The sequence below is a fragment of the Oncorhynchus clarkii genome, chromosome 7 (genome assembly GCF_045791955.1).
Source record: "Oncorhynchus clarkii lewisi isolate Uvic-CL-2024 chromosome 7, UVic_Ocla_1.0, whole genome shotgun sequence".
Classification (NCBI taxonomy): Eukaryota; Metazoa; Chordata; class Actinopteri; order Salmoniformes; family Salmonidae; genus Oncorhynchus; species Oncorhynchus clarkii.
This window is the reverse complement of record NC_092153.1, coordinates 36,368,525-36,440,613: the sequence shown is the minus strand read 5'-3', so window position 1 is coordinate 36,440,613 and position 72,089 is coordinate 36,368,525. Positions and strand designations below refer to the sequence as shown.

Sequence of the window (72,089 nt, the reverse complement as noted above, 5' to 3'; positions counted from 1 at the left end):
TTTCCAATCCTCGCTCGACCGGCAACTGTGGTGGAATATTGACTCAGAAATATAACACATTTTCTAGAACTTGTGAATTCAAATTAGACTTTAATACAAGGTAGCAAAGCTGAGCCCTTCCATGTAAAGACTATTTTACAAATGTAACAGAGCCGAGCCCCTCCATGGAAAATACTAAATTCTCATATTACAGATAATGCCTTTATAGGATTCTGTCTTTGCATAACGTATAAAGTCCCCTCCCTCTATATGAAAATAGCTTCCCTTGACCTTTCTTTATCATCATTTTTCCATCTCAGTTCTTGCTTGTTAACACCCACATCTGACAGCTGTATAGGTTATAATGGTAGCAGGGTCCTGGTCCTATATGTTCCATTTCCTTATATGGCCATTCTGTCTTAGCTCTCCAACATGAACAGCTTAGATGCTGCTAATAATGGATATGTAATCGATAGTCATGGGTTTTGCTCCAACACAACACATGCCAGTATTGTGGAAAAACTCAATAATTATACCCATTCCTAAAGCATCTTAGCCCTCTTTGCTGCATGACCCTGTCGCCTTGACATCCTTAGGAAGGAAATGCTTTGAGAAAATTGTGAAAGGTCATATTTTCAGCACCACCCGTTTCAGTTTGCCTATCAGCCCAGCAGAGGAGTTGATGATGCCATTCTCACTCTCCTCAACATGATCTACAGACATCAAGAGGGCGCCAAATCCCATGTCAGTGTTCTGTTGTTGACTTTTCTTCTGCCTTCAACACAATCCAGCCTTATATTCTGGCACAGAGACTCATAAGGGACTTCTCCTGAGATGGGGGGCTGGTTTTGTGGCTGTTGGACTTCCTGAGCCAGATGTCACAGCGGGTCAAATTGGGTGTCGGACATATGCACCACCAACACAGGCTCCCCACAGGGATGTGTTTTGTCCCCACTCCTGTACATGTTGTACACCAATAGTTGTACTAGTTCACATCCTGACAGACACCTAGTTAAATTCGCTGTGAGATGTGCATAGACTTCAAGAAGCGTACAACACCTACCTCTGCATCATCTGTCAGAGGTCAGAACATAGAGATAGAGGAATACAAATACCTGGGTGTCCTCTTGGACAATAAGCTTCAGTGGAGTAAATGTACAGACCTGATCTACTAAAAGAGTCAACAGAGACTGTACTTTCTAAAAAAGCTGGGATCTTTTAATGTTGAGAGTATTTAAACTTTTTGTATTGTTTGTTGGTTTGGCAATGCCCGTGTCAGCCAGAGAAAGATCCCGAGAAGGATTATCACCACAGCAAGCAAGGTACTTAGTCAAACAGACAGGCCCTCAGCAAGGCTCATAAAATTATTTTAGACCCAAGCCACCCCCTGTACCCGGACTTTGAACTACTCCCCTCTGGGTGCAGGTCTAGGGCACCCCCTGGCATGAAAACCAAACTAGACAATAATTTGTGCCAGGTGTGATATCCCTCCTAAACAGTTCAGGCTGATGTTCCTATCGACCCAGTAAGGCCAGCAGGCTAGTCTTTTTTTATTTGGATGTAACTGTTATGAATATTGTGCTGTCAATTAGTGGTATTGTCATGTACATGTTTAAACACCACGTTAAACATGTACATGATACTGCAGCAACATTTCAGAGCCCGCAAATCACTTATAACTTGAAAGGGTTCAAACACGCATAGTCATGAAGAAGGCTCAACAGGAGGTTGAAAAAGTTTGGCATGGGACCTCAAATCCTCAAAAAGTTTGGCAGCTGTCCCATTGAGAGCATTTTGACCTGCTGCCTCACTGCCTGGCATGGCAATAGCACCGCCCTCGATCGCATGGCGCTACAGAGGGTGGTGTCATACATTATTCAAAATGTATGACAAATCCAATAAGGATTGATCTAAGGGAAAATACTCTGACATTGTGGTTTTAAATACTACATTTGGTTTATAAACAAATGCTCTCGAAACAACTCAGTTTCTGGATCTGATTTTGGAGATGAGGGAGGTGAGGGAGAAGGATAAAGTGAGTGAGAAGGTGAGGGGTGAAAGAAGAAAAGGGTGAGGATGTTGAGGGTGGGGGTGATGAAGATGGTGAGTGGAGAGGAGGCAGGCGAGAGGTGAGAGGGGACATGTAATTGGACAGAAACCAATGGTGTAAAGTACTTAAGTAGTTTTGGGGGTTATCTGTACTTTACTATTTATATTTTTGACTACTTTTACTTCACTACATTCCTAAAGAAACTAATATACTTTTTACTCCCTACATTTTCCCTGACACCCAAAAGTATTCGTTACATTTTGAATGCTTAGCAGGACAGGAAAATTCACACACTTATCAAGACAACATCCCTGGTCATCCCTACTGGCTCTGATCTGCCGGACTCACTAAACACATGCTTTGTTTGTGTTTAGTGAGTATTGGAGTGTGTCCCGGGTTAGCCGTAATTTTTAAAAAAACAAGAGAACGTTGCATTCTGGTTTGCGTATAAGGAATGTGAAATTATTTAAACTTTTACTGTTGATACTTAAGTATATTTAAAACCAAATACTTTTAAACTTTACCTCATGTAGGATTTTACTGGGTGACTTTCACTTTTACTTGAGTCATTTTCAATTAAGGTATCTTTACTTTTACTCAAGTATGACAATTGGATACTTTTTCCACCACTGACAGAAACAACCACACAAAGTGTATAACTATCAATTAGTTCAACTGTGGTCAGATAAACATTAAATGTATTATTATTACTATTATTAAGTAGTATCATGCTAGTCACCTACACATCCTTCACAGACAACCACAACACATATAGTGTTGTGGAATCCTGACTTTCATTCTCCTCCAATGACCCGTTAATTGTGCTCTTTAGGGCTGCAAAGCCCGCTGCCACCTGGAGGGTAAAAACCTTGCTCGAGGCATCATCATCCTTCCCTACAAAATCAAACATCATCTATATAACACAAGACCAACATTAACTATTGTAATTCAGCCTGAAATGTACATTTATCGTGCTGAGTTTCTCAACAAGTGAATAAATGACTAAATAAATGAGCCGGAATCTCCTAATACCGATCTGATCTGATCGGGTATATGATCTTAAAGGGCATTCCATTAGGCTGTTCTGGATGAGAGACCACCCTCTGTCTTCTCTCCTCTATTGACTACATTATGCATTACTGTTAGTGTTCAGCTTTAAATATAGTTATACCACAGCATTGTTTAATTCTAGAAGGTGGACTAAAACCAGAAAGAAAATGGCAAGTAGAAGTATGTTTAACCATTTATTTTAAGCAATGAATAATGCAAGTCTTCGAGATATAGGCTCTGCTCCTTCAGGGTAGCTCTCTGCCCAGGCAAAGCGGCAAAATAAAATAGCCTACAGGAGTGCGTAAGCTATACTAATGGTGGCAGCATCATGCTGTGGGGATGTTTTTCAGCGGCAGGGACTGGGAGACTAGTCAGGATCAAGGGAAAGATGAAAAGAGCAAAAGTACAGAGAGATGCTCGATGAAAACCTTACTTCACATCGCAAATACAGGTGAGCCAAGCTTGTAGCCTCATACTCAAGACTCGAGGCTGTAATCACTGACAAAGGTGCTTCAACAAAGTACTGAGTGAAGTGTCTGAATACTTATGTAAATGTGATATTTCAGTTTTGCCTAAACCTGTTTTTGCTTTGTCATTATGGGGTATTGGGTGTAGATTGATGAGGATTTTTTAAATTTTATTTTAGAAAAAGGCTGTAATGTAACAAAAAGTCAAGCTGTCTGAATTATTTCCGAATGCACTGTATAGGCAGGCGTACATTTGTGCGCAGGCCAGTTAGTCTAGTGCTACTTCTATATGCGAAATCAGGTGTGCATCCTTACTCAACACTGACAGAAGCATTTCAAACAGAAGACGATGAATACATTGACAAAACTCGCAAATGGATTGAAATAAACAAGAACTTGTTTCTTACAGGTGTAGCATAGGTTGTGAGTTTTTCAAAACACATGTTCACTCTGACAATGAGAAAGGTAAATGACTGTAATAAAATATATTGACTGCAACCAAACCAAACAAACATTGCAGATGAGAAATTATGGGAATTAACGGTAAATGTAGGCTACAGCTAGTTATATACAGTGGGGTAAAGAAGTATTTAGTCAGGAACCAATTGTGAAAGTTCTCCTACTTAAAAAGATGAGTGATGCCTGTAATTTTCATCATAGGTACACTTCAACTATGACAGACAAAATGAGAAAAAAAAAATCCAGAAAATCACATTGTAGGATTTTTAATGAATTTATTTGCAAATTATGGTGGAAAATAAGTATTTGGTCAATAACAAACGTTTATCTCAATACTTTATATACCCTTTGTTGGCAATGACAGAGGTCAAACGTTTTCTCTAAGTCTTCACAAGGTTTTCACACACTGTTGCTGGTATTTTGGCCCATTCCTCCAGGCAGATCTCCTCTAGAGCAGTGATGTTTTGGGGCTGTTGCTGGGCAACACGGACTTACTTTCAACTCCCTCCAAAGATTTTCTATGGGGTTGAGATCTGGAGGCTGGCTAGGCCACTCCAGGACCTTGAAATGCTTCTTACGAAGCCACTCCTACGTTGACCGGGCGGTGTGTTTGGGATCATTGTTATGCTGAAAGACCCAGCCACGTTTCATCTTCAATGCCCTTGCTGATGGAAGGAGGTTTTCACTCAAAATCTCACGATACATGGCCCCATTCATTCTTTCCTTTACACGGATCAGTCGTCCTGGTCCCTTTGCAGAAAAACAGCCCCAAAGCATGATGTTTCCACCCCCATGCGTCACAGTAGGTATGGTGTTCTTTGGATGCAACTCAGCATTCTTTGTCCTCCAAACACGAGTTGAGTTTTTACCAAAAAGTTATATTTTGGTTTCATCTGACCATATGACATTCTCCCTCTTCTGGATCATCCAAATGCTCTCTAGCAAACTTCAGACGGGCCTGGACATGTACTGGCTTAAGCAGGGGGACACGTCTAGCACTGCAGTATTTGAGTCCCTGGCGGCATAGTGTGTTACTGATGTTAGGCTTTGTTACTTTGGTCCCAGCTCTCTGCAGGTCATTCACTAGGTCCCCCCATGTGGTTCTGGGATTTTTGCTCACCGTTCTTGTGATCATTTTGACCCCACAGGGTGAGATCTTGCGTGGAGCCCCAGATCGAGGGAGATTATCAGTGGTCTTGTATGTCTTCCATTTCCTAATAATTGCTCTCACAGTTGATTTCTTCAAACCAAGCTGCTTACCTATTGCAGATTCAGTCTTCCCAGCCTGGTGCAGGTCTACAATTTTGTTTCTGGTGTCCTTTGACAGCTCTTTGGTCTTGGCCATAGTGGAGTTTGGAGTGTGACTGTTTGAGGTTGTGGACAGGTGTCTTTTATACTGATAACAAGTTCAAACAGGTGCCATTAATACAGGTAACGAGTGGAGGACAGAGGAGCCTCTTAAAGAAGTTACAGGTCTGTGAGAGACAGAAATCTTGCTTGTAGGTGACCAAATACTTATTTTCCACCATCATTTGCAAATAAATTCATTAAAAATCCTACAATGTGATTTTCTGGAGAAAAATCTCATTGTCTGTCATAGTTAAAGTGTACCTATGATGAAGATTACAGGCCTCTCATCTTTTTAAGTGGGAGAATTTGCACAATTGGTTGCTGACTAAATACTTTTTTGCCCCACTGTACTGTATGTAATGGGGAATTGATAGAAACAGCAAACAATGCACACAATAAAGCTAAGAATTGTAAAAACGAATGAGCAAATATTGTACAATCCAGATGTGCATAGCTCTTAGAAACTGTAAGGGCTTGAATACTTATGCAAATGAGATATTTTTGTATTTCATGTTAAATAAATGTCGTTATGGGGCATTGTGTGTAGATGGTTGAGATTTCAGGCTGTAACACAACAAAACGTGGAATAAGTCAAGGGGTATGAATACATTCCGAAGGCACTGTAGTAGGGTAATCTCTATGAACACTAAAAACATTATTAGCGCTTTCCATCAGCAAATGTGTTTTGAACTATTATATTTGACTGCAGTGTTATTTCATTCCAGTTGTTATTTCCTACTGACTGGCAGCAGCATAGAAAAGCTGACACCTCTTCTGGACCCTACAGTATCTTTTCACAGTACAAGGAGTATAGACTCAAGCCTCATCTTGGTGTGAACTGTGGTGACCTCTGACACTAAACAGCCAACTCACCTCTGGTTTCGGACAGGAACCGTTCAAGCAGATCTTTTTTTTCTTCAGCCGAAGTATGTGAAAATATTTAGTTGCCAACGTGATATTCTTGGCTTTGTGTTGTGTATACAACTATGTATTTGTTTTTATTTTTTAAACACAGTAGTTGCTACAAACACCCTACTCAGTGTACAATCCAATAAGTCTGACATGTAGGTACATTTTGTGAAGATGTGTTTGTGTGAGGATGCATGCTTCTCTCACTGTTGCCACAAAACATGACAAAAATTAATTTGCAACAGAAGACAACAGCGTGATGCCTGGTCACCAATACACATCCTAATATAAAACATATTGCTGAGTATGGTCAATCCTTCTGTGATCCTATTGTCATCAAATGGTGTGTAATGACATCATTAGGAGGGAGTACTTGCTAGTGAAAATAAGTAAGATCACGTTGAGCTCATGTGATAATGTAGGAGGCAACCCATCTGCCTAGGGAGACGAGATCAAGTTTGGTAGACTCGTACCAGCCAGGTAGAGTGTCAAGGCATCCGGCCTACAGCTTGCAAAAGAAGAAGCTGTAAAGGCATGTTGTTTGAACTCACTGATTGAAATGTCTTTCATAGAATTGAACAAGCCGTTTGAGTCGTACAGACTGAACCAAATACAGAAGACTGAGATTACAAATACCGGTAATCATTAACACACCAAAACACTGAGACAGTCCAGCTGTTTCACAATGCAGCTATTTAAAAAAAATTAAAACCATAAAGACACAATTACACACAACTAGGCACAAACATAATAGAAAACAAAGTTACACATTAACTTTAGCTAGCACTTATAATGGATTAGTAAATTGTTTATTCATAATTTCTCATTAAGCTACTCCATTTCATTATATGTTTAACTATTTACTTATCATTAAAGTATTTGTGGTGCCTCATCCATTTATACTTTATGAATTGTTTTGAGTGACTAGTATACATTTCTTATTAATAGCTTGTTAGAGAGTCTTAAAGGGCTAGGCTAGATATTGAACTTCAATCTTCTCCGGCCAGTGGCACAACATACTGATTTATTGATAAATTCGAATCACCGTCATAATCATTGGCCTGTCAACACCATAAGACAAATCTACATCGCTATCTATGGAGTAGGAATGGACTGATTTAGCAAGCTAGCTACTGCAGGACATCAACACAAGTGGACAAGAAATGAAAATGTGTTTAGGATGTGATTTAATTTGTGTGAAGCCAAATCCAAACTGGCCTCCCTTGGAAGGCATTTTGCTGCACCAGGACAACCCACCGCTGAGTTCAGCTCAAGACTGATTGGCAAATTATTTTATTTAAAAAAATATATAAAAGGGAGCATCAGATACATGGGCTACACATATTGAGAAAGAAGGGTTGTTACCCTCGCTCTGATGATTTCTCCAGTGAGAGTCAGCCACTGAGGAAAAGTATGAAAACAGGCGAAAGATCAATTATTTAATAGTAATAAAAAAATATTGGTCAAATATTTGGGGAAGCCTGGCTTCCCTTGGCATCCATGAAGACAAGCCACAGGTTGCCTGCAAGTTACCGCTGGATTTCTCTATTAATGGGAGGTAACGCAGCGCTCCTAGCTAAAATAATGCTTCTTGCAGTGAAAAAAAGGCTAAATTGCAGACCAGCTGATCTGACGCCGTTAGTGTCAAGCCGGAAGTTGGAACTACACCATTTATAATTTGACTGGAAATGTAGCCTGTGTCTATTTAGATAACATGTTTATTTGCAGACAATTACTTTGCCAAATTATGCCCACGTAGAGAATACGCTTCAGCGTCAATACATTTACTGAAGACAATTTACAGTGCCTTCAGAAAGTATTCATAACGCTTGATTTATTCCACATTTGGTTGTGTTACAGCCCGAATTCAAAATGGAAGAAATTTTTTTTTTCCTGACCCATCTACACACAATACCCCATAATGACGAAGTGGAAACAGGTTTGTAGAATGTTCTGCAAATTTATTGAAAGTTAAAGAAACATCTAATTTACATAAGTATTCACAGCCCTTTGCTTTAATACTTCAAATTGACCTCAGGTGTATCCAATTTCCTTTGATCACCCTTGAGATGTCACTACAACTTGGAGTCCACCTGTGGCCAATTCAATTGTTTGGACATGTCACATTGTATAAATGATTGAAGACAGGCACAGGAATACGAAATAGGGTTTTTAAATACTCCACCCAAAAATACAACATGCCATGAAAAGGCACGGGAACGAAGCCCCCCAAAAAGTATACAAAAGCAGAGGGATGAAACCCAAACAGAGGTTAAACCTCTAATAAATACACATGGACAAGACCCGTAATAACAAGAGCACAACAATACACAGGACGAGACTAGTAATAACATGTACACAATACACGAAAGCCAAAACAAAGCACAGGTACTCACAAGACCAACGGATATGGGAACAATAACTGACCAAGACAATGGTGAAAAGAGAGCACATATATACAATTACTAATCAGGGGGGAATTGGAACCAGGTGTGCGTAATGAGACAGTTCAGCAACGCCTAGTGGCCGGTGACGCACACTTCCTGTGTGCCCCCTCCAATACATTTTTGGGGCTGACTCTCGGGCTTCTATCCGCGCCGCCGTGCTGCCTCCTCATACCAGCGCCTCTCCGCCGTCGCTGCCTCCAGCTCTTCCTTGGGGCGGCAATATTCTCCTGGCTGTGCCCAGGGTCCTTTCCCGTCTAGGATCTCCTCCCAAGTCCATTTTTCCAAATAGTTCGGCCTCTCTTGCTGTAGCTGCTTTTCACCACGCCGCTTGGTCCTGTTGTGGTGGGTGGTTCTGTAACGGCTTTCTTCCTGCGAAGGAGAGGCGGACCAAAACGCAGCGTGGTTATAGTTCATGTTTTTTAATAAGAAAACTAAACATGAACATGAAACAATAAATGTACCAAAACAGTCCTAACTGGTGCAGAAAACACAAAGACAGGAAACAACCACCCACAAAACCCAACATTAGTGTTGGGAGACTATGGTCCGAACGTGACAATTAGCTAAATCAAGTCCCCTTGGTTTGTAGTACGAAAGTAAAAGCTCAAGGCACTGCCATCTACTGAACTGGATTGGTGTAACAGTACATGCTTACCAAAGAAGATCTTGCATGTGGTAGGCCTACTGGCCTATCAATACAATGCATTCACAGTGCACTAAACACACTTTAATTGAATGTACTAAAGCAATCAACTGTGAATTGCAATGATATTAGGCCTACACTCCTATAATCAAATCACATTTTATTTGTCACATTCTTCGCAAACAACAGGTGTAGACTAACAGGGAAATACTTACTTACTTTTCCCAAAAATGCAAAGATAATTTTTCTTAGAAATAGTAGAAAAATAATCTAAAACTGAGAAAAATAATAACACGAGGAACAAACAGAAAAATAATAACACAAGGAATAAATACACAATGAATAACGATAACTTGGCTATATACACCAGGTACCAGTACTGAGTTGATGTGCAGGGTTACAAGGTAGTTGAGATAGGTATGTACATTTAGGTAAGGATAAAGTGACTAGGCAACAGGATAAATAATAAACAGTAACAGCAGCATACAGTATGTGATGAGTCAAAAGAGATTAGTGCAAAAAAAGGGTCAATGCGGATATTCAGGGTAGCTATTGGTTAACTATTTAACTAATCATTTAGCAGTCTTATATCTTGGGGGTAGAAGCTGTTCAGGGTCCTGTTTGTTCCAAACTTGCCGTGCGGCAGCAGAGAGGACAGTCTATGACTTGAGTGGCTGGAGTTTTGGACAACTTCCTATGACACCACCTGGTATTGAGGTCCTGGGTGGCAGGTAGCTCAGCCCAAGTGATGTACTGGGCCATACGCACTACCATATGTAGCACCTTGCAGTCAGATGCCAAACAGTTGCCATGCCAAGCAGTGATGCAGTCAGTCAAGATGCTCTCAATAGTGCAGCTGTAGAACTTTTTGAGGATCTGAGGGCCCATGCCCGAATCTTTACAGCCTCCTGAGAGGGAAGAGGCATTGTCGTGCCCTCTTCACGACTGTGTTGATGTGTGTGGACCATGATAGTTCCATAGTGATGTGGACACCGAAAAACTTGAAGCTCCCGACCTGTTCCACAACAGCCCCGTTGATGTGGATGGGGGCGTGCTCGGACCTACATTTCCTGTAATACATGATCAGCTCCTTCAACTTGCTGATGTTGATGGAGAGGTTGTTGTCCTGGCACCTCACTGCCAGGACTCTGGCATCATCCCTGTAGGCTGTCACATCGTCGTTGGTGATTTGGTCTACCACCATCGTGTCGTCTGCAAACTTAATGATGTTGTTGGAGTCGTGTGTGGCCACGCAGTCGTGGGTGAACAGGGAGTATAGGAGAGGACTAAGCATGCACCCCTGAGGGGCCCCCGTGTTGAGGATCAGCGTGGCGGATGTGTTGTTGCCTACCCTCTCTACGGTCAGGAAGTCCAGGATCCGGTTGCAGAGGGAGGTGTTTAATTCAAGGGTCCTCAGCTTAGTGATGAGCTTTGCGAGCACATTGGTGTTGAACGCTGAGCTGTAGTCAATGAACAGCATTCTCACATAGGTGTTCCTTTTGTCCAGGTGGGAAGGGCAGTGTGGAGTGCAATAGAGATTTCATCATCTCCGGATCTGTTGGGGTGGTACAGGAATTGGTTGAAAAGTGAAGACACTTGCCAGCTGGTCACTGCATGCGCTGTGTAGGTGTCCTGGTAATCAGTCTGACCCTGCGGCCTTGTAAATGTTAACCGGTTTAATGGTTTTACTCACATCGGCTACGGAGAGCATGATCACACAGTCGTCCGGAACAGCTGGTGCTCTCATGCATAGTTCAGTGCTGCTGGTATCGCAGCGTGCATAGAACGTATTTAGCTCGTCTGGTAGGCTCACGTCACTGGACAGCTCACGGCTAGGTTTCCCTTTGTAATCCGTGATCGTTTGCAAGCAAGCCCTGCCACATCCGACGAGCATCAGAGATGGTGTTGTAGGATTCAATCTTGGTCCAGTATTGACTCTTTGCCTGTTTGAAGGTTCGTCAGAGGGCGTAGTGGGGATTTCTTATAATCTTCCGGATTAGTGTCCTGCTCATTGAAAGTAGCAGCTCTAGTCTTTTGCTCAATGGAGATGTTGCCTGTAATCCATGGCTTCTAGTTGGGATATGTACGTACGTACTCAATCCCATCAGATTAATCCTGGAACATATTCCAGTCTGTGCTAGCGAAACAGTCCTATAGTTTATTACTGAAAGGTCGCTGGTTTCGAATCCCTGAGCCAACTGGGTGAAAAATCTGTCTATGTGCCCTTGAGCAAGGCACTTAACCCTAATTACTCCTGTAAATCGCTCTGGATAAGAGTGTCTGCTAAATGATTGTGTAAAATGTAAAATTATTCCCTACACTTTCTTGTGTTGTCACATAAACTGAAATTAGGTGAACTATTCTAATTTTAGCAACCAGGTGGCGGGCGATTTCTGCATATTGCACATTCATTTCTTGTTATTTTTTTCTTGTTATTATGTGTGTATTGTTATTGTATTGATAAATATTGCTGCATTGTTGGAAATAAAAACACAAGAATTTTGCTGCACCTGTGATAACATCTGAAAAACTGTGTACACAACCAATACACTTTTATTTGATTTTACTGTACCTATGATAAGGGTAGAATCATTAGTCAAAACAGTTGCAAAACGTTTCGTTTTCCAACTAAAACGAGAGTTTCTATTTTACAAATTCGGGTAGGTCACTCCCCGTTTCGTTTGCTTCCGTTTAAGAAATGTTTGCAACAGAATGGGCATAATGAATACGACCCAGGTATGGTGTTGTGCACACTGCTACCACTAGGTGGCACCACTACACTGGTGTTGGGTTGAACACGTTGGCTCTTGACAGTGAAGTTCTGGAAAAGGTAGTAATCGATTAAATGCATGGCAAACTCCTATTATCAATAAAGTGGGCCTAGATTTGGCCTGGGCCACATCTGCATGATGATAGATTTTTGGGGCAAGTGAACCAGGACTACTGTTTATTCAGTTAAAACGATTCGATATAACCATATATCAATATGATCCGTAAACATATTTGTTTTCTAAGAGGACATGTAGCAAAAAGTATAATTTTGTTTCATGTAGGCCTAGCAAAGGGACACAGAAAGTAACGTTAAGTGGCCATGGTCAATAGGGAACGTTTGTGAAGTTTTGCCTGTGATGGGACGCCGTTCCCTGCTATCTGGGATCGTTGGGACGTCTCCCCACCCAAGGAGGGCCTAGTAGTCACAAAAATAGTTGGGTGTGTTGGTTAAATTGTGATTTTAATAAATGGAGCGACCGTTTTTTTTTTCCTTCCTGTGAGCGTGAAGCGATAGGAAATGGCATGGACGGATGAGCGCTCAACTCCGTTCACATACTCTGGTACGGGTTAGGGTTATGGACGTCCCAAGAATCCCAGATTGCAATGACCAAGGGACGCCTGCGCTCTGACTACTATACTGAAAACATATCGCTCAACTCCAGCTTGAACCCCATCCCCCGGGCCCGTTTACAACATGGAAAGGAAAGGTAAATCTGCTTAAAGAAGAAGGACGATAAATGAACAGTATCAGTGAATGCGCACATCCATGATCCAACAAGCTGAGGCCGTTGATGTTGGACATGTGACTGTTATTGAAGGAATTGTCAAGGCCGTGGATTTTTGTTGTTGTTTGTTGTGTGGAACTAGACAATAGCCAACCACGCGTTGTAGCTAGCTAGGCACGAAATGCTAGCTATCGTGAGCTGTAAAGCTAGTTAGCGGTGGAGGTTTTCACAGTTGCACAATCCTGATATGATTTGATAAAAATGATTACAACTCGTTTGTGCAATTGAATAAAATAAAAACACACGTGTGGGGAACACCTGTATTTTTGTAGCTAGCTAACTTAACTAAGTCTGGCCATTTCAGCATCTAACACCTGCCCGCTAGCTATCTTAGCGGCTAACGTTATCTGGCTAGGTAACGTTAGTTCCATATTGCAACTTTGTGCGCATATACTTTCGCCCTCCTTATCACTATGGAACACCGTGGTGTTCACGTTATAACCAGCTACCAATGGTATAATTAACTAGCTAACGTTAGCTACCAGGTTTGGTATCAAACGAACGTTAATACGTACTGTTGTGAAAGTGAAAGGTCTGCCAAATTAAACGATGGTAACGTTATTTTTTGTCGTCTACCCCCGTGACAGTTCTTGCACTCCAGGCGAGGAAGAAAAGGACAAAGGCGAAAAAACCCGGCAAAAAGTGAGTGCCCAGTCACTTTTTTTTATTAGTTAGTCATTTGGACTGTCGAGAGAGCGCTCCTCTGCATGGCCGAATTGACTTTATGCTCTTAGATCCTGGTTATCGGCTAGATAAGTCTGATTGGAATCTTTCTGTTGGTATTTAGGTTTTCATTATGCCACATAATCCTAATTTTGCTGTCGTCCATTCGGTGCGTTTCTTATCCTGGTTTGTGTGGTTGACTCATTCACTGAACTGACATGAGAAGTGAAAGTTGCCATTGTTTTGTCCAGGGCTGCATCTCAATCGTGTCAATGGGGTTCCCTCCTCTCCTTTCACTACCTCAGGGTTTAATGGAGAAGGAACCCGTGCTGTTACTACTCATGAATGAATGAACAAATAAATGAAAGGACAGTTAACATTATTCCTGTTGACAGTGGTGCTCCTATGACAGTATGGTCCATTTTATGCTTTCACGGAGTACCTATGTGTGGTGGAGATAAATAAATGAAAGGACAGTTAACATTATTCCTGTTGACAGTGGTGCTCCTATGACAGTATGGTCCATTTTATGCTTTCACGGAGTACCTATGTGTGGTGGAGATTCGGGGAGATGATACTCGAGCCAAAGCTCTGCCAATTATTGATGTGCTCAATTAGCCTTCTCTCCTCTGAGCACACAAACACTGACACACACACACACACTCATATGCTGCTCTCATGCTTTGGGCTGTAAGTGGGATAACATAGCAGTGCTCGTAGGGCCGAAGACCTGTAGGGTTGTTGCATGTATACTGACTGAGGGAGATGGATTGTGTCTGCCCTGCAGGAATCATTAGATATAGAGCATGGAGTATCACACCTTGGAAGATAATTTAGTGGTCCTAGATGTGGACGGACAAGGTTATTTAAATACCCGAACGGACGTTAGTATTTGATTACTTTTGAGTACATTTTTTTAGACAAAATCATAATGAATTCAGGGCATGTAAAATGATACCTAGGCTAAATATAAGCCTTGCACAACCATAAGTCCCACTAATAATTTTATAAAAATAGTTTGAAGGTGCTACACACAATTTTTTGCATTGTAATTTCAAAAAATGCTGATAATATACAGTGCATTCAGACCCTTAAATTTTTTCCACATTTTGTTACATTACAGCCTTATTCTGAAATTGATCAAATGTTTTCCCTCATCAATATACTGGACAATGAAAGAAAGTTGATTTGAAAACCAATATGGAAGTCTTTATTAAAAAATGACATCCGGATGTGGTTGGATTTTGGCTAGGCTACTTTGAAGCAAGCTAAGACATGCCTCATAATACGTAGTAAAACATTAAGGTTTCAAATTAAGTATATGTTTTCAAAATGCATAAAGCCTTCAGCTCATTGCAAAGTGAAGCCTGCCTTCTGTTGCCTATGCATTTGAATGGTGAATGGGAAGCGCACTTCAATTACCAGTTGAGAAATAAAAATAGTTGCTCTTTTTAATCGTGGTCATCAAAACTGTTTTTAACACACAATTACATTTAGAATAGTTGCGCAATGATTGGGCAAATAAAAGTAGGTTTCACTCCAGCAGCAACGAAAGCGCTGTTTGAGGAGCTGTAGCATCAGCTCTCGTGCTGTCTGACAGATTTTCTGCTCAAAGGCAGGAAATGCTGTGTAAGATACAGAACGAATATACACGTGTCAATTTAATTCCACAAAATTATGCAAATTAACCGAATAGACCGATAAGCATGACCGGTCAAATGAATTACATTGACTGCAGTGGTAGGCTTGATTACCAACAACGACGAGATGGTCTACATGGAGGAGGTGAGGGCCCTCGGAGTGTGGTGTCAGGAAAATAACCTCACACTCAACGTCAAGAAAACAATGGAGATGATCGTGGATTTCAGGAAACAGCAGAGGGAGCACCCCCCTATCCACATCGATGGGACAGTAGTGGAGAAGGTGGAAAGTTTAAGTTCCTCGGCGTACACATCACAGATAAACTGAAATGGTCCACCCATACAGACAGCGCGGTGAAGAAGGTGCAACAGCTACTCTTCAACCTCAGGAGGCTGAAGAAATTTGGCTTGTCACCAGAAACACTCACAAACTTTTACAGATGCACAATCGAGAGCATCCTGTCGGGATGTATCACTGCCTGGTACGGCAACTGCTCCGCCCACAACCGCAAGGCTCTCCAGAGGGTAGTGAGGTTTGCACAACGTGTCACCCTGGGCAAACTACCTGCCCTCCAGGACGCCTACACCACCCAATGTCACAGGAAGGCCAAAAAGATCATCAAGGAGAACAACCACCTGAGCCACTTCCTGTTCACCCCGCTATCATCCAGAAGGCGAGGTCAGTACAGGTGCATCAAAGCTGGGACCGAGAGACTGAAAAACAGCTTCTATCTCAAGTCCATCAGACCGTTAAACAGCCAACACTAACATTAAGTGGCTGCTGCCAACATACTGACTCAAATGTCAAGCCACTTTAGTAATTAATAATTGGATGTAATAAATGTATCACTAGTCACTTTAGACAATGCCACTTTATATTATGTTTACATACCCTACATTACTCATCTCATATGTATATACTGTACTCTATACCATCTACTGCATCTTGCCTATGCCGTTCGGCCATCGCTCATCCATACATTTATATGTACATTTTCTTATTCATTCCTTTACACTTGTGTGTGTATAAGGTAGTTGTTGTGAAATTGTAAGATTACTTGTTAGATATTACTGCACTGTCGGAACTAGAAGCACAAGCTTTTCGCTACACTCCCATTAACATCTGTATGTGACCAATAACATTTGATTAGACTGGTATTTCCATCAATGAATAGGCACAGACGCATTATTTCGCAATGGGATTTAATTTTAACTCCTGGACAATTGGCTCGGCTGCAATTTTGTTTTATTGGCGTTTAAATGACCGGCTAAAGGAAACCCAGACACACACACACACCGCCAGTCCTCCGGCTCTGTCTCTGGTTGTCCTAAAATGGCCTAACAGTGCTAGTCTCAATCTACACAACATTGGGGAAGAGTTTTCCAGTTTTTGAATTCCGTTGCAGCGCTCTCGCGCACTTTCCTTCCATTCTCCTGTCTCACAGTCTTGATCTCTTCTATCCTTCCTTCCCTCCCTCTTCTCTTTCCAGTCTTCATCCCTCCACACCCTCCCTTTCTTCCTCTCTCACTTCCTCTTTCTCTCTCGCCTCAGTAGCTCACTAGTATTAGCTGCGCAGTGTGTTCAGTTCTGGTGTGGTACAGAGGAGAGCTGGGGAGCGGTGTTGCAAGCGAGCTCCAGATCAGAGCACCGTTCCTGGGTTAGCCTGGCCGAGCCTTCCCCTGCCTCTGGGCCATGTGGCTTCTCGACTGGATTGTCTCTCTCAACACCGCCGTTGTCAAGCTGGCCAACTGCCTGAGGTGCAAGTGAGTGGCAGGTCGGATGCTGTGTGTGTGTGTAGGGCTCTACATTAAGGCTCGTCTGCTTGTCCAGGCAAGTAGAAAAAAAATATATTGGTCAGACAACCAGAATATAGATTTCAGTCGTCCTTATGAACATGTAAAAAAAAAAATCTATCTATTACTCCGATCAGATTTGGATCAGGCAGTGCATGGTTGACATTGAGTAAATTGCCTATATTCCTAAATCCTACTTCAATTAATGTTATATTTACACAAAGCAAGAGAACAATGTAGACCGATGCTAAGAGTTTCACCAAAGCAGTGCAAAATATATATTTTTTCTCTCTCAAATGTCAGATGATCTAGGCCAATAGACACTTGTGTCTTATTGTTAAAGAAGGCCAAATGTTCAATGTTCTCTCCACTTGATATGAATGTGACGTCCCTATTAAGCCACTCCTTCAGTTTCATGCATGCTAGATTTCTTCTGCTGCGCTATTTCATGATCATACAATGAATGAATCGAACGGTGTTCTTGGCTACCTCAAAGTTTTAAGTTGTTTTTGAATAACCCAAAAACATGGGAGGCCTAAGGTAATAATGAGAGCGATTTGAAGAAACAATTGCAATTGTATTTTCCAAACTACTCCAATAAAGTGTTTATTGTCCTAAAGTTGCAGCTTTTAAATTGGAATTAAATATGAAAGTATTAGTCTATGCTATTCTCATTCACAGATGTATTTTTAATGACATATTTTAGGCCACAGTGAGTGAAATGGCGCAAACGATCCTCAGATGGTCAAATCTAATGAGTCAAAATAACTTGTGCTACAGCTGAGGAAAACTTATGAAATAAATGATGCGTAGTTGGCCTAGGCCTATTGCCATATTATTCTAGCAATGTGCAACCTACCTACAACACATATTGTAGCCTAGTCCTAATAAGAGACTAGGATGAGGCACAAAAAAAAAAGCTAATCAGTTTATATTTATCCAGTTCTGAGGACAGCAGATTTGCTCTGCAGACCATGATGATTTACAACCCATCACAGACACACAGCCAGCAAGGCTTGTTGACTGTCACTCACTCCATCTGTGCGCTTCGGCGCACACAGATAGCCAGATAGGGTTAGGCTACAAAACACATCTCTTAGGAGAAACAGCTCCACCGGAGTAGAATGGGCTATTTGAAAAGATTTGGCTCCGCTCAATATATTTTGTCAATGTCATAATTCCTCTCGTGTGTCTCTCTCTCTATCTCTCTCCCTCTCAAGCCAAATGCGTAGCAGTCTTCTTTTTTAAAAACTTTTAAAAACAAGTTTGGGGGAGTGCCGCTAGGGGGCGTTAACATTGTCAATGAACAAGTGGCTTAAGCTTTTGGACAAGTAAAAAAATCTGTCTGGCCAAAAAAGTTAATGTCAATCCCTGATCTGTGTGTGTGCAGCACACCTGACTTATTGGTGGCTTGATCAATTATTTTTTTTTACTACGCAGCAGATGTTGACTGACATCACTCCACTGGGCACCAGATTCGATGAGAATGACGAGTTTAGGAGGAAGTGGTGTGTGTGTGTGCATGGTGTATTACATGTGTACCTGAGGTGTGTGCAGAATTGTGTGTGGCGCGTATGGAGACGTGTGAGTAGGGTTGCAAAATATATTGAAGGTTCCTGGATTTCCAGAGAACCTGGTTGGAGGGTGTGCAATCCCTGCCCAGGGGAAATGCTTGTTTAGGTTCCACCTCCGAAGGATGACGCAAGCTACTGACACAGGCTAGTATATTCACGAATTTGGGGTGGGAAAGAATCTCCTGGTGATATCCATGTTAGAGCCCTGCTACCCGAGTCCGACGGGCCCCGACATCATATGGGTTAGGGTCGGGTAGGGCCTGTTTTAAGACACAAGATTATTTCACAGAAAATAATGTTGCTTGAGTTTTGTCGGAGTCTAGTGTGACAAAAAGTAGCTAACGGCAAACTGTTCTCATGTGTCTTCAATTGAGCAGAGCAGCCCAAGCAGAGCCGTTGCTATGGATACTCGGACTAAGCTGCCAAGAGCAGAGCTCATGCCGCGTGCGCTTCATGCAGGGAGCAAGTGACAGACAGAGAGGACCAGCTAATGGATTTACTAATGGAGTAAGTTATTTTGGGCCGGGCCTTCATTTTGGCAGAAGCAATCAGACCTGGGTAATGTAGGGCCTGAACGTTGCGGCCTGGCCTCGGGCATGGCCTTGGTATGAATGCCAACAAATAGTGAAATGACAGCTGTTAGTGTATCTTGCTAACCTTATCTTGCTAGCTAATGTTATCTGTTGCAGATTTTTTTTTAACTACACCGTTCTCTAAAGAGTAGCCAGCTGGCTAATAGTTCTGGAGCTGGGTTTGTCATTCACATAATAAGGAAAACGTTTCCACAGATGTAAAACGGTTTCTTTGACTTCGTTATCCACAAAGTTTTTGGTATCTTCCACCAGAGACATGCGCTTTTTCTACATTGTAATGGACATGGTGCAATCTTGGGTAGGTAGGCTACTGGCAGGCTGCGGTACAGCAAAGCCAAGTCAGCCCTTGCTCATGGTTCTCACAGGGGCTGCACCAATCAAAGCAGGAAAGCGTGTAGTGAAGTGGTCAAAACCATTCATCTTGGGTTGACGGGGGGAGCAGGGTAGGCTGGTGTAACCGATGTGAAATGGCTAGCTAGTTAGCGGGGTGCGTGCTAATAGCGGTTCAATCGGTGACGTCGCTCGGTGACGTCGCTCACTCTGAGACCTTGACGTAGTTGTTCCCACCCGCGGCTTTTGTGGAGCGATGGGTAACGATGCTTGTTGTCGATGTGTGCAGAGGGTCCCTGGTTCGAGCTCAGGTAGGGGCGAGGAGAGGGACAGAAGCTATACTGTTACAGTCATACGATACAATTATACCAGTTATAAAATTGATATAGAAAATGTATAAACTATCCAACAGATTGTTAATTTTCTGCAAGGGGGGGGGGATAAAGCATAAATTTGCGCCCCTTTTTTAATTTGCTCCATGGTTATGGCAAAAAGCCGTTTGGCTCAGTCATGACTCGAAGAGGAACAACTTCGAAGGAGTTTAATTTAATAAACAATGCCATGCTGGTGGGTGGTAAGGTTGAAATAAAACCTAGGCATGAAACGAAACAGGCAAAAAATAACTTCCACGTCATCTCATAGGAAAAGACAAAGCATTTATGCGGGCAGGTTGGATTTGTCACTACAAGCCCAAATATATCATACTTTGAATAAAACAATGACTTATTGACTTAAATCGTTGTGCAGCATCATGGGTAAGCTCTGGCCATCGTCCTTTAGCTCTACAGGTGTGAATGTTCAAAACTTTAATTTTTGAAAAAAAATTCTGTATAAATTCATTGTTTTACCATGAAGTAGCACGGTGGGAGAGACGCATATTTTTTTGACTTGACATTTTGCACTGCTTTGGTGAAAATATTAGCTCTCTACATTGTTATCTTGCATTCTGTAAATTGTTTATAACATATCAATTGAAATAGGTTATGCAGACTATAGCGAAGAAATGGGCCACTTGCCGTGGGCTGCCCGGTCCGCTCTACTGCGTGGTGTCGAGTTGGAATTGGTTCTACATTGTCTGTCACATCACAGTATTGTCACCATCGACAATGGAGGTCAATCATCTTCGATATCTGATACTATTGTAATATCGCCCAACCCTAGTGTATGTGTCAGATTGATGTCTCAGCGTCCCTGGCTATGCCCCTGGTGACTGTATCCTGCTGCTCTGTTCTCATTTAAGCCTTTATTGGCCTATCCTAAGGCCCTATAAAATCTGTGTTGTGGAGAACCCGGACCGAATCACGGAATCCAGACATTATAAACGGAATTTAACAATATTCAAAAATGTATTGAACAGTAGGAAATCAACTAAATGTATTGAACTTAGGAATTCCTTAGAAAGATAAATCATAAGACTTTAATAAAAATGCATCAGTGATTCATATTTTCCTGGAACTTTTTGAAAGGAAACAGGAATGCCCATTGTGTGTGTGTGTGTGAGAGAGAGAGAGATTGCGGGGGTACGTCTACACAGAAATTAAGCCAGTATGATTCGTTTTGCGTCATATAATAACATTATGGGTGGATCTTTCCTTGGCTGAATGATATCATGATTATTTGCATCAATTCAGTGTCAATTTCTTTTGCAAACTACAATAACATGAGCGCAACAGAAACATCAGCAAGCTGTAGATATGTTCTATGTGTGCTATTTCTATGGTTCCCACTCTGAAGTTTGTTTTTTGCCTCTTTTAATTGTGGTTTTGAACACCAGCTTCAAATGGCTGAAAATACAATATTTTTGGTTATTGAAAATATATTTCACAGTGGTTTAGATGGTACAATGATTCTCTACAATGCTTATTTGGTCACAAACTGAATTTAGGCAATTATTACAATTTTAGCAACCAGGAAATGGAGTAGCGTTTTCTGCATAGTGCACCTTTTAATAATAATGGATAAGGAAAATAAATTCTAGACCTGATTTCACCAAATGTTATTCCGCAACCAACTGTTTTATGTTTTCAATTAAATTATACATATTCTCTTACAGAAAGTGAATAGATCAATTGATAGTGACAGAGTCACATTGGACATTGCTTGGGAAGTAATCTGATACAATTTCTTTGTCATGGAGACAAACCAATGTGCATCAGTCGTGTCTTCCTCTAGCATTTTACATCTAAATTTCTAGCCTAAAGCATTGTGGATTTATGCGTAATTTTAGATAGGTAAAAACAAGTGTGACTTGTACCAAAAGTTCTTTATTTATATATACCACCGGTCAAAAGTTTTAGAACACCTACTCATTCAAGTGTTTTTCTTTATTTTTACAATTTTCTACATTGCAGAATAATAGTGAAGACATCAAAACTATGAAATAACACACATGGAATCATGTAGTAACCAAAAAAGTGTAAAATCAAAATATATTTTATATTTGAGTGTCTTCAAAGTAGCCACCCTTTGCCTTGATGACAGCTTTGCACACTCTTGGCGTTGGGTCATTGTCCTGTTGAAAAACAAATGATAGTCCCACTAAGTGCAAACCAGATGGGATGGCGTATTGCTGCGGTAGCCATGCTGGTTAAGTGTGTCTTGAATTCTAAGTAAGTCACAGACAATGTCAGCAGCAAAGCACCCCCACACCATAACCACTCCTCCTCCATGCTTTACGGTGGGAAATACACATGCGCAGATCATCCTCACAAAGACACAGCGGTTGGAACCAAAAATCTCCAATTTGGACTCATCAGACCAAATTACAGATTTCCACCGGTCTAATGTCCATTGGTCGTGTTTATTGGCCGACATTAGCTAAAAATGACATCGGTATCGGCTTGATGTCTGTTTAGTTTTTACGCCGATGTGCAAAACCGATGTCAAAGCTGACGTGCATAACTATATAACGTAGGTACATGATGTAATGTTGTGTTATACGTGCAACACAGCATTCCTAACCTAGCCCACAATGTCTGCTGTGTGGAACGAGCAGTCATTTGAAAGAGCAAGAAAACTTAAAGGCGAAATCCATTAAAAACAAGATGATGGAATTAATTTCCCTTGACAATCAACCGTTCTCTGTTGTGGGTGATGTTGGCTTTCGTCGATTGGTCGGGCACCGGTACACACAAATCAAATCAAATTTTATTTGTCACATACACATGGTTAGCAGATGTTAATGCGAGTGTAGCGAAATGCTTGTGCTTCTAGTTCCAACAATGCAGTAATAGCCAACAAGTAATCTAACTAACAATTCCAAAACTACTGTCTTGTACACAGTGTAAGGGGATAAAGAATATGTACATAAGGATATATGAATGAGTGATGGTACAGAGCAGCATAGGCAAGATACAGTAGATGGTATCGAGTACAGTATATACATATGAGATGAGTATGTAAACAAAGTGGCATAGTTAAAGTGGCTAGTGATACATGTATTACATAAGGATGCAGTCGATGATATAGAGTACAGTATATACGTATGCATATGAGATGAATAATGTAGGGTAAGTAACATTATATAAGGTAGCATTGTTTAAAGTGGCTAGTGATATATTTACATAATTTCCCATCAATTCCCATTATTAAAGTGGCTGGAGTTGAGTCAGTGTCAGTGTGTTGGCAGCAGCCACTCAATGTTAGTGGTGGCTGTTTAACAGTCTGATGGCCTTGAGATAGAAGCTGTTTTTCAGTCTCTCGGTCCCAGCTTTGATGCACCTGTACTGACCTCGCCTTCTGGATGATAGCGGGGTGAACAGGCAGTGGCTCGGGTGGTTGATGTCCTTGATGATCTTTATGGCCTTCCTGTGACATCGGGTGGTGTAGGTGTCCTGGAAGGCAGGTAGTTTGCCCCCGGTGATGCGTTGTGCAGACCTCACTACCCTCTAGAGAGCCTTAGGGTTGAGGGCGGAGCAGTTGCCGTACCAGGCGGTGATACAGCCCGCCAGGATGCTCTCGATTGTGCATCTGTAGAAGTTTGTGAGTGCTTTTGGTGACAAGCCAAATTTCTTCAGCCTCCTGAGGTTGAAGAGGCGCTGCTGCGCCTTCTTCACAATGCTGTCTGTGTGAGTGGACCAATTCAGTTTGTCTGTGATGTGTATGCCGAGGAACTTAAAACTTGCTGCCCTCTCCACTACTGTTCCATCGATGTGGATAGGGGGGTGTTCCCTCTGCTGTTTCCTGAAGTCCACAATCATCTCCTTAGTTTTGTTGACGTTGAGTGTGAGGTTATTTTCCTGACACCACACTCCGAGGGCCCTCACCTCCTCCCTGTAGGCCGTCTCGTCGTTGTTGGTAATCAAGCCTACCACTGTTGTGTCGTCCGCAAACTTGATGATTGAGTTGGAGGCGTGCGTGGCCACACAGTCGTGGGTGAACAGGGAGTACAGGAGAGGGCTCAGAACGCACCCTTGTGGGGCCCCAGTGTTGAGGATCAGCGGGGAGGAGATGTTGTTGCCTACCCTCACCACCTGGGGGCGGCCCGTCAGGAAGTCCAGTACCCAGTTGCACAGGGCGGGGTCGAGACCCAGGGTCTCGAGCTTGATGACGAGCTTGGAGGGTACTATGGTGTTGAATGCCGAGCTGTAGTCAATGAACAGCATTCTCACGTAGGTATTCCTCTTGTCCAGATGGGTTAGGGCGGTGTGCAGTGTGGTTGAGATTGCATCGTCTGTGGACCTATTTGGGCGGTAAGCAAATTGGAGTGGGTCTAGGGTGTCAGGTAGGGTGGAGGTGATATGGTCCTTGACTAGTCTCTCAAAGCACTTCATTCACGTTTAGCTCAGTTACCTTAGCTTTCTTGGGAACAGGAACAATGGTGGCCCTCTTGAAGCATGTGGGAACAGACTGGTATAGGGATTGATTGAATATGTCCGTAAACACACCGGCCAGCTGGTCTGCGCATGCTCTGAGGGCGCGGCTGGGGATGCCGTCTGGGCCTGCAGCCTTGCGAGGGTTAACACGTTTAAATGTCTTACTCACCTCGGCTGCAGTGAAGGAGAGACCGCATGTTTTCGTTGCAGGCCGTGTCAGTGGCACTGTATTGTCCTCAAAGCGGGCAAAAAAGTTATTTAGTCTGCCTGGGAGCAGGACATCCTGGTCCGTGACTGGGCTGGATTTCTTCCTGTAGTCCGTGATTGACTGTAGACCCTGCCACATGCCTCTTGTGTCTGAGCCGTTGAATTGAGATTCTACTTTGTCTCTGTACTGACGCTTAGCTTGTTTGATAGCCTTGTGGAGGGAATAGCTGCACTGTTTGTATTCGGTCATGTTACCAGACACCTTGCCCTGATTAAAAGCAGTGGTTCGCGCTTTCAGTTTCACGCAAATGCTGCCATCAATCCACGGTTTCTGGTTAGGGAATGTTTTAATCGTTGCTATGGGAACGACATCTTCAACGCACGTTCTAATGAACTCGCACACCGAATCAGCGTTTTCGTCAATGTTGTTGTCTGACGCAATACGAAACATGTCCCAGTCCACATGGTGGAAGCAGTCTTGGAGTGTGGAGTCAGCTTGGTCGGACCAGCGTTGGACAGACCTCAGCGTGGGAGCCTCTTGTTTTAGTTTCTGTCTGTAGGCAGGGATCAACAAAATGGAGTCGTGGTCAGCTTTTCCGAAAGGGGGGCGGGGCAGGGCCTTATATGCGTCGCGGAAGTTAGAGTAACAATGATCCAAGGTCTTTCCACCCCTGGTTGCGCAATCGATATGCTGATAAAATTTAGGGAGTCTTGTTTTCAGATTAGCCTTGTTAAAATCCCCAGCTACAATGAATGCAGCCTCCGGATAAATGGTTTCCCAGTTTGCAAAGAGTCAAATAAAGTTCATTCAGAGCCATTGATGTGTCTGCTTGGGGGGGGGATATATACGGCTGTGATTATAATCGAAGAGAATTCTCTTGGTAGATAATGCGGTCTACATTTGATTGTGAGGAATTCTAAATCAGGTGAACAGAAGGATTTGAGTTCCTGTATGTTTCTTTCATCACACCATGTCACGTTAGTCATAAGGCATACGCCCCCGCCCCTCTTCTTACCAGAAAGATGTTTGTTTCTGTCTGCGCGATGCGTGGAGAAACCCGTTGGCTGCACCGCCTCGGATAGCGTCTCTCCAGTGAGCCACGTTTCCGTGAAGCAAAGAACGTTACAGTCTCTGATGTCCCTCTGGAATGCTACCCTTGCTCGGATTTCATCAACCTTGTTGTCAAGAGACTGGACATTGGCAAGAAGAATGCTAGGGAGTGGTGCACGGTGTGCCCGTCTCCGGAGTCTGACCAGAAGACCGCCTCGTTTCCCTCTTTTTCAGAGTTGTTTTTTTGGGTCGCTGCATGGGATCCACTCCGTTGTCCTGTTTGTAAGGCAGAACACAGGATCCGCGTCGCGAAAAACATATTCTTGGTCGTACTGATGGTGAGTTGACGCTGATCTTATATTCAGTAGTTCTTCTCGACTGTATGTAATGAAACCTAAGATGACCTGGGGTACTAATGTAAGAAATAACACGTAAAAAAACAAAAAACTGCATAGTTTCCTAGGAACGCGAAGCGAGGCGGCCATCTCTGTCGGCGCCGGAAGTAGAGCTCAAGTGCGCTATTTTTCAGATGTTGCCCTACCGGAGTTACACAGTAATGGCGGCACTGCTAGAGAAAGATACAGTAGCGCTGTCAAAGCTGTACAAAAAAAGTCTGCAAACACAGGCCACGAGCGATGTGTTTACAATACCTCATTGGTAATAAAGCATAATTTGTTCGACCGCAACTTCTGGGGTAGCTAGCATTAGCTTTGGACCTAGCTAGCACCAATAAAACCAGCCGGAGAACAGTGACCAGTAGAAACTGCAGTCATTTTCATTATTCTTAGCAATGATTTAGGAATCCTTGTGAGTAAGTATTTGAAATTGAAAATAAATGGAAAATTCATGAAAATATATGGCTAGCCAGCTACTTAACCCTGTTGCCCAAAGCTGGAATTTGCGGTTTGCCTTCAAAATAAAAGTATGGCATAATAACAGTGACACAAATTAATACAAATAGTAGAATGTATGGCATACTTTTTTATTTTGAAGGCTAACCGCAAAGTCCACTTGTGGCTAATCTTTATTGTGGCTAGCTTCACATACAGTGGGGCAAAAAAGTATTTAGTCAGCCACCAATTGTGCAAGTTCGCCCACTTAAAAAGATGAGAGAGGCCTGTAATTTTCATCATAGGTACACTTCAACTATGACAGACAAAATGAGAAAAGAAATCCAGATAATCACATTGTAGGATTTTTAATGAATTTATTTATAACTACGTAAAATATTTATGTATGCGTTACATTATTATGTGACGTGCAGTCATTTCGGGTCCTGATTGGTCAACAAGCTTATTTGACACGTCAAATAGTGTGATTTGACACGTCAAATGGTGTGATTTGACACGTCAAATGGTGTGATTTGACGTGTATCTTTTTTGAGATGCAAAGCCGCAAACAATGTTCCATCGAAATCCTGGTTGAGAATGAAACAACTGAACAAATTAACAACGAAACAGCACAGCAAGTGAGTAAAATAAATAGGTTTTGATTATGTTTTACTGGTAATGGGGACACGTAAATGCCAACAAAATTACCCTTTGGTGTGTGTGTACCCTTTTATTTAACCTGGCAAGTCGGTTCAGAACAAATTCTTATTTACAATGACGGCCAAACCTGGACTACGCTGGTCCAATTGTGTGCCGCCCTATAGGACTCCCAATCACGGCCGGATGTGATACAGCCTGGATTCGAACCAGGGACTGTAGTGATATGCAGTGCCTTGGACCATGCGTCCATGTGTGTGTGTGTTAACTATTTAACTGTACTGGAATGCTTAAAAGGCTGTATCAGGGTTTTTTTGTTTTTTTGTTGCAAGGAAAATAATGGATATCGGTATTGGCCAAAAATGTAATATCGGTGCATCGTGTGTGCGTGTGATATATTTGTTTTTAACCTCTCAAGTCAAGGTCCTCAAAATGTTGGCACCCACTATGGGGGCCGCGACCCCTAGGTTGGGAACCCCTGATCTAGTTTATTCCTTTCCTGCCAATCCTAACCATTGTTCCACAGATTTAGAAAGGGAAGGCCAGTCACTTCCAGTTGTATTATCCAGGGCAATGGACTGTATGTTACTGTAGTGCTTTTCTAAGGCACTATAATTCTCTGCTACATTTTCATCCTCGATCTCGCTCTGCTTGCATAGCCGTTGCTCCTGCTCTTTATGTAACCCATTTCTTCCTGCAGTGAGTATGTGTGTGTTGGACTGCAGAGAGCCCCCCAGCAGTGAGACTGAGTTAGTTAGGACATGAGGAGAAGGGGCGGTAGGGGGTGGGGAAGGAGCACTGCAGACTTTATGTGTGTGTGTGCAGATAGGTTACAGAACTACTGTTGTAAATGAACTGTTTTGTACCGACTGCCTCACTGATTGACACTCTCACTGACTAACTAGCTGATTGTGAGTGGACTAGGCAGATGTAGGAAATTAAGAAAAGGCCACCTCTTAGTCTCGCTGGCAAGTCACGTTCTGATGTTTTTCCTGCCTGAAGTTAAAGGTAGCTGTTTTTACAATTAAGTACCATATTGTGATTGTTTTCAATTTAAGTTGTCGAAAAGAAACAAAAATGGCTTTTTAGCTTAAAGTCATTTCTCAAGCTAGAAGTTTGCTGGGACTATGGGAGTTGTCTGAGTGTGGAGGGGAAATCTGAAAACTTGCTGTTATTGGCAGAAAGGTTTGGAACTCTCTTATTGGTGTATTAACTAATTTACCGCCTGGTGATGACACCAGGCAGGCTACTACTCCATCCCATCAAAGCAGGCTGTTATTTCAAGCTGTCTTTTCAAAGAACTTACACTAAAAGGGCATTATCATTTTCATAATTTCACACTTATTCCAACTTCACAGTGTGGAAATACTTTTGGTCATGTAGATCAGAAATATATTTCACAGCGGTTTAGCTAGTACAATGATTCTCTACACTATACTTGCTGGTTTTGTAGCAAACTGAAATATTTGAATTTTAGCAATCAGGAAATGGCAGAGCTATTTCTGCATAGTGCATCTTTAAATGCACTATGCGTTATTATGTGGGTTGAATGCTGTAACAGAATAAAACAATAAATCATGGGACAATTAAGTCCCATGATGGTAGTGATTGCCCATTACTGCTTATCACTTATTAACAATAATTTATTCACATTACTTAAGTAAAATATTTCAGTTGTGCATATTACATTTTGTTTGATTACTATCATTTCATTCCATGTTATCCTCTCATCTAGAGCTGCTGCCTAAATAACTATTTTAGTGGTTCTTCAATGTAAATAAGGCATACTGGTAGAGATACTTTTTGTCATGTAGTGTATGTGGACACCTGTTCGTCGAACATCTCATTCCAAAATCATGGGCATTAATATGTAGTTGGTCCCCCCTTTGCTGCTATAACAGCCTCCACTCTTCTGTGAAGGTTTTCCACTAGATATTGTAACATTGCTGCGGGGACTTGCTTCCATTCAGCCTTGAGCGTTTGTGAGGTCGTGCACTGATGTTGGGCGATTAGGCCTGGCTCGCAGTCGGCGTTCCAGTTCATCCCAAAGTTGTTCGTGAGTTGAGGTCAGGGCTCTGTGCAGGCCAGTCAAGTTCTTCCACACCAATCTCGACAAACCATTTCTATATGGACCTCGGTTTGTGCATGGGGGCATTGTCATGCTGAAACAGGAAAGGGCCTTCCCCAAACTGTTGCCACAAAGGTGGAAGCACAGAATCATCTAGAATATCAGTGTATGCTGTAACATTAAGATTTGTTGACTTGACAAATTGTTGCATTATGTACCTGATTGCCATTCCAACACATCCACCCAGTATCTGTTGGAAAGCAGACCGAACCAAGTTTTACTCTAGAATTTTGCCTGTGCTTAGCTCTGTTCTGTTTATTTAAAAAATAATTTAAAAAACCTAGTCCTTGCCGATGACAAGAATACCCATAACATGATGCAGCCACCACCATGCTTCAAAATATGAAGTGGTACTCCGTGATGTGTTGGATTTGCTCCAAACATAACACTTTGTATTCATGACAAAAGTTTGCAGTATACTTTAGTGCCTTGTTGCAAAGAGGATGCACGTTTTGGAATATGTTTATTCTGTACAGGTTTTCTTTCACTCTGTCATTTATGTTAGTATTGTGGAGTAAATACAATGTTGATCCATCATCAGTCATCTCCTATCACAGACATTAAACTCCTTAACTGTTTTAAAATCACCATTGGTGAAATCCCTGAGCGGTTTCCTTCCTCTCCGGCAACTGAGTTATCTTTGTGGTGACTGGGCTTTGTGATACACCATCCAAAGTGTAATTAATAACTGCACCATGCTCAAAGGGACAGTCAACGATTACTTAAGAAAATACAAAAAAACATCTACTAATAGGTGCCCTTCTTTGCGAACCATTGGAAGAACTCTCTGCTTGAAATTCACTGCTCGACTGAGGGACCTTACAGATCATTGTATGTGTGGGGTACAGAGATGGGGTAGTTATTCAAAAATGGTGCTAAACACTTGAATACAGTGAGTCCGTGCAATTTATTATGAATGTTAAGCAGACTTTATTAACTTCAGGACTTATTTAGGCTTGCCATAAGAAAAAGGTTGACTTATTTTTGCATTTTTTTATTAATTTGTATACATTTCTAAAAACAATTCCACTTTGACATTAAGGGGTAATGTGTGTAGGTCAGTGACACAATCTCAATTTAATCCATTTTAAATTCCGGCTGTAGCACAACAAAATGTGGAAAGGGGGGGGGGGGGGCTCCCGGGTGGCGCAGTGGTTAAGGGCACTGTACTGCAGCGCCAGCTGTGCCATCAGAGACTCGTAACCGGCCGCGACCGGGAGGTCCGTGGGGCGAAGCACAATTGGCCTAGCGTCGCCCGGGTTAGTGAGGGCTTGGGTTGTGTATCGGAGGACGCATAACTTTCAACCTTCGTCTATCCCGAGCCCGTACGGGAGTTGTAGCGATGAGACAAGATAGTAGCTATTAAAACAATTGGATACCACGAAATTGGGGAGAAAAAGGTGTAAAATTCACACACACAAAAAAAAATGTGGAAAAAGTTAAAGGGTGTGAATGCTATCGGAAGGCACTTTATATCCATGACAATATATGAAAAGAGTCATTTGTTGATTGTATTTGACAGTGTGTTGTGCCCTTATAGCCATTCCTTTGTGCATGAATCAATCGATTCTTAATGCTTCGGGTCCACAGTCCGCACACAGCTTCATACCTTTGTGCGATTGTGGTCTGTCACCGTCTCCGGTTTCTTTTTATGGTCACAGCCGATGGCAACAGTGGGATGCATGAGGTGCTGAGGATGCAAACACTTATTTATTTGACATCTGTCCACCATGAGTGTTGATTTAGCGCTCTCCATCACTAATGTGGAGTGTATCAACGTCGATATCAAGCTAAAAATGCAATCAGATTCCAGCTCATCTAAACTCTACAGCATTTGCAATGCTGTCAGTCCGTCCATTAGTTTGGTTCGGCTTTCCATTGTGAACTACACACATTGTAAACTGTGTCTGATTTGATTCTGAGGGGAGATTATATACCATTTCCAGCCTTTTCATAATAAAATAATTAGACCGCCCACAAATAAATATTCGTAAAAATATAAAAAGGATATATTTTGTATTTCATTTCTCTTACAAAAAAAAGCGTATTACATTTGATACATTTTATTTGTAGATTTGATTAGTAAAAATCTGCAGTAAAGGCAAGCACCAACGTTTGATAAACCGTGCATAAACATTTGTAAAAGATGCATTACATAAAGAAATATTGGTGAAAATATTGCATAGGGAAATATTCATGAAAATATTTCCATGAAACATTATATTAAAAAAGGCCTAGATAGGCAAGGATATGTTTTGGGTTATTCTACAAAGGCATACTGCAACACATAGGCCTCGCCTATTTAAGTTTCTCTAAAGGACAGCCATAACAGCTGTGAATAATTTTAAGATTCTACCAACCTTGCACAACTCTTAGGGCAACATATCCCTTGTTTTTAGCAAAATTGCTCAAGCTCAGTGGATTTGGTTGGGAATCATGGATGGACAGCAGTATTCAAACCGTGTCTCTGATTTTCAAGCAGATTTAAGTTAGTACTGAGACTGGACCATTCAGGAACACTCAGCACCTCTTGGACAGTCATTCTGATGTGTCTTTGGCATTACTCATTTGTGTAATTGTTCCCCTGAATCCCAGAGTTAGCTTTTCCAAAGAATACGGTGTGACAAACTCCCCAGTCCCTTCCGGTGACAGGCGTACACATAACATTATGCTGCCACCACAATACTTCAAAAATACTCTGGGGTGTAAAGACCGTGGCCAGTTGAATATGGATTTACATTACTCTGTCTGTTGCTCAAGTCATTGCTAACAGCCATCTGAGTAAAATAAAAAATAAAAGCAAATGCATTAGGGTCAAATATCATCTTTGTTAAGCATAGATTCTTGGAGACTATGCTGTACATGTTTTGAGGTGACAGGACAGTGTTCAGTGTGTGCAGATGTACCCCTGGCTCCACAGTAACAGTAATAAGTGGGGAAACATTGAGAGGAACACGGTAATGTAGATTAATGGGCTGAGTAATTTATGAATAAACTCTCTGCCACTTTACATAAAGAGAGGGAGATGGACACAGAGACAGACGACCACGCTGTGCAGCATTGCTAACAGTAGTGAACACAAAGAGAGTGAATAGAGTGAGAGATGGTACAGATGCAGATTGTGGTGCGTTGTAATGATAATGAGAGAAGGAAGCATCGGGAGGGAACGAGAAGAAAGACTAAATGAGAGGGGGAGGTTGTTTTGGTCTGAGGTGGAGGAGGTGTAAGCATTCATCACCTGCAATGCAGTGCTGGGCTGAGTCAGCCAATCATAGCTGAGCAGAGAGGGGAGGAGGTTGGGCCAGGCGCTGACGACAGCCAAGGAGAGTTCTCGGTCAGCGAGAGGGAATGAGCGGGGGAGAGAGGGGGGGCAGTAACAGCAGTGTCTAGCTCCTTTGCCTGAGCCTGCAGCGAGACTGGGGCTCACAGATTTTTCCTCTTCATTCTTATCCTCCTCTCCTTCTCTGCACTGCTCTCTTCCTCTCCCGCTCTCTTCCTCGCTTTGTACTTTTCCCCTCTGTTTTCTGAACTCTGTTCATCTCCACGCTGATCCCATCTCCTCTTCACTCATCTCCTCATCCTGTCGTATTGTGGTGTATGGAGTGAGGATCTCCGGTCCTGCCTGCACCCATCCTCTGTACACCTCCCTCCATGGGCATCCGAGCATCCTGCAGGTAAGAGCAGGGGGAGAGGAGGTGCGTGCGCGTGTGTGTGTCAGGATCTCTGCACTTGCATGTCCTTGAAGTACCCCTGATATGTGCGCCTGCGTGTGTGTATGTTTGTGTGAGAGAGCTGTAACAGCTGGACTTTGTCCTCTGCAGTGGTCTTGAGGATTGAGGAAGCAGAAAAGACAATTGAGTGATTTTAGGAATAAGTCTGACCGAAAACACTGGTCTTTCTGCCTGTCTGTCTGGTGCTATAGCCTAACTGAGAATTCAACAGTGGTCAGGGAGGTCTGTGAGTCTTTTCTGATGTTTGACCCTGGTTAGATTAGCGAAGTAGTGAACGAAGGAGAAGAGGGTTAATAGAGAAAGGAAGTGTGTGTTTACGTGTGTGTCAGGGCGTGACATTTACTTTTTTAGCCACGTGTCCTTTGGACAGGTAGGACAGATTTGATTTACTTGTCAAAGAAATATAAAATGGTCTAACACCATTTTACATCATTGTATGACGCAAGGAACCACTTTACAAAATATAATGCATTACTATTTTTTTTACTATAGAGAATCAGCGAAAATGTAGGCTACACTCTGCCTATTAGCTTCTTTGCATACAACCAAGTGCTTTTATAAAGACAAATGAATAGAATTGGCATAATAAAGCAATCCCCATAAAAATATTGCACTTCTGCATCTGTGGCGAAAGGTAAGGAGTTAGAGCAGTGTTTGTCAGACCATAAGACCAAAATCGTCTAGCGTCCAAACGATTTGGCCTACAAACATTTTTGACCCCTCTATGGAAAGGCAATTCTCACTAACACATTTATGTCTGTTGTTTTGCTCTAGGAAGTATATATGGAGACTGTTTAGTGACACAAATAAGGGGTTAAATACTTTTGTGTATGTGGACAACCCTTCAAATGAGTGGATTTGGCTATTTCAGCTACACCGTTGCTGACTGGTGTATGAATTCGAACACACCACCATGCAATCTCCATAGACAAACATTGGCAGTAGAATGGCCATACAGAAGAGCTTGCAGAAAGGTGACCGCTGAAGCGTGTAGGGCGTAAAAATCATCTGTCCTCTGCAACATTCACACTGCCTCTGGACGCAACGTCAGCACAAGAGCTGTTCATCTGGAACTTCATGAATTGGGTTTCCTTGACCAAGCCGGCCCACACAAGCCTAAGATCACCATGCACTATGTCAAGCATCGGCCGGAGTGGTGTAAAGCTCGCCGCCCTTGATCTCTGGAGCAGTGGAAACACCTTCTCTGGGGTGATGAATTACGCTTCACCATATAGCGGTCAGATGGACAAATCCTGGGTTTGGTGGATTCCAGGTAAACACTACCGTTTTGGGGTAGGCCCCTTAACTCCTGTGAAGGGAAATCTTAATGCTAAAGCATACAATGATGTTCTAGATTATCATTTGTTTTTAACTTTGTGCAACTGTTTGGGGAAGGCCCTTTCCTGTTTCAGCATGACAATGCCCCTGACAATGCCCCTGTGCACAAAGCGAGGTCCATACAGAAATGGTTTGTCGAGATCGATGTGGTAGAACTTGACCGGCCTGCACAGAGCCCTGACCTCAACCCCATCGAACACCTTTGGGATTCATTGAAACGCTGACGGCGAGCCAGGCCTAATCGCCCAACACCATTGCCCGACTTCACTAATGCTCTTGTGGTTGAATGCTGTAGGGACTTGCTTCCAATGTTCCCACATCTAGTGGAAGGCCTTCCCAGAAGAGTGGATGCTGTTATAGCAGCAAAGGGGGGACCTACTCCGTATTAATGCCCATGATTTTGGAATGTTTGACGAGCAGGTGTCCACATACTTTTGGTCATATAGGGTAAGTTTCCTGTATCTTTCTTATCTCTCAGATATAGGACAGACACTTCAGAACAAAGTTCCTTTTTTGGGGGGGACGGGGACGACAACTATCTGTTGTACCATGTAGTGAATCTGTTATTCAATGTGTTTGTATGGGCTAAAAGCAGTAAGGCCAAATACAATTTTTCATCAAATAAGATACATTTTATATTTATATATATATATATATATATATATATATATATATATATATATATATATATATATATATATATATGATACTTCAAGGGGACTTTAAAATTCCAAATCAAATAGCTAAAGGATCCTTGGTATGACCTTCTTAAAACAATTCCATATAGCTTAGTAGAAACCCCTCCCTCGGCTTTGACAGGGCTTTGACTGTAATGGGTTAATGTCTGGCTACATTTTCTGGTTCCTGCCTCATGTCAGCATAGGTTTGGACATGAAGCTGTAGCCAATATGCATATAACCTATAATTTGACATTTTTATTTATGTACATGAAAAATAGATTTTAATATTGTGCCAATGTTGGCCTCTTCTGATCGAAGTCATTGATATTGTGATTACATTTTATATATATATTTATTGTCCATTCAGACAGCTTAAATCTATATTCTTGTCTGATTTTATTTATATATATATATATATATATATATATATATATATATTTTACTTGTCTCGGACAAGAGGACAAACATTAATGTCGAGCCGTGTGTGTTTTCGCGAGTGTGTTGAGTGTGGTGCATGTGTGTCAGGAATGAATGCAACAGCAGCTGTGACGGTTGCTCATCAATGGAGACGGGATAATGTTGGTGACATCGTCTACACGTCCTTCCCTTTCATAATTGTCTGGCACCCTCTCTCGCTCCATCTCATTCTCCACCCCTCTCTCCCAACTAGGGTTGTGAACTTTTAAACGACACGGGGATCGTTAACGTTCAGACGATCCCGAACCAAATATTTTTTTCTTTTCTTTTTCATTTTTACAAAATGAAAATCTGTGTAGTTATCACACAACTACCACTAAAAGGAACGGATCATCATCATCGGAACATTTTCATTTTCAAAATGCCTAACGCAACAATGCTATAACGTTAGTAGGAGGAGATGTGCATCTTTGGAATGATTTGCAGTGGATATAAAGCTCTCCGCATTAACAGTTGGGAGAATGTCAGACGGTGAGACAGGGAAGTGACTGCGGCGACATTTGGTTTAAATGAGGTGGTGGCTAAATAAATGCAAACCTTGTAAGGTGGATTTTAATTGACAGTGACTATGTGAGAATGTTGCTTGTTTATTCCTGGTGTGTGTTTTGTTGTGTAGGATGATGGATTCCTGTAACCTACAGCTGTCGTGGATGAGGAACTTGGCTCTTTCGCTATTAATCTTTCCTTGATTCCTTGTATCATCTTCACTTCACCTCCTTTTCAAAACGCTATGAGATGGTTATCAAGGACGGGTGAATTTGTAGTTGTCCCTGAGGTTCAGAATAGTGTTGCTATACTTGATCCCAGTCAGCTGACATTGAGTTTGTCAGCTGACAGGAGTTGGTTAGTTGGTGGTAGAGGTGGGTTTGAGGTCTCTGTGTGTGTGTGTGTCTGTGTGTGTGCGCGCGCGCGCTCGAAGAAGGAAATGGGGAGAGAGCAAGTCAATACTCATTTTCCTCACTAAGTTTTCCTCAGTAGACTTCCCGTGTTGAACAGAAAAACACCAGACAGTGTCTTAGTAAAAAAATAAAAAATAAAATGGGATGTGCTGCTCTGGTTTCACCCACTGATTACCCCATGGCGAACATCAGCCTCTCAAGCTGACTGGAGAACTTGCACACCCGCTGAGGCTGTGGCTTAGATATAGAATGAATTATAGTTATATGGGCTGAGGTCCCATGCGTCTGAAGGCGGAAGTACACTACACGATTTTTGCCCAGTCTACAGACTCTAACCAGAGAACTTCTCACATTTAACTATTCAGTCAAGCCAAATCATATTGAACTTGTAACCATATATAGTAAATTCAGCTGGTGGCACAATCAGGTCAGAGTCATGCTATGTTCTTCTGGGCAGGTTTGCACATGTAGTGGGGAAATCATTAGGGTTCGTTCCCTTCCAAGACGATTCGATACGTCTAGGTACAGTGCATTCGGGAAGTATTCAGACCAATTGACTTTTTCATCATTTGTTACGTTACAGCCTTATTCTAAAATGGGATTCAATAAATTTTTCCCCACATCAATCTACACACAATACTCCATAATGACAGAGAAAATGGGTTTAAACTCAAATAAATCAAATCACATTTTATTTGTCACATGCGCCAACAAAATGCTTGCTTACAAGCCCTTAACTTCTTGACGCACCCATCCCTTTAGTGGGATCATTTTCATCAACAAATTCAAATTAAATTACTAAAAATATTTAATTTTCATGAAATCACAAGTGCAATATAGCAAAACACAGTTTAGCTTGTTGTTAATCCACCTGGCTAGTCAGATTTCAAAAAAGCTTTTCGGCAAAAGCATACCAAGCGTTTATGTAAGGACATCTCTCTCAGTAGACAAAACATTACAAACAGCTAGCAGCCAAGTAGATTGGTCACGAAAGACAGAAAAGCAATAAAATGAATTGCTTACCTTTGATGATCTTTGGATGTTTGCACTCACGAGACTCCCAGTTACATAATAAATGTTCCTTTTGTTCCATAAAGATTATTTTTATATCCAAAATACCTCCATTTGGTTGGCGCGTTATGTTCAGAAATCCACAGGATCGAGCGGTCACGACCAGGCAGACAAATTCCAAATAGTATCCGTAAAGTTCGTAGAAACATGTCAAACGTTTTTTATAATCAATCCTCAGGTTGTTTTTACAATATATAATCGATAATATTTCAACCAGAGCTTCTTCAATAGGAGGGAGAGAGAAAATGTCTGCTCCAAACTGTTGCGCATGCAAAACGCTGCTGGCACCCAGCCATACAATGACGCGATGTGATCTTTCTTGCTAATTTGTCAAAATAAAAGCCTGAAACTATGTCTAAAGACTGTTCACACCATGGGGAAGCCATAGGAAACGGAATCTGGTTGATATCCCTTTAAATGGAGCGAAGGCAGGCAAAGGAACAGGTTTTCGCCTGCAATATCGGTTCTGTTATACTCACAGACAATATTTTGACAGTTTCAGAAACTTTAGAGTGTTTTCTATCCTAATCTGACAATTATATGCATATTCTAGATTCTGGGCCTGAGAAATAGGCAGTTTCATTTCGGTACGTTTTTCATCCAAACATCAAAATACTGCCCCCTACACGCAACAGGTTTTAAGTATTCAGACCCTGTGCTATGAGAATTGAGTTAAGGTGTATCTTGTTCCCATTGATCATCCTTGATGTTTTGTACAACTTTGAGTCCACCTGTGGTCAATTCAATTGATTTGGACATGATTTGGAAAAGCACACAGCTGCACACCAGAGCAAAACCAAGCCATGTGCTTGAAGGAATTGTCCATAGAGCTCCAAGAAAGGATTCGAGGCACAGATCTGGAGAAGTGTACCAAAAAATGTCTGCAGCATTGAAGGTCCCCAAGAACACAGTGGCCTCCATCATTCTTAAATGGAATAAGTTTGGAACCACCAAGACTCTTCCTAGAGCGCAGCCCAGCCAAACTGCGCAATCAAGGGGGAAGGGCATTGGTCAGGGAGGTGACCAAGAACTCGATGGTCACTCTGACAGAGCTCCAGAGTTCTTCTGTGGAGATGGTTGTCCTTCCGGAAGGTTCTCCCATCTCTGTAGCACTCCACCAATCAGACCTTTATGCTAGAGTGGCCAGACAGAAGCCACTCCCCAGTAAAAGACACATGACAGCCCGCTTGGAGTTTGCTAAAAGGCACTTAAAGGACTCAGACCATGAGAAACCAGATTCTCTGCAAGATTGAACTCTTTTGCCTGAATGCCAAGCGTCAGGTCTACTGTGCAGCGTTGCTCCCTATCCAATCTGACAGAGCTAGAGAGGATCTGCAGAGAAGAATGGGAGAATCTCCCCAAATACAGGTGTGCCAAGCTTATAGCATCATGCCTAAGAAGAGTCTAGGCTTTAGTCGCTGCCAAAGTAGCTTCAACAAAGGACTGATTAAAGGGTCTGAAGACTTATGTTAATGATATTTCAGTTGTATATTTTTTTCAACATTTGACCAAAATGGATGATAACCTGCTTTTGTGTTGTCATTGTGATATTGTGAATGGATTAATCCATTTTAGAGTAAGGCTGTAAAGTTATAAAATGTGGAAAAAGTTACTTTTCACTGACAATCTCAACTCAACAATAATCTGTCTAAACTGCGTGCGCTGTCTTTCCTTCCTACTATAGGCAATGCCATTTAAAACAAGCTACAACTTTTTTTGCCTTCAAGAGGTGCCCATTGCATCCAAAATTGTAATAGCACCTCGGTTGTTCAAGATGATCGACCCCGCCTATTTTGTTGTATTCCATTACAAGATATTCCAATACAATATAAGTTCCTAACACTTTTAAAAACAACTCCAAAACCCCGCTCCCTCGCCAATGAATTCTTGCTTTCTTGCCTGACAAACGAACTACAGAGTTTGCCAATATTAGCTGATTAGTTACGAAGCTGGGACAGTTTCCACATGAATTGCATCGGTCGAAACATGACAAAACAAGCAACTTGTTAGCTGGCTATGTAAACAAATATCCAACTCATCAAATCAAATGTATTTATAAAGCCCTTCTTACATCAGCTGATTTGCCTCTTCATCTACACCAACTGGTGTGCTAATTCTATTATTCTGTCATGCAATACCTGATGGTCAAATGCCTACCCTTCTATCTCAGGGAGTTTTCAACTGTAATTGTGACTGCTGTATACTTTTCACCTCAGGACAATAGAAATAGCAAGCTGGCGCTTAACAAATTGTACAAGGCTATAAACAAGCAGGAAACCCTACACGCGGAGGCTGCACGCGATTATAGACACATGATGCCCAACTTCAATCAACACGTCTCCAACGCCACTAATTGCGACAAAGTCCTAGACCACTGCTATTCTACCCTCAAGCATGCATACAAGACCTTCCCTCGTCCGCCATTTGGCAAATCAGATCAAGACTATGTACTCATGCTTCCTGTTTACAAGCAGAATTTGAAACAGGAAGTACCCGCAATTTTCTATGTTGAGAAATTACAGGACTGCATTGCTAGCGCTGATTAGAATATGTTTAGAGACTCCGCCGATAACATTGACGAGCTAACCACTTCCGTCACCAGCTTCATTAGAAAATGAATTGGCGATGTGGTACCCACGGTGTGGGTTCACTGTTTCCCCAATCAAAAGCTCTGGATTAACACAGAGGTTGGCGCTAAACTGAAGAGGAGGGCTCCCACACACAGAACTATCGTAGACAACCCTCGTGCTACGGCCGAAGACAGACAGGAATAAGTACAAGAATGCCCGCTATGACCGCCGCAGTTCCTGTATAGAGTATGCTTACTTACTTTATTATGCATTTTATTTTCCTTATTCTTATTTCTCTCTTTGTTTTTTGTAATACATTGTTATTGATTATTTCATTGTTGGGTTTTGAGTTTGCAAGAAAGGCATTTCACTGTACTTGTGCATGTGACATTAAAACTGGTCTTGTCTGTATGGCTAGCTAGTGAAAGTGACAGCTGAAGTTGACGCTTCTTGAGCGCAGCCCAAATTTACCGCTACACACAACTGTTTTTGCTTGGGTCGTTAACATATGAATTAACTCGGTAGGAACAAGACAAAACAACTAGTTTAGTTGACTATATACAGCTAAAAACCAACTATTTCCATGAGACCGAGAGCAATCATTTGAGCTCCACTGCTGAAGTGCTCGCCTGTACCAACCAAGTTATCATGACAGGACTTGATCATCTGAGAGCAATTCCCCAAGTTTCACAGCATCAAACATCAACAACACCAAACATAGAAAACCAGTCTAAAGTTTGGACACACCTACTCATTAAAGGGTTTTTATTTTTATTTTTTACATTTTCTAGTAGTGTAGTAATAGTGTTGTAACCAGAAAAGTGTTAAACAATGAAATATATTTTAGATTCTTCAAACTAGTGACTCTTTGCCTTGATGACAGCTTTGCACACTTGCATTCTCTCAACCATATTCACCTGGAAGGCTTTTCCAACGGTCTTGAAGGAGTTCCTACATATGCTGAGCACTTGTTGGATGCTTTTCCTTTACTCTGCGGTCCAACTCATACCAAACCGTTTCAATTGGGTTGTGGAGGCCAGGTCATCTGATGCAGCACTCTCCTTCCTGGTCAAATAGCCCTTACACAGCCTGGAGGTGTGTTGGGTCAATGTCCTGTTGAAAAACAAATGATAGTCCCAATAAGCTCAAACTCGATAGGTGGTGTGTCGCTGCAGAATACTGTGGTAACCATGCTGGTTAAGTGTGCCTTGAATTGTAAATAAATTACAGACAGTGTCACCAGCGAAGCACTAGCACACCACCACCTCCATGCTTCATGGTGGGAACCACACATGTGGAGATCATCCGTTCATCTACTCTGCGTCTCACAAAGACACAGCGTCTGGAACCAAAAATCTAAAATTTGGACTCATTAGACCAAAGGACAGATTTTCACCTGTCTAATGTCCATTGCTCGTGTTTCTTGGCCGAAGCAAGTCTCTTCTTATTATTGGTGTCCTTTAGCAGTGGTTTCTTTGCAGCAATTCGACCACAAAGGCCTGATTCACTCAGTCTCCTCTGAACAGTTGATGTTGAGATGTCTGTTACGTGAACCGTGAGACATTTATTTGGGCTGCAATTTCTGAGGCTGGTAACTAATGAACTTATCTTCTGCAGCAGAGGTAACTCTGGGTCTTCCTTTCCTGTGGCGGTCCTCATGAGAGCCAGTTTCATCATAGCGCTTGATGGTTTTTGCGACTGCACTTGAAGAAACTTTCAAAGTTCTTGAAATTGACTGACCTTCATGTCTTAAAGTAATGATGGACTGTTGTTTCGCTTAGCTTATTTGAGCGGTTCTTGCCATAATATGGACTTGGTCTTTTACCAAATAGGGCTATCTTCTGTATACCAACCCTACCTTGTCACAACACAACTGATTGGCTCAAATGCATTAAGAAGAAAATAAATTGTGCAAAGCTGTCATCAAGGCAAAAGGTGGCTTTGAAGAATCTCAAATATAAAATATTTTGATTTGTTTATCACTTTTTTGGTTACTTCATGAATCCATGTGTGAATCCATGTAGAAAATAGCAAAACATTTAAGAAAAACCCTGGAATGTGTAGGTGTGTCCAAACTTTAGACTGTTACTGTATATGAGCCCTGGTCAAAAGATGTTTACTATAAATGGGTGCCATGGGTGCCATTTGGGATGCATACACAGATTCCTCTATCACTTTGGCCTATTGCCATTTAGGCCGATTTGATTGAATGTACAAAGGCATCACAGCTGTCGATGGGGTACTATTTAGAGGCCTGACCTCCCAGCTTCAGGGAGCACCAAAGGGACATATATATTAAAGTATGTCACGTTTTCCGACCTTAAAAGTAGAATGTCAAAATGAAACCACGTCCCATGACATCGGTTGTGTAGATCCAGCAGCTATACACCTCAATCCCAAGTTAACGGAAAAGGCTCATTTACAATAACCCTACCCTCTCTCTCTCTCTCTCTCCAGACCAGACCCTGCGCCGCGGGGAGGTGTGTCCAAGCAGAATGACTCTCCTATCCCAGACCAGGATGAGGAGATACTGGGCTCTGATGACGAGGAGCAGGAGGATCCCAACGACTACTGTAGAGGTATGGATACACTGTGTACCCACACACACACTCTTGTACAGCGCTGGGGGGAAACACAATTCAGTCCCATTCAAAATCCAATTTTTCCCTAACCTGTACTCTTAACCTAACCTAACAGTAACCCAAAAATCCAACCATAACCTAACCTAATTCTAACCTTAACCCCCTAAAAGTAGCATTTGACCTCGTGGCGACTAATAATCTATCAATCAAATTGATTTATGAAGCCCTTTTTACATCAGCCGATGTCACAAATTACTTTAGAAAAACCCAGCCTAAAACCCCAAACAGCAAGCAATGCAGATGTAACAGCATGGTGGCGAGGAAAAACTCCCTACAAAGGCAGGAACCGAGGAAGAAACCTAGAGAGGAACCAGGCTCTGAGGGGTGGCCAGTCCTCTTCTGGCTGTGCCGGCTGGAGATTATAACAGTACATGGACAAGATGTTCAAACATTTGTAGGTGACCAGCAGGGTCAAATAAGAATAATCACAGTGGTTGTAGAGGGTGCAACAGGTCAGCGCCTCCGGAGTAAAAGTCAGTTGGCTTTTCATAGCCAATCATTCAGTTAGAGACAGCAGGTGCGAAAGCGAGAGAGTCGAAAACAGCAGGTCTGGGACAAGGTAGCACGTCCGGTGAACAGGTCAGTGTTCCCAGTTGGTGAAATGTTTGCTTACTATTCTTGTGGGGACTTCTGGTTAAAGTTAAACACGTCCATACACAGTCACACACACCAACTACCATATGTTACTATTGCAGGAGGTTACCACCATGTGAAGATAGGAGACCTGTTCAATGGAAGATACCATGTGATCAGGAAGCTGGGCTGGGGACATTTCTCCACTGTATGGCTGGCCTGGGACATACAGTAAGTGCTGACGGTGTACAGTATCTATAATATCTGTCTAACATACAGTGGACCTTGGAATTACCTGGATTTCTGCATAAATTGAACATGAATTTTGATCCGAGCTTCATCTAAGTCACAACAATAGACGTCTGCTTAAACAAATAACACACAAACAATTATATGTTTGTCTGCCAGTGTTTGTCTATGGAGATTGCATGGCTGTGTGCTCGATTTTATATACGTGTCAGCAACGGGTGTGGCTGAAATAGCAGAATCTAGTAATTTGAAGGGGTGTCCACATACTTTTGTGTATATACAGTTGAAGTCGAAAGTTTACATACACTTTAGCCAAATACATTTACTCTGTTTTTCACAATTCCTGACATTTAATCCTCGTAAAAATTCCCTGTCTTAGGTCTTTTAGGATCACCACTTTATTTTAAGATAGTGAAATATCAGAATAATAGTAGAGAGTGATTTATTTCAGCTTTTATTTCTTTCATCAGATTCCTAGTGGGTCAGAAGTTTACATACATACAATTAGTATTTGGTAGCATTGCCTTGAAATTGTTTAACTTCGGTCAAATGTTTCGGGTAGCCTTCCACAAGCTTCCCACAGTAAGTTGAGTGAATATTGGCCCATTCCTCCTGACAGCTGGTGTAACTGAGTCAGGTTTGTAGGCCTCCTTGCTTGCACACGCTTTTTCAGTTCTGTCCACAACTTTTCTATAGGATTGAGGTCAGAGCTTTGCGATAACTTTGGAAGTATGCTTGGGGTCATTGTCCATTTGGAAGACTCATTTGTGACCAAACTTTAACTTCCTGACCGATGTCTTGAGATGTTGCTTCACTATATCCACACAAATGAAATGCACCAGTCCCTCCTGCAGCAAAGCACCCCCACAACATTATGCTCCCCCCCCTGCTTCACAGTTGGGATGGTGTTCTTCGGCTTGCAAGCCTCCCCCTTTTTCCTCCAAACATAACAACGGTCATTATGGCAGTTAACAGTTCTATTTTTTTTATTAGATTAGATAATTTTGTACCCGTTTCCTCCAGCATCTTCACAAGGTCCTTTGCTGTTGTTCTGGGATTGATTTGCACTTTTCGCACCAAAGTACCTTTATCTCTAGGAGACACAACGCTTCTCCTTCCTGCGTGTTATGACGGCTGCGTGGTCCCATGGTGTTTATACTTGCGTACTATTGTTTGTACCGATGAATGTGGTACCTTCAGGTGTTTGGAAATTGCTCCCAAGAATGAACCAGACTTGTGGAGGTCTACAATTTGTTTTCTGAGGTCTTGGCTGATTTCTTTAGATTTTTCCCATGATGTCAAGCAAAGAGGCACTGAGTTTGAAGGTAGTCCTTGAAATACATCCACAGGTATACCTCCAATAGGCTTATTGACATCATTTGAGTCAATCAGAAGCTTCTAAAGCCATGAGGTCATTTTCTGGGATTTTTCAAGCTGTTTAAAGGCACAGTCAACTTAGTGTATGTAAACTTCTGGCCCACTGGAATTGTGATACAGTGAAATAATCTGTAAACAATTGTTGGAAAAATTACGTGTGTCATGCACAAAGTAGATGTCCTAACCGACTTGCCAAAACAATAGTTTAACAAGAAATTTGTGGAGTGGTTGAAATACTAGTTTTAATGACTCCAACCGAAGTGATTTTAAACTTCCGACTTTAACTAAATAGTGTACCAGGACGAGAGAGTTTTCAGCACCGCGGCCCAACATTTCAAGGAGATGGGAGTGATCCTACACAACGGATTCTTTCCAGAAGTGAGTCCCAGGATGGTCAAATGTAGGAAGGAATTCTATTAGGTGAAAAAAGAACGTACCTCCAAGAATATCCCCTTTGCACTGCTTCAACCTGCAACGATGAGAATCGTCCATGGTGGACAGAGAATTACTTGCTAAGGAGACACCAGTGATGTAAGCTCCCACTATCCATGTAAACAAGCTATTTGTTGTCACCAGAGCATGGACATACAGTGCCTTGCGAAAGTATTCGGCCCCCTTGAACTTTGCAACCTTTTGCCACATTTCAGGCTTCAAACATAAAGATATAAAACTGTATTTTTTTGTGAAAAATCAACATCAAGTGGGACACAATCATGAAGTGGAACGACATTTATTGGATATTTCAAACTTTTAAAAAAAAATCAAAAACTGAAAAATTGGGCGTGCAAAATTATTCAGCCCCCTTAAGTTAATACTTTGTAGCGCCACCTTTTGCTGCGATTACAGCTGTAAGTCGCTTGGGGTATGTCTCTGTCAGTTTTGCACATCGAGAGACTGAAATTTTTTCCCATTCCTCCTTGCAAAACAGCTCGAGCTCAGTGAGGTTGGATGGAGAGCATTTGTGAACAGCAGTTTTCAGTTCTTTCCACAGATTCTCGATTGGATTCAGGTCTGGACTTTGACTTGGCCATTCTAACACCTGGATATGTTTATTTTTGAACCATTCCATTGTAGATTTTGCTTTATGTTTTGGATCATTGTCTTGTTGGAAGACAAATCTCCGTCCCAGTCTCAGGTCTTTTGCAGACTCCATCAGGTTTTCTTCCAGAATGGTCCTGTATTTGGCTCCATCCATCTTCCCATCAATTTTAACCATCTTCCCTGTCCCTGCTGAAGAAAAGCAGGCCCAAACCATGATGCTGCCACCACCATGTTTGACAGTGGGGATGGTGTGTTCAGTGTGATGAGCTGTGTTGCTTTTACGCCAAACATAACGTTTTGCATTGTTGCCAAAAAGTTCCATTTTGGTTTCATCTGACCAGAGCACCTTCTTCCACATGTTTGGTGTGTCTCCCAGGTGGCTTGTGGCACACTTTTTATGGATATCTTTAAGAAATGGCTTTCTTCTTGCCACTCTTCCATAAAGGCCAGATTTGTGCAATATATGACTGATTGTTGTCCTATGGACAGAGTCTCCCACCTCAGCTGTAGATCTCTGCAGTTCATCCAGAGTGATCATGGGCCTCTTGGCTGCATCTCTGATCAGTCTTCTCCTTGTATGAGCTGAAAGTTTAGAGGGTTTGCTGCACTGAAAGTAAAGGGGCTGAATAATTTTGCACGCCCAATTTTTCAGTTTTTGATTTGTTAAAAAATATCCAATAAATGTCGTTCCACTTCATGATTGTGTCCCACTTGTTGTTGATTCTTCACAAAAAAATACAGTTTTATATCTTTGTTTGAAGCCTGAAATGTGGCAAAAGGTTGCAAAGTTCAAGGGGGCCGAATACTTTCGCAAGGCACTGTATTCCTGACATTTTCATTAATGTCCTGAGTGAATAATATGGCTAAGATGGTAAATCGTACATCATCGAAAGTTAATGGACTGAATGGACCTGTTAAACGAAAATGAGTGCTTATGTACCTGAAAAAGATCAAGACCCATGTTTGCGTTTTTATACAAGAAAAACATCGAACATGAAGAGGTCTTTGCCTCTTCATTTAACACAACGACACTGGCAGTAGCTGCGTTGATCAATAAGAACGAAAACAGTTATTGATCCACTGGGACATTATGTAGTGGTCCATGGAAGAATGTGTACTGCGTCTTGAACCGTGCTAAATGTATATGCACCTAATACAATTTTTATTCATAATTTCAGGGAACACATTTAGTTAAGGTCGACTTAAATTGTCTGGATCCGATGCTGGCTCCTCAACTAAATTAACCTCATCGACTGAGTTGGCCAAATGTACTTTATCATTTGTGACAGACTTAAATTTGAAAGACACATGGAGTCACCTTCAACATCGTTTTAGAGAATTTGCCATTACATCCAACTGGCCTCACAACTGCAGACTAGAGGTCGACCGATTTTATGTTTTTTATATATATATATTATTTTTTAAATGTATTTATAATAATGACAATTACAACAATACTGAATGAACGCTTATTTTAACTTAATATAATACATCAATCAAATCAATTTAGCCTCAAATATATAATGAAACATGTTAAATTTGGTTTAAATAATGCAAAATCAAAGTGTTGGAGAAGAAAGTAAAAGTGCAATATGTGCCATGTAAAAAAGCTAACTTTTAAGTTTCTTGCTCAGGACATGAGAACATATGAAGGCTGGTAGTTCCTTTTTAACATGAGTCTTCAATATTCCCAGGTAAGAAGTTTTAGTTTGAGGTTATTATAGGAATTATAGGACTATTTCTCTCTATACCATTTGTATTTCATATACTTTTGACTATTGGATGTTCTTATAGGCACTTTAGTATTGCCAGTGTAACAGTATAGCTTCCGTCCCTCTCCTCGCCCCTACCTGGGCTCGAACCAGGAACACATCGACAACAGCCACCCTCGAAGCATCGTTACCCATCTCTCCACAAAAGCCGCGGCCCTTGCAGAGCAAGGGGAACAACTACTCCAAGTCTCAGAGTGAGTGACGTTTGAAACGCTATTAGCGCGCACCCCGCTAACTAGCTAGCCATTTCCCATTCGTTACACCAGCCTAATCTCGGGAGTTTATAGGCTTGAAGTCATAAACAGCGCAATGCATTGCGAAGAGCTGCTGGCAAACGCACAAAAGTGCTGTTTGAATGAATGCTTAAGAGCCTGCTGCTGCTTACCACCGCTCAGTCAGACTGCTATATCAAATATCAAATCATAGACTTAATTATAACATAATAACACACAGAAATACGAGCCTTGGGTCATTAATATGGTCAAATCCGGAAACTATCATTTCGAAAATAAAACGTTTATTCTTTCAGTGAAATACGGAACCGTTCTGTATTTTATATAATGGATGGCATCCATAAATCAAAATATTCCTGTTATATTGCACAACCTTCAATGTTATGTCATAATTACGTAACATTCTGGCAAATTAGTTTGCAATGAGCCAGGCAGCCCAAACTGTTGCATATACCCTGACCCTGACATTAATTTATTTTAACTAAATATGCAGGCTTAAAAATATATACTTACGTGTATTGATTTTAAGAAAGGCATTGATGTTTATGGTTAGGTACATTCATGCAACGATTATGCTTTTTTCGCAAATGCACTTTTTTTAATCATCCCCCGTTTGGCGAAGTTGGCTGTCTTTGTTAGGAAGAAATAGTCTTCACAGTTCGCAACGAGCCAGGCTGCCCAAACTGCTGCTTATACTCTGACTCTGTTGCACAGAACGCAAGAGAAGTGACACAATTTCCCTAGTTAAAAGAAATTTGTGTTAGCAGGCAATATTAACTAAATGTGCAGGTTTAAAAATATATACTTGTGTATTGATTTTAAGAAAGGCGTTGATGTTATGGTTAGGTACACATTGGTGCAACGACAGTGCTTTTTTCACGAATGTGCTTGTTAAATCACCCGTTTGGCGAAGTAGGCTATGATTCAATGATGAATTAACAGGCACCGCATCGATTATATGCAACGCAGGACAAGCTAGATAAACATCAACCATGTGTAGTTAACTAGTGATTATGTTAAGATTGATTGTTTTTTATAAGACCTGTTTAATGCTAGCTAGCACCTTACCTTGGCTCCTTGCTGCACTCGCATAACAGGTAGTCAGCCTACCACAGTCTCTTTGTGGAGTGCAATGTAATCGGCCATGATCGGTGTCCAAAAACTACCGATTGTTATGAAAACTTGAAATCGGCCCTAATTAATCGGCCATTCCGATTAATCGGTCGACCTCTACCACAGACCATGTGGATAACCACTCCAGACCAGGACCTCCACATCCGGCTTCTTCATCTTCGCGATCGTCTGAGACAAGCCACCACGACAGCTGATGAAACGGAAGAGTATTTCTGTCTGTAATAAAGCCCTTTTGTGGGTAAAAACTTCTGATTGCTTGGCTCTCCAGTGGATGGGCCTATGCCCAGTCATATGAAATCCATAGATTAGTGTCTAATGAATTCATTTCAATTGACTGATTTCCTTTTATGAACTGTAACGCAGTAAAATCGTAGAAATTGTTCTATGTTGTGTTTTATATTTTTGTGCTGTATTATTTTGGCTAGTGGGGAGGGTTGAATTACCTGTTTGTGGTACTTTTGCTGTAAATGTAAAAAATGAAATACTAAAAATATATTTAAGTGCCTTTGAACGTGGTATGGTAGTAGGTGCCATGCGCACCAGTTTGTGTGTGTCAAGAACTGCAAAGCTGCTGGGGTTTTCACGCTCAACAGTTTCCCATGTGTATCAAAAATGGTCCATCACCTAAAGGACATCCGGCCAACTTGACACAACTGTGGGAAGCATTGGAGTCAACATGGGCCAGCATCCCTGTGGAACGCTTTCGACAAAAGGGGTGCAACTCAATATTACAGACCTGCCAACATGCACATGTTTTGCATAAGAAATTTTTAAAAAGTATGCAGAAATGAGCCTCCCGGGTGGCGCAGTGGTCTAGGGCACTGTATCGCAGCGCTAGCTGTGCCACCAGAGACTCTGGGTTCGCAGCCGGCCGCAACCGGCAGGTCCGTGTGGCGACGCACAATTGGCCTCGCACAGTGGCACAGTGCGCGCTAACCAAGGTAGCCAGGTGCACGTGTTTCCTCCAACACTTTGGTGCGGCTGGCTTCCGGGTTGGTGGCGCACTGTATATATGTGTGTATTTGTTAAACAATTTAAATAAAAAATAAATCCACTGAGGAAATCTAACATCCCATTTCTCGAGCTGCAACACAGACATGTACTGAGTTTGTCAACAGACATGGAGATTAATACATCATTATTTGACGTAGCTACCCCGTGTCTGCCCCTCCTGTTTGTTATGATGTTGAGTTTGCCGACTGTCAGCTGTAAACACATGGACAAATCCCTTTTCGACTCCGTGTGTTGGGGAAAGGTAAACACTAATTGTTTCAAGCTAACGTTAGCGAACATAAGCTGGACATTCAGTGGGCTCTAAAGTTAGTGAAAGAAATTACATGCAAATACGAAAAATGACTGGTCGCATTTGTGCGAGAGACATTTAATTCTGCGTCCCATTAGTTGTATTTTCCACGTAACATTACGAGGATCGCTCAACCCGATAGACTGTAACTGTAATTATGATCCACGTCACAAAAGCGTTACAAATGTATAGTCCAAAATAAATATGTCGGGAGTTTAGAAGACTGTGTGAGGAAGAATGAATGAGTGTCCGGTATTAGCAATAGAGGCAATGCTTCAAAAAAGCCATTGCACTAGATTTGAGATTTTATCAAATTCGAAACTCTGAAATGATGTGTGCGCTGCAAAGAAATCCAATGGGCACTTTTACATAGGCTGAAACACCAGACTGTTCTAGCGAACAGTGTTCAGATGCCTTTTTGTGGTAGCCTACTTAAGCTTTGTGTAGCCAGTTTGCGGTCTGTCGACGCGATCATTTTTGTTTTTATGTTTTTAATGATTTTGCTTTTAGTGTTGATTTCGGAGCCGTTTCTAAAAAGCCAATACTTGTGAGCCGGCCCTCGTGATTGGCCCTGTTTTGAGAGGCGACAAGCGTTCTTCTACTATAGAGACTAAACTTGGGATTCAGGTGCTAAGAAAAACATTATAGATAATTATCTCCATTCTACATGGAATGGAATAAACATACAATCTGTGCTAATTCCACCAAACATATATATATATATTTTTTATATGTTCTGTACTTTTTATTTAGGTTTTGTAAATACCTTTTCAGAGGACTGAACTGAACCAGGTGCGAGCCATAATGTTTGTCAAAGCACGTGAATCTCCAATTTGCTGCATGCGTGTGGTACTCTAAAAAGTTGGACAGGGTTGTCAGGTCTGATAATTAGTATGGTGTTCCTAATGTTGGTACACTGTGTAAGTTGTCCTGTATTTCCAGGGGGAAGCGTTTTGTGGCCATGAAGGTGGTGAAGAGTGCAGAGCACTACACTGAGACGGCCCTGGATGAGATCAAGCTGCTGAGATCGGTGAGGAACACGGACCAGAACGACCCCAGCAGAGAGAAGGTGGTTCAGCTACTAGACGACTTCAAGATCTCTGGCATGAACGGAAGTCGTATCCTCAGTAACACAATGCTTTATCAACTTTTATACACCACATGCGTGTTCAACAAAGTATGAAAACAGACCAAGGTTATTATAGTTTTGTGTTTATAGTTTATAGTTTTTTACGAGTTTTTTGGTTTTTATTTGAATTTCAGTTTTGTGACCTTGATTTACTTATCCAGTTTGATGAAAACATTTCTAAGTAGCCTATGGGAGGGGCGATTTATGTGTTGTAGGTTGTATTTCTGTTAGAATCAAATGTTTGGTCACGTCCTTCGTAAACATGGTATGGATGTACTGGGTCGTACTCACCACTCTATGGCGCCTTGCAGTCTTGTGCCTTGCAGTTGCTGTATGAAGCAGAGATGCAGCCAGCATGTGTGTGCGCATACGTCTCTTCACAGTCCGTGTTGTGTAAGGTGTTTTATCTGTTTTTAAAATCTGATTTCACTGCTCGCTTGAGTTACTTGATGTGGAAGAGTTCCATGTAGTCATGGTGTCTATGTAGTACTGCACGTTTCTCAGTCTGTTCTGGACTATGACTGTGAAGAGATCCCTGGTTGTGTGTGTGTGTGTGTGTGTGTGTGTGTGTGTGTGTGTGTGTGTGTGTGTGTGTGTGTGTGTGTATAAACTCGGGGGGGGGGGGGGGGGCAACGGCCCCTTTTCAGGACCCTGTCTTTATAAGATAATTCGTTAAAATGTAAATAACTTCACAGATCTTCATTGTAAAGGGTTTTAACACTTTTTCCTATGCTTGTTCAATGAACTATAAACAATTAATGAACATGCACCCGTGGAAAAGACATTAAGCCGATTTTTGTCAATTCGTTTGTGGATAACAATTAAGTACCTAACTGCCCTGCTACACTACGGCAATCGAGTGTCTTGCATTGCCATCAGCCATCGAGGGAATGCTTCCTTTTGAAATGAATGCAAGCTACTATACTGCCCGTGTTGCGCTCGCGTCCACTGGCAGCATACAAGCTCAAGAATCGATGTGGTTCATTTGTCGGTGGCTGACGTGCATATTGATTCTGTCTTGTGAATTGAAATAATGAGTTTTTTTGGTTGCATATGGCCTCGACTATACACCACTGGTTATTTTACTAAGATTTCTTAAGTCAAGAAGCTACTAGCTAGCAGAAACTCTAGTTAGCTACATTGACTATGTTTACAATGCACACACGTTGCTTTTGTTTAATCAGAGGATAATTTAGTACAACCACTAGCAACAATTTTAATGAGTACTTACGAAAAACAGGACCAACACTATTGTACTTGTGCGTAGTAGATTAATATGGTACAGTAGAGGAAAATAGAATAAAGACCCCCTTCCCCTCTGCTCTCTTCTGCTGTCAAAACTACACACTCTGTAGCAGTTCAAATGTCACATTGACCCAACGCTGATGGCATAGCAACGCGATGCATATAGCGAGTGTTACTGTGGTTTTCAATTAGAATGATCAAAAATAAACAAAAATTGCTTCTTGCAAAGTGCATTTTCTCAAGCAATAATTTTTGTCTGAGTGTATGGAAGTGGTCTGAGTGGGAAGGGGAACAATGAAAATGCGCTGTTATTGGCAGAGATGTTTGGAACTCTGTTATTGGTCAATGAACTAATTTACCACATGGTGGTGTCACCATGGATGGCCAAAACTCCATCCCACCAAAACAGGCTGAAATTTCAAGTGGTCTTTCAAACAGCTCTTACATTAAAATGGCATTATCATAGTTTTCACAATTTCACAGTATTATTCCAACCTCAAATCAAATTTTATTTGTCACATACGCCGATTACAACAGGTAACAGGTAACAGGTAAACACCTTACACTTACTTGCCCTTTAACCAACAATGCAGTTCAAGAAATGAAAATATTTGCTAAATAAACAGGGGGAAAAGGCTGTATACAGGGGGTACCGGTACCGAGTCAATGTGCCGGGGTACAGGTTAGTTGAGGTAATTTGTACATGCAAGTATGGGTAAAGTGACTATGCATAGATAATTAACAGCGAGTAGCAGCAGTGTATAAAATATGTGGAAACCTGCTGAAATAGCCAAATCCACTAATTTGAATTGGTGTCCACATACCTTTGTGTATATGTGTGTGTGTGACTGCACTGGTCTTTTTAAAGAGTGCTCGATGCTCCCACAGCAATTCAACGTTGATCGTTAGTGATAATGATGCACAAGCTAGGCCAATTTGAAACATCACTATCTCCTCTCAGCATTTACCTGCCAGATACGGAAGCTTGAAGAAAAAAAAATGAAAAAAAGCTTAGGTCCCATTTGATTTTTTTGCTGAAAGTTTACATAATAATATATATATTTTTTTAGTTTCAGTTGTAGTTTACTATAATAACCCTGAAACAGACAGTCAAAGGACACAGGCATATTCCATCTACTCAGTACTCCCTAAGATCAGTGGATTAGTAATAGTCAATATTATGAGCCTTAAAATCTTTATTGCCCAAGTCCTGGTACTATCTATCAGTGGTTCAGAGATGTTGCACTGATGTTTGGCCGGTATTGTACAGCTGTTGGCAGCACAATACACTCCAGCTAGATGACACGCACAGAGCCACAGATGTAGTGACAGTTTGTCTGTCTGTCCCAGCAATGCTTACATCCTGGTCACAGCTGGGTGTCTGGGCAACGTGTCCAGACTTCCTCCGTCCCAGCATGCCCGGCTTCTGGAAGAGGTCGTAATGATTTCTGGGTTCGTTGGCCCACTTTCATCATGGTTCTTGGCAGAACCTTAGGTGTTCACATTTTTTTATATTGGGTAGGTAGGTGTATGCCAAATGCATAGGCGTGAATGACGTGTGTGTGTTTTTTGAGTCCTTGACCCAGTTCCCCATCAGATGTCTGTATGGTGTTTGAGGTACTGGGTCATCACCTGCTGAAGTGGATCATCAAGTCTAACTACCAGGGCCTTCCTCTGCCCTGTGTCAAGAGCATCATTCGACAGGTAAAACAACACCTTATTCCTCACACAACATTGGATGTGTTCCAGGTTGGGTGCATTATCTTTAGCAAAAACAAACATTCTACATAACTTTCACGTCAAAACAGTAATACATTTTTAAAACATAAAAAAATGGAGAGGGTTAAATTCCAGACACTATCCCAAAAGTTTCCCTGATTCTTGGAATCCTCCAACTGGAATTCTCCTTAATGTTGAAACCCTATGCAGCAACTGATGCTCTACCCTCCTATAGGTTCTCCAGGGGCTGGACTACCTCCACTCAAAGTGTAAGATCATCCACACGGACATCAAGCCAGAGAACATCTTGTTGACTGTTAACGAGCCCTACATTAGGAATATGGCTGCTGAAGCTACGGAGTGGCAGAGGACAGGAGCTCCACCCCCCTCTGGATCTGCAGGTACAGACATAACACAAAGAAGTATACACATATATACATCCTACGATAGGAAGATGGCTGATGAGGTTACAGAGTGACAGAGGACAGCAGTGCCAGCCTCCTCCGTATCCACAGATGACTGACACTTCTCTCAACCAATTGGCACACTGAATTAACATAGTGAACAGTTTAGGAAGGTTTTATCAACAAGAACATAACGTTACCATCAGGGCTCATAAGTTATAAGTTATATTCTTTAAGAATCAGTGTGTATACGGTTCATTCGGAATGTATTCAGACCCCTTCCATTACAGCCTTATTCTAAAATAAAATGTATTTATTTCCTCATCAATCTACACATGATACCCCATAATGACAAAGCAAAAACAGGTTTTGGATTTATTTGTATGTATTAAAAATAAGCAGATACCTTATTTACATAAGCATTCTGCAGCTGAAAAACATCCCCACAGTATGATGCTGCCAACACCATGCTTCACTGTAGGGATGGTACCAGGTTTCCTCCAGATGTGTCGCTTGGCATTCAGGCCAAAGAGTTTGATCTTGGTTTTATCAGACCAGAGAATCTTGTTTCCTTTTGGCAAACTCCAAGCGGGCTGTCATGTGCCTTTTACTAAGGAGTGGCTTCCATCTGGCCAATCTACCATAAAAGCCTGATTGGTGGAGTACTGAAACGATGGTTGTCCATCTGGAAGGTTCTCCCATCTCCACAGCGGAACTTTGGAGCTCTGTCAGAGTGACAATTGGGTTCTTGGTCACCTCTGACCAAGGCCCTTCTCCCCCGATTGCTCAGTTTGGCCGGGTGCCCAGCTCTAGGAAGAGTCTTGGTGGTTCCAATCTTCTTCCATTTAGGAATGATGGAGGCCACGGTGTTCTTGAGTACCTTCAATGCTGCAGAAATTCTTTGGCACCCTTCCCCAGATCTGTGCCTCGACACAATCCTGTCTCGGAGCTCTATGGACAATTTCTTCGACCTCATGGCTTGGTTTTTGCTCTGACGTGCACTGTCAACTGTGACCTTATATAGACAGGTGTGTGCCTTACCAAATCATGTCCAATCAATTGAATTTAGAAGAAAAAGAAACGCACAGCTATTTAGGCGAGGTGCTGGCTAGCGGAGTAGAAAACAATCAATTGAATTTACCACAGGTGGACTCCAAGTTGTAGAAACATCTAAAAGGATTACCAATTGAAGTTGGATGCACCTGAGCTCTATTTCGGGTCTCATAGCAAAGGGTCTGAATACATTTGTAAAAATTCTAAAAACCTGTTTTCGCTTTGTCATTATGGTGTATTGTGTGTAGATTGCTGTGGGGAAAAAAACAATATTTAATCAATTTTAGAATAAGGCTGTAATGTAACACAATGTGGAAAAAGTCAAGGGGTCTGAATACTTTCCGAATGCACTGTATATCGGGAGTTGTACCTGTTCACACCCACACACACGAGTCTGTCCTCTCCTTGGCTAGAATGGTCCCACTAGATCTTGACTCCTCCCAACTGCCTTCTAGTCTGAGTACCAGTCTCTTTATAGCTAACATTCCACTGCAAAAGACTGGCCTTTCGGCAATCAACATTCAATATGCGCTGGATTTACAATGGAGTTGCTGACATGTGGATCCTCAAATGTATAACAAAGTCAAAAACAAACATTAACACTATATACAAAAGTATGTGGATACCCCTTCAAATTAGTGGATTCGGCTATTTCAGCCACACCCACTGTTGACAGGTGTATAATATCAAGCACACAGCCATGCGATCTCCATAGACAAACATTGGCATTAGAATGGCCTAACTGAAGAGCTCAGTGACTTTCAACCTGGGCTCAACACATCGAAAACCACTGATCAATTGGAACACCGACTGCGAGCCAGGCCTAATTGCCCAACATCAGTACCCAACCTCAATAATGCTCTTGTGGCTGAATGGAAGGGAGTCCCCGCAGGAATATTCCAATATCTAGTGGAAAGTTTCCCAGAAGATTGGAGGCTGTTATAGCAGCAAAGGTGGCACCAAGTCAATATTAATGCCCATGGGAGAGCACTAGTAAGACAGTGACTCAGCCCACATAATAGGGTCAGAGGCAGAGAATCCTAGTGGAGAGGGGAGCTGGCCAGGCAGCGACAGCATTGGTGGTTCTTCACTCCAGTGCCTTGCTGTTCACCTTCGCACCCCTGGGCGATAGTAATGGCGCTAGAGGGGATGGCTGCCCTTTTATGTGCTCTTAACCCACAGTGCTATTTTGTTTTGGTTTTTTGTAACTTATTTTGTACATAATGTTGCTGCTACTGTCTCTTAAGACCCAAAAACAGCTTCTGGACATCAGAACAGCGATTACTCACCTTGAACTGGATGAAGACTTTTTCTGTAATGAGTCGGACGAGAGGGATTTACTCCAGACACCCGACGAGTCCCTCATCCCCTTCATTCGCAGGAGAACGACGGAGATATCACGAAGGAGATCAAGGTGCCTTGTAAGGATCCGCCGACGAGTGGCTATTCTGCCTTTGTACGTTGGCCAATAGTACCGATGGCAATCACTGGATAATAAAGTGGACGAACTACAAGCACGTATATACTACCAATGGGACAATAAATGCTGTAATATCTTATGTTTCACCGAGTCGTGACTGAACGACGACATTAATAACATACAGCTGGCCCTCTGGTAAGACCAGGGGTGTCGGTCTATGTGTATCTGTAAACAACTGGTGCACGATATCTAAGGATGTCTCAAGGTTTTGCTCGCCTGAGGTAGAGTATCTCATGACAAGCTGTAGACCACACTATCTACCAAGAGAGTTTATATTCTTCGTAGCTGTCTATTTACCACCACAACCCCGATGCTGGCACTAACACCACACTCGGTGAGCTGTATACGGTCATAAGCAAACAGGAAAACGCTCATCCAGAGGCAGTGCTCCTAGTGGCTGGGGACTTTAATGCAGGCAAGCTTAAATCTGTTTTACCTCATTTCTACCTGCATGTTAAATGTGTGACCAGAGGGAAACAAACTCTAGACCACCTTTACTCCACACACAGAGACGTGTACAAAGCTCTCCCTCGCCCTCCATTTGGAAAATCTGATGACAATTCTATCCTGATTCCTGCTTACAAACAAAAACTAAAGCAGGAAGCACCAGTGACGTGGTCAGATGAAGCAGATGCTAAGCTACAGGACTGTTTTGCCTGCACAGACTGGAATATGTTCCGAGATTCTTCCGATGGCATTGAGGAGTACATCAATAAGTGCATCGATGACGTCGTCCCCACAGTGACTGTAAGTACATACCCCAACCAGAAGCCATGGATTACATGCAACATCTGCACTGAGCTAAAGGGAAGAGCTGCCGCTTTCAAGGAGCGTGACTTTCGGAAGCTTATAATAAATCCTGCTATGCCCTCCAACGAACCATCAAACAGGCAAAGCATCAATACAGGACTAAGATCGAATCATAATACACTGGCTCCGATGCTCATCAGATGTGGAAGAGCTTGCAAACCATTACAGACTACAAAGGGAAGCACAGCCGAGAGCTGCTCAGTGACTCGAGCATACCAGACAAGCTAAATTACTTCTATGCTCGCTTCGAGGCTAGCAACACTGAAGCATGCATGAGAGCTTAAGCTGTTCCGGATGACTGTGTGATCACGCTCTCCGCAGCCGATGTGAGTAAGACCTTTTAAGCAAGTGAACAATCAGAAGGCCTCCGAGCCAGACGGTTTACCAGGACGTGTACTCCGAGCATACACTGACGAACTTCACTGACATTTTCAACCTTTCCCTGTCTGAGTCTGAATTACAAACATGTTTCAAGCAGACCACCATAGTCCCTGTGCCCAAGAACACTAAGGTAACCTGCCTAAATGACTACCGACCCGTAGCACTCACATCTACAGCCATGAAGTGCTATTATCCCAGAAACCCTAGACCCACTCCAATTTGCATACCACCCCAACAGATCCACAGATGATGCCATCTCTATTGCACCCCACATTGCCCTTTCCCACCTGGATAAAAGGAACACCTATGTGAGAATGTGTTCATTGACTACTGCTCAACGTTCAACACCATAGTGCCCTCAAAGCAGGGGACTAAACACCTCGGGACTAAACACCTCCCTCTGCAACTGGATCCTGGACTTCCTGACAGGCCACCCCCAGGTGGTAAAGGTAGGTAACAACACATCCAACACGGGGGCCCCTCAGGGGTGTGTGCTCAATCCCCTCCTGTACTCCCTGTTCAGTCATGACTGCACGGCCAGGCACGACTCCAACAACATTAAGTATGCCGAAGACACAACAGTGTTAGGCCTGTTCACCGACAACGATGAGACAGCCTATAGGGAGAAGGTCAGAGACCTGACCGTGTGGTGCCAGGACAACAACCTCTCCCTCAATGTGATCAAGACAAAGGAGATGATTGTGGACTACAGGAAAAGCAGGCCCGAGCATTCCACGTTCTCATTGACAAGGCTGTGGTGGAGCAGGTTGAGAGCTTCCAAGTTCCTTGGAGTCGACATCCCCAAAAAAACTAACATGGTCCAAGCACACCAAGACAGTCAGGAAGAGAGCACGACAAAACCTATTCCCCATCAGGAGGCTGAAAAGATTTGGCATGGTCCTCAGCTCCTCAGATTTCTACAGCTGCACCATCGAGTTGCATCACTGCTTGGTATGGCAACTGCTTGGCCTCTAACCGCAAGGCACCACAGAGGGTAGTGTGTACGGACCAGTACGTCACTGGGGCCAAGCTTCCTGTCATCCAGGACCTCTATACCCAGGCAGTGTCAGAGGAAGGCCCTAAAAATTGTCAAGGACTCCAGCCACCCTAGTCATGGACTGTTCTCTCTGCTACCGCACGGCAAGCAGTACCGGAGCGCCAAGTCTAGGTCCATAAGGCTTCTAAACAGCTTCTACCCCCAAGCCATGAGATTCCTGAACCTCTAATCAAATGGCTACCCAGTCTATTTTTATTGCCCCCCCTCGTTGATGCTGCTGCTGCTCTGTTATCTATGTATAGTCACCTTAATAATTCTACCTACATGTGCATCTTACCTCGACTAAATGGTGCCCCCGCACATTGACTCTGTACCGGTAACCCCCTGTATATAGCCTCGCAATTGTTATTTTACTGCTGCTCTTTAATTATTTGTTACTTTTATTTCAGTAGATTATTATTATTTTAACTGCACTGTTGGTTAAGGGCTTGTAAGTAAGCATTTCACTGTAAGGTCTACCTGTTGTATTCGGCACATGTGACAAATAACATTTGATTTGATTTGTGCCAGACAACACTCAATTGTAGGACCTACTGAAAAGACGATTCTTCAGTAAAGAGCCAGAGTCTGCGTCTCTCACATGGATACAATGGTCTGCCGACCATTCCATAAAAATTTAGATCTATAGGAGAAATCCCTGCCTCTGGCTGTTTGCTTAGAAATTCTAGGGACAATACAATACAGACAGACACCATGCTACTGGTACTGTAGGCTAATTACTGAGGCAGATTTGACATAATCCTATGCTGGTTTAGTCATTATCTAGCTGAGGATATGACAGTCGAATGTTCTCTTTCTCTTCTTTCTGCCTAGTGAGCACAGCCCCTGCGCCCAAACCAGTAAGTCTCTGTTTTTATGCATTATTTATAAAAACATGATGTTTTTATTGAGTGTGGTTGCTGCTACCAGGTAATGCATGGGAGTGGGTGTCTCTCTGTTCACACCTATCAATGGAAAAGCAGTTCTACAAATTGTATAGTAGTCTAAGCCTTGTACTCTCTTCCCTTCCCTCCTCCCTTCATCCCCCTCTCCTTACCCCTCCCCTCAGACGGTGAAGATGTCAAAGAACAAGAAGAAGAAGATGAAGAAGAAACAGCGGAAGCAGGCAGAGATGTTAGAGAAGAGGATTCAGGAGATGGAGGGAGCGCCGGAGGGAGGAGAGGAGGAGGGGGAAGAGGAGACTGAAGGGGTAACCACAGACGCTCCCCCGCCCACCTCCGACACGCTACAGGACATTGCTAATGGTGTCACAGCAGGTAAACACCATGGTTTTACAGAACACATTTAATCCAGATTAAAATGATCCTGTGTTAAATTATGGACCACCATTAGATTCTGTTCCTGTTCACCTTTTTAAAAGAAACTGAAAGGTAAAACATGTGTTTGGGGAGTTCAATTGGAGGCGCAGAATCGCTAATCTTGATTACATGGGAAGTAGTGTTATGGCATGCAAGGTGATTTGTAGAACAGTGATTTTGGCAGCCCGGCTGCCATGTAGTGGATTTCAAACAATATTTGGACCAAATGTCATTGGACCAGGGTTGCTGATCAGTGGTGTGTTCACATATGGTTATGTGACTGACTGTCCTATCACTTAACCTCTGTCCCCTAGACCCAGCTCCAGATAAAACGGAGGAGGAGAGCAGGATGGAGGTGAACTGCAATGGCCACGCCCTCTCGGAGAGCCATGAGGTACAGAGGACCAGCGAAGAAGAAGAGGAGGACCAACAGAACGCCAACAAACTTGACGCCGTAGCCCCCAACAACGCCAGTACACAGGGACGGGACTCGCCGGGCAACGCAGTTTACCCAGAATGCAACGGCAGAGTGCCCGGCGACTCCGGAACACACGATAAAGAAGGGAGAGGAAAGGAGGGCAAGACGGAGGAGTGTAAACGACCAGAGAAGGATGAGGAAGAGAGAAAAGACGAGGAGATGGAGACTGATGTGGTGCCTGGAAGAGAGGATGAAGAGGAGGAGGGCGAGAGGAACGGTTAGTGGAGGGGGAGAGGTGGCACTTTGCTGCACACCTCATCAGGAGGGGAAACCTAAAATAATATTTGGATAGAATAAAGATCACAGAGTTCAGACATGTCTCTTTGAAATGTAGATTCAAGTATCATTTCAGCTCTATTCCTCACATTTCTGGTTGCAATGTTCTGAACGGTTCACCTCACTGAAGACACTCGCGTTGATGGCGTAAGTGTTATTTGTAAGTGTCAATAGCTGTAATGTCTCTCTTTCTCTACTCTCTGTCATCTTTCTGAGGGCTCCTTATAATATCACCACCTCAGTACTTCTCTTTCAATCTTTTCCATCGTATTTTCCAGTTGACTCAGCAGAACCGACTTTTTCCGGATGGTGCGGTATCACACAACGCTCACATTGTAGATAAATATTGTTTTGTTCCTCTCCTTTTTCTCTCTCCACTTTCCACCCTCTTCTCTCTTTTTAGATAAAATAGCAGCAGGCAGTCTGTTGGTCAACCCCCTGGAACCTCTCAATGCAGACAAGATCCAGATCAAAATAGCTGACCTGGGGAATGCCTGCTGGGTGGTGAGTATAGTACAACCATTTTTTTATTAAAAAAAAAAAAAATGGGGCCCAAATCATCCTTCCTTGCTCGCTAGCTTGATCGTTAATCAGTGCCGGATGTTGTGGAAGACCCACTTCTCATCCCGTCGACTCGAAATGACCAGATTATTAAATAAATATATTAGTCTATATTAGTCTATATTAGATACTGCTGCGCTGTCGGAACTAAAAGCACAAGCATTTCGCTACACTCGCAATAACCTCTGCTAACCATGTGATGTGACCAATAAAATTTGATTTGACTTAAAAGGCTTGCACCAATACGAGTCATGTCAGATCAGTGATGCCTTCTCTTTCTCTCTCGCATCTATCCCACTCTCTTTCTCCCTCTCTATTTCTTTCTCTCTTTCTCTACCCCCTCCTCTATCCCTCTCTCTCCATCCTCTCCTCCTCAGCACAAGCACTTTACAGACGACATCCAAACTCGTCAGTACCGTTCTCTGGAGGTGCTGATGGGAGCCGGCTACGGGACGCCTGCTGATATCTGGAGCACTGCCGCAATGGTGGGTAGCGATAGGATAGAGGACACTTACACACACACACGCACACACCCCGACACACACTCCTCACGCTTGTCAGATCGACCCAAAACATGGCCTCGCCTGTCTGCCTCCGTGTTCCTGTCAGTAGGAAGGAACGTCTCTGCCCTTACCAACTACCACAGGTCACGTCTGGCTGTATGTTGACTTGGTCATGTAAAGAAAAATGTGGGTTACATCTCACAAGTACAACCACATTTATTAAATAGTTTAGTTTCCCAAGAATGTGAAACAATTTAGTCAATGTATAACTAGCCTCAGAAAATCTTGAGCTAACTAGCCCAGCAGACAGTGCTCAGATATGTATTTGTATTAAGCTGCGGGGCTTACTAGTCATCAGTCTATCCCCTGTCTGGTACAACTCTGCATTTGACCCTTTTCACACATACCAACAAACCGGTGTGCTCATTCTACAGTGGACTCTGGAGCGTACCCTCAAACCGGTGGGATTAGAAAACTTATTTGGAACGTCCAGTTTCGATTGATGCAACAGTCAGCGTTTGAGCTGCTCACGCTGTCCTTACTGTGTTCTGTAAGGGACCACTGTAGAATGAGCACACCCGTTTGTTGGTAGGTGTGAAAAGGTTCAAAGGCAGAGTCCTTACTGTGTTCTGTGAAACCAAATTGAGATGGTTTGGGATGAGTTGGACCGCAGCGTGAAGGAAAGGCAGCCAATAAGTGCTCAGCATATGTGGGAACTCCTTCAAGGCTGTTGGAAAATAAATCCAGGTGACTACCTCATGAAGCTGGTTGAGAGAATGCCAAGAGTGTGCAAAGCTGTCATCAAGGCAAAGGGTGGCTACATTCAAGAATCTCAAATATAAAATATAAATTGATTTAACACTTTTTCTTTGGTTACTACATGATTCCATGTGTGTTGTTTCACAGTTTCGATGTCTTCGCTATTATTCTACAATGTAGAAAAGAGTAATAAAAAAAAAAAATGAAAGCCATTGAATGAGTAGTTGTGTCCAAACGTTTATCTAGTGCTGTGTATGTGACCGTCCCTTCTAGGCTTTTGAGCTGGCTACAGGAGACTACCTGTTTGAGCCTCACTCTGGGGAGGACTACTCTAGAGATGAAGGTGTGTTCCCCTCCCTGTAAGGCCTTTTTATAGTATCTACAATATTTTAGACCTGAAGACGCACTCACTCACATCCTGTTGTGTAGATCCGTGTCTGAGGATTCTGCAGACCTTCATCGCAAATGATGATTGGCACCGTCTAATTTGTTTGTCGTCCTCTCTTGTGTAGATCACATAGCTTTGATCATTGAGTTGTTGGGTAAAGTTCCTAAGAAGCTGATCCTGGCCGGAAAATACTCCAAGGAGTTCTTCACCAAGAAAGGTAAGGAAACGCCACACTAGAGTGTTGTACGACAAACCAGGATCAATAAGTTAGCCAGCAAACTTTTTTTTAGAAGGGTATGCTTGAAATGGAAATGGTCAAATTAACTCAACAAACAAAAAGATATCGGAGTTTAGCTTTGTTAATGAAAGACCAAATCAATAGTTATTTATCAAAGTTAGCTGGATAACGCATTGATTCAGCTTTGTAGTTTATCCCTCTGCTGTGTGTGTGTTTTCATAGTTATCAGTGTGTGTGTGTCATAGCAGGTTTAACCTTTTCACACGTACCAACAAACGGGTGTGATCATTCTACAGTGTTCCCTGCAGCGTACGCTCAAACCGGTGTGATTAGAACGCTTATTTAGAACGTCCAGTTGCTATTGACGCAACAATCAGCATTTGAGCTGGCCGCACTGTTTTCTCACAAACAAAGTCCTTACAAAATGATGTCAAGTTTTCTTTTTGGATGCAATGTTCAGGCATTCACAGGAGTAGAGACATCATACACAATCATCCAAATCGGGAAATATGGGCTATATTAGTCCTAGCGCTAACTGACGTAATACAGCGGTCATATTTCGATAACTCTCGGCTGTCAGAAAACACTATGAATTAGCTAATGACTATTTATATGTCATCACGGGGGCGCTGATCATTGATCTAAATATTTGAGTAAAACGCTTTCTAGAAATCGAATGTAATCCGAAGACGGGTAGTTTGTGCGCTCCGCCATGTTTTTTTTTCTTCACGACCAAAGATGATAAGAGGAGACAAGATGAGTTTGGTATTTTTGCAGTAGGCGTGTTGAAGGGGGTGTGTCGTGTACGATCATTCACTTCCGGAATTTTAACCTCCTCATTATAACATATTTGGTCTGACGGACGTTAACGTGACACCCAGAATGCATTGTATAATGTCAACAAACATGGCGCCACACATAGCTGGCAAATAGTTTAGCATTAGCTCATTCAAATCAGTACACGGTGTCCATTATGCAATATGCAATAATCGGAATGCATTATCTTTCACCAGTACTTGAAAACGCAAATAAAACTGTAAATACATTGTTTCATACATACATGCTACAGTTGAAACGCCAACACGATATACAGAAAATAAGGCAATTACTTTGATAGGAACGCACGCATGTCCAAAGTCTGAATGTGCCAATTCGTGCAAGACTGCGCAAATGTCTGCATTGATCTGCGGAAACATTGGTGAAGTGCTTGGACTCTCCTCGAAGAGAGCAGTTTGTCCGGCTCAGTAAAGCCTCAAACATAAATTGTCCACAATGCTGAAATGGGCTACTTCTATGTGAAGTAATGAGGAGGCGGAACACACCTAAATTCAGACTGCTAGAGAATCATTTGAAATTGACAAGTTCAAACGGTCTTGTTTAACTGTTAAATGTTGCGTAATAATCACATTTTGGAACAGTGAGTGCATTCTGACATTGTCTGCATAAAACAAAACACGCTGGGGGGGGCGACCATTAGAGAGATATGTGTTACTCACATGTGAAAAGGTTCAAGTTGAGCCTTGTCTAAAAGTGCTAGTGTGTTTAGTTTAGTTTTTTTCACATGTAAACTAAACTGTCTTGGGAATGTGTGTGTAGTTAACTTTCTCTCCCCCCCTAGGTGACCTGAGGCACATTACCAAGCTGAAGCCATGGGGTCTGTTGGAGGTGCTGGTGGAGAAGTATGAGTGGTCTAAAGAGGAGGCAGCTACCTTCGCTAGCTTCCTTTTCCCAATGTTGGACCTGGTACCAGAGAAGAGAGCTACGGCTGCAGAGTGCCTCCGACACGCATGGATCGCCCCCTAGAGGAGCCACAGCGCTACTACAGTCAACAAGCAGCTCATACAGGACACACATGCATACATACATGAACATATGTACATACCCACACACACACACAAACATGCATACGTACTCACAAGCATTCACACACACACATATAGATACACATTAAGAGGAAGCCGTTGCCAGCACCATGCCTGCATTGCCTCCCTAGTGGCTCAACACACGCACAAACCACGCTAGACTGGCTACTGAAGCCCTACTGGTGGCCTTCATAGAAAACACTGGTTCCAGATAAATAAACACAAGGAAGCCCGATCCTGCAGCACTATATCTATTTATGTCTCTCTCTTTTACTTTGTTTCTTTTTGGTACTGACTGGATATGACTTGAGTATCTGATCTCTTTTTCTTTATTTACTCTTGTTTTTCTCTGTGCCAATGATGACACCTCTAACAAGTTTCATTCAGAGTTTCTCTTTTGTTTTTGTTCCTTTAACAGATGTGCATGTTCAGAGTTAAGATCAAACCTCACAGACCTCCACTGGACAATTTCCAGACCAATCCAATCATATCTACAGAACACCCACTGTACCACTATACTAGCACATCCGAATGGTTGTTATTTTATATACAGTGTTGATAGAGGTTAGTTTGAGTCTTTTCCTTCAATAACAAAGCATATTTACAATGTGTGTAGGATTGTGGGGAAGAGTAGCTACCTAGATAGTAATCGAAGGATTCTCCATGAAGTATTCCTGAACTGGAATTGACTGAATGCAATGGAACTTGTTCTGTTTCTCTTCTATGACATCATCCCTGTCCTATCCTTCCTTGTCTCATTCCAAGCAGCCGTTTTGGAATGGCACTTACCACAGTGTGGAGATGGTACCATCATACTCTGTCCCGCGTTTCATTTACTACCTTCTGTTACCTGCATTGATCCACAGACCATGACTAGACCAATGCTACTGAATAGCCATGTTTCAAACTAGCCAGCAGATTCTGACCTTACCGTTACGCTTGTTTACACTAAGCTGCACTGGGGTCGGAACGCAATCATGGTTAGATTTTGACACCGTGGAGCCGGCGCACTGTCGAAAACGTTCCTCAATGCAGCGATGGGATGTGCCACTGTACCCCAAATTGTACTTCAATTCAAACTGCCCTTTTCCTCCTCATCCGAGCTAGCAGTAGGCACAGCAGCCATTATGGAATGTCACATCGCGTTGAACAACAGAGGCTGATTGGCTGACACTGCCATTCCAAAATGGTGGCGGTGGCTATTGCTCGCTAGCATGAGGATGAAAGGGCATTTTTCTAGTAAAACTAGCAGTATTTCAATCTTCTTGATGTATCAGTTTGGATATAGGTAAACTTTTCAGTACAGTGCTATATCCAAGGATGTATATAAAACCTGGATTGCTGATGCTATGTATTGGCCAATGAGTGGCTTTGAAGCAACCGGTCGACCATATTGGCACTCCCTAGAAGAGGCAGTCCTTCATAGGACTTAATGGAATTCCACAGTATTTCAATTAAATTAAAGGGCAAAATGACCTGTTTTTAAATATTTTTGTAGTGGGGACAGTAACAATTTAAAAGTATGCATTAAGGTGTCTAACAGAATAAACTTGGTAAAAACAGACGTCAATGTAGACATTAATAAATGCATTTGTATAGCTTCCCAAAAATTTTTTACAATGGTGGAGTGCCAAGATGACGGTGTGGTGGCTTCAAAACAGTGACCCTGTAAGTCATCTAGTGTGTGTGTGTATATAAATCATTGGGCACATCCCATCCCTGCATTGAGAAGTTTTCCAGCCCATATCTCGCTGCGGCTCTGTGGTGTCTTAATCTAACCATGATTGTGTTCTGACCCCAGTGCAGCTCAGTGTAAACAAGCGTAACATAGGGTCAGAATCTGCTGGCTAGTTTCATACCTCTCCTGTGGTGTTTAAGGTTCTAGATAAGGTTTGCCTCTGAGAAAATAATGTTGTTTTTTTTGCTAGATGGTGTGATACAAGAGCGTGAGAATTTTCCCGTTTCAGAAAAATTATCAGAATTCTGTATTCGATTCCAGAGCAGATTTACCCCCAAAAAATGACTAATTCTTTATATAGTTGGAACAGGGTGCCATTTTAGGCACAACCCATATCTGAACCCCTATCTTGTATATATCTGTACCAAAGAGTTGGCCTTGTCTCTCTGAACTTGTGTTTGGAGCTTCTGTTTGAACTGTGTATATTATGAAGGAGCGGAAGCTCTGCCTGTGTCCCAAATGGCACCCTATTACGTATTTTGTGCCCTATTTATGACTAGAGCCCATTTAGGCTCTGGTCAAAAGTAATGCACTATATAGGGAATAGGATGCCTTTAGGAATACACACTCAGCTAAGGTGCAAATGTTTGAATGAGTCGTTATGAGGTCGATTGATGCCTTGAGACGCATTTGCTAGTTTTTTTTGCTGCATTTTTAAAGCTTATTTTCATACTGACGTTGCCCCTCTTGCAGTGTAGGACTGTTTTAAATGCATCAAAGAGAGAGAAATGTATAATCGTGGATTGTAATAAAGAATGATGACACTGTTATAATGCTTTGAAGGGTGCCCTCCCCCCGATCCCATTGGTTGCTCTTTTTCTACAAGCCCCTCTCCTCCCGCCCTCGTTCTCAATGAGCTCTTCCCCTGACCTCTCCTTGCCTTTCTTCCTCATCTGCCTCCCCCTCTCCTGACCTCCCTCTCTGCATTTAATTGTTCACTGCTAAACTAAGCATTTTCTGTAGTTGAATAAACATTTAGATTTTGAAAATGGCTGACTTGTACTTGTTAGGAGGCAGTGCAGTATATTCTATATTCAAGTAAAGCAAGGTCAGGGTATATTAATATGCAACATTTTATTATCACTTATCAGCGTTCTACCAGGTACATGTATTATTGTAAAGTGATGCACTAAAGTGGAGTTGATATTGCCTTTTAACTAGCTGGGCTTTATTTCCACAACACCACCACCTCACAGGTCCGTCTTTCGTGTTGTATGTAGTACATCTGTCTTCTGTGGTTGATAATGAGCTCAGGCTTCCTCTGAAACAGAGAGAGAAAGAGGTAAGACTCTTGTACTATGGGAGCATTCTTTTCCAAACTAAATGCATGCTCTTCAACCGATCGCTGCCTGCAGCTGCCCTCCCGTCTAGCATCACTACTCTGGACGGTTATGACTTAGAATATGTGGGCAACTCCAAATACCTAGGTGTCTGGTTAGACTAAACTCTCCTTCCAGACTCGCATTAAGCATCTCCATTCCAAAATGAAATCTAGAATCGACTTCCTATTTCGCAACAAAGCCTCATTCACTCATGCCGCCAAACATACCCTCGTAAAACTGACTATCCTACCGATCCTTGACTTTGGCAATGTCATTTACAAAATAGCCTCCAACATTCTACTCAACAAATTGGATGTAGTTTATCACAGTGCCATATACTACCCATCACTGCAACCTGTATGCTCTCATTGGCTGGCCCTTGCTTCATTTGTTGCCAAACCCACTGGCTCCAGGTCATCTATAAGTCTATGCTAGGTAAAGCCCTGTCTTCTCAGCTCACAGTTCACCATAGCAACACCCACCCGTAGCACATGCTCCAGCAGGTATATTTCACTGGTCATCCCCAAAGCCAACACCTCCTTTGGCCGCCTTTCCTTCCAGTTCTCTGAGTTTGATGACTGGAACTAATTGCAAAATCACTGAAGCCTTATATCTCCCTCACTAACTTTAAGCATCAGCTGTCAGAGCAGCTGATCATTGCACCTGTACACAGCCCATCTGTAAATAGCCCACCCAACAACATCCCCACATTGTTATTTTTTGCTCCTTTATACCCCAGTAGCTCTACTTGCACATTCATCTTCTACACATCACTCCAGTGTTTAATAGCTAAATTGTAATTATTTCGCCACTATGGCCTATTTATTGCCTTACCTCCCTAATCTTACTACATTTGCACACACTGTACATAGATTTTTCTATTGTGTTATTGACTGTATGTTTGTTTGTCGCACTGCTTTGCTTTATCTTGGCCAGGTCGCAGTTGTAAATGAGAACTTGGTTCTCAACTGGCCTACCTGGTTAAATAAAGGTCAAATAAATAAAAATCCCTCAACTGACAGAAGGTGCATGCGGAATCTTCACACTATCTAATGCCTTTTCCTCATTTGGGCAAAAGTCTGTCCTCCGCCCTCTCTCCTCCATGACCGGAAACCGATAAGTGGTCGAGGAGTGTGTTGAGTTGTTAGTAAGTAAATGGAAGATGGTCCTACCCTCTAGCCTCCTTTTGGCAAGGAAGCACTAGTGAGTCCTTCGTGGAAGAGTTTTGAAATCTTGAATCAGATATTGAATCAGATATTGTTTTCTTGAAGGAGAAAAGCATGAAAACATTTAAATGATATGCTACTTACTTATCTATAAAATGTAGTGCTGAGCGATTAACCAACGTTAGGTTTTTAAACGGCTAATTGAGGACTTTGGATTATTCATTTCATTTGGGTTTATTCTGGGAGCACATTGCAGTTTTTCTTTTACACCTGCTAAATTAGGTTACTATGGGGCAGACATGGAGAGGGAGAGAAGAGACTGAAGAATACAGGATCAAGAAGTATAGAGGGCAGTTGCTTCGCAAGGTAATGTACACTATACAGTGCATTCGGAAAGTATACAGCTTGACTTTTTCCACATTTACTTTTACATTATAGCCTTTTTCAACTATGGATTAAGTATTTTATTCTCCCCTCAATCTACACACAATACCCTATAATGATCTTGGGAGAAGAACCCAATGGTAACTGACAGCTCCAGAGTAACTATCTGAAAATGGGAGAACCTTCCAGAAGGACAACCATCTCTGCAGCACTCCACCAATAAGGCCTTTTATGGTAGAGTGGCCAGACGGAAGCCACTCCTCAGTAAAAGGCACTTGACAGCCAGCTTGGAGTTTGCCAAATGGCACCTACATGACTGTCCATGATGAAACGAAGATTTAACTCTTTGGCCTGAATGCCAAGCGTCACATCTGGAAGAAACCTGGCACCATCCCTACGGTGAAGCATGGTGTGGGGATAGCTGTGCAGAGACGCTCCCCATCGAACCTGACAGAGCTTGAGAGGATCTGCAGAGAAGAATGGGAGAAACTCCAAATACAGGTATGCTAAGCTTGTAGCATCATACCCAAGAAGACTCGAGGCTGTAATCGCTGCCGATGGTGCTTCAACAGCGTACTGAGTAAAGGGTATGAATACTTATGTAAATGTGATATTTCATTGTTTTAATTTTTTTGTATAAATTTGCAAACATTTCTAAAGACCAGTTTTTGCTCTGTCATTATGGGGTATTGTGTGTAGATTGAGGGGGAAAAACTATTTAATCAATTTTAGAATAAGGCTGTAATGTAAAATGTTGAAAAAGTCAAGGGGTCTGAATACTTTCTGAATGCACTGTATATACAAAAGTTTGTGGACACCCTTTCAAATGAGTGGATTTGGCCATTTCAGCCACACCCTTTGCTGACAGGCGTATACAGACATGCAATCTCCATAGACAAACATTGGCAGTAGAATGGCCTTACTGAAGAGCTCAGTGACTTTCAACGTGGCACTATCCTAGGATGCCACCTTTACAAAAAGTCAGTTTGTAAAATGTCTGCCCTGCTGGAGCTGCCCCGGTCAACTGTAAGTGCTGTTATTGTGAAGTAGAAACGTCTAGGAGCAACAACGGCTCAGCCGTGAAGTGGTAGGCCACACAAGCTCACAGAATGGGAACGCTGAAGCGAGTTGTGCGTAAAAATAGTTTGTGACACTCACTAACTAGTTCCAAACTGCCTCTGGAAGCAACAATAACTGTTTGTCGGGAGCGTTATGAGGTAAAAGTCTGGGGAAGGCCCTTTACTTTTTCAGCATGACAATGCCCCATGCACAAAACGAGATCCATAAAGAAATGGTTTGTCGAGATTGGTGTGGAAGAACTTGCCTGGCCTGCACAGAGCCCTGACCTCAACCCCATCGAACACCTTTGGGATGATTGGGAATGCAGACTGCGAGCCAGGCCTAATCGCCCAAAATTGGTGCCGACCTCACTAATGCTCGAGGCTGAATGGAAGCAAGTTCCCGCAGCAATGTTTCAACATCTAGTTGAAAGCCTTCCCAGAAGAGTGGAAGCTGTTATTAGCAGCAAAGGGGGGACCAACTACATATTAATGCCC

General features: G+C 42.4%; 1 pseudogene; it reads left to right on the top strand.

The window, feature by feature from the left end:
- The first annotated feature begins 12,729 nt into the window (after positions 1-12,729).
- On the top strand, positions 12,730-68,650 carry LOC139413238 (SRSF protein kinase 1-like; annotated as a pseudogene).
- The last annotated feature ends 3,439 nt before the right edge of the window (positions 68,651-72,089 follow it).